We start from the raw sequence: 72089 nt of genomic DNA, 5'->3' as shown, positions 1-72089 counted from the left end.
GTATGTTTATGATTAATATTAATATATTATAAGTTCTAATATATTAATATGGAATCATATTATTTAATTAGTATTGATCAAGAATCAATTTAGAATTAATTAAGTGATCAAAATGAACTAATTAAATATGGACTCTTGTATATATGGAATGGGCCAAGTTCATTTAGGTTGGGCTAAGCTTTCATGGATAGACAATGGAGTGTTTAACCCATGGATCATATGAAATGAAAGGTCATGGGTTTAACCCTAGTTTCCATACTATATAAAGATGTCCTTGGTTGGTGAAATTGGCACTAGTGTGGGTACACTATGAAGCGCTAGCCAATTTCACTAGAGAGAACCAAGTATCCATATTCTCTAAAGTCTTCCAAGGTGTTTTGGTGATTTGTGATTCCACTTGAGGCTTCCACACTATTGGGGCTAAGCTCTTAAAGCTTGAAGACATCAAGCTACATCAAAAGGTATGTCATCTAACTAGTACTTTGTAGTACAAGTGCTTCATAATATGCTAGTTAGGATTAAAGCCTTGGAAAGTTCTTATTTGCATGTATTATAGAGAAAACATAGATCCAAGGTTTATAGGGTTGCATGTACACCATAGGAGTGTTAGAATGCTCAAATTAGGCAGAAGGATAAAAGTTTCTCAAATCTGAAAAGATGGGAGAGTAATTTAATATCAGTTTTTGTGATCATCTTAATGATTAAGAAACCGTAGCACAATTAGTTCTCTAAGGAAATCTTAGTGCATTCTTATGACTAAGAAGAGGAACTTGAATTGTTGAAATGGTTAAATCAAGAAGATGAGTCATACTTCGTTCCAAAAACCATTTTGAGAGTCATACTCCAAGATTGTAACTTGAGTGACATTGTCTTAAAGAAGGTTTAAAACACTTGTCAAATGTACGTAAGAGTAAAAGTTTTCTACTCTTGTACATTTGAAATTGGTAAGTTGTGATGTTTTGGATAAAACAAAGACCAACTTAGGCCAATTGTGTGAAGTGTTTGTCTTGATTAGAATCCACACTATCTCTTGGATGTTTGACAAGGAAGTCTTATAGTTTAAGAGGACAGTGGGAGTCTTAAAAGTCTTGAAAGTCTCGAGAACTAATCAAGAATAGAACCTGAAGTTCTTCACTAGCACACGACTTGTGGTTTATAACCTATTGTGTTGACATATTCTGTGCCCATTCCAGTTAAATTTGGCTTTGCATATGAGTTCTTAGAGTTCTCAATTTGTTTCACAACAACTTGGAAGCAATGGCAGGCCCTTGAACTGCCAGGTGGCAAGAAATTAAGATTGAATTCAGTCCATATGAGTTTGGATTTGTCATTATCCTTGTCTTGTGACTATGGTTTTGACAATTCACATGGATAAGAACACATACACCATTAAATCTAAGTGTCATAAGGTTTCTCTCCGATTCATGAAAATGATGGTGAGGAAACACTTTCACTAAGTAGATTTTAGCTAGATAGCAATTGTGATATTTGGATTCTCAAAGTCCTTAGTGGAGCATGTGTGGTTTACCGGCACACTAACCTGGACTTCTGAGAAGTGGCAAAAAGTATAACCATTATGCTTATGGCATCCCTCTTCATAATTGTTTAGACACATAAGTGTGCTATCTAAGGGAAGGTGTATGATTTTGATAAAGTTTTATCAAAACAATCTAGTATCAGAAATCTGAACTTTGGTAAGAAAGTCAGCTGATTTCTGAGTACATGTCAAAGCTAGTGGGAGCATAAGTGTTGTGCTAATAATCATCATGTTAGTGGGAGCATGATAATTATGATAAGTATTGCAAGTTAGCAATGTTAATTATCGAAAACAAAAGGTTTCAATTGGGAAAGAGTTGTTTGCTATAATTAAGGGAGAGGAAATTATACTTCATCTCAAATCTATAAGCTTAGATCGTGAGGTTTTAATCATTTAGTCAAGGATATATATATATATATATATATATATATATATATATATATATATATATGAATTTCATGTTGGAATAGCTCAACATAAGGAAATTCTGTATATGGGTCCATTATTTGCGTTCTAAAATTCGATTATGTTTACGACATCCCTTTTCATAATCTGAATTATGAGAACTTGGCAAATTGAAATGGAAATAGTATGGCAAAAGACTGATTTAGTCTTTATGTGAGACATCATGAATCGTGTCCCATATGCTTCGGATATAGGATCAATTATATGTGCTATATTCATCCTTTCTAAAATTTTCCAAATGCCTAGGGCATTAAGAAGGGAAAAGGTTTAGAACTGGATATGACTAAAAGGATTAAACAATTGTCGAGGACAATCTAAGGTTTACCAAAGATTTGTTGCTCAAGGACAGTTGGAAGTATAGTGATAATTCTGGAAGGACCATATTGACATAATCTGTAAGGAGGCAACTCTTGTTCAGAAGTGATAGTCAAAATGGAATCTGGAAATGTTTCAAAGTTAGAATTTTCAATCTGTGTAAGATTAAGGAAACTTAATGCAAGAAGGATGTTTCCAAGGAGTTGATCTCATTTGGAATGCTCTGTAATGTTTTTGTCAAGTCTTTATGACTTTGTGCATAATCATTACAAGAGGATTAATGCATATAACTTTAGAATCTAACAGATTTCAGTAAATGGCATGAATTTGGAATTCTTGCATTTGCAGTAAGGATTTGGGAGTGTGAAAAGAGAATCATTGAAGTTATGTTCAATTGATCTTGTTCACAAAGTAAAGATCATAGACAAACATAGTATGCATACTTGGTGTGTGGCATGACTAGTGTTTAGAAAAAAAAACATAATGTACATGCTTGGAGCATGGGACAACTATTGTTTTAAATTCAAGAATAAAGTTGATAGCTGAAACAGTATACAATGAATAATGTGTAATCATATGGTGATAAATAAAAGGTGTTTTATTTATGTTCATAGGTTTTGATACCATATTGGATTCAATTATTCTTGTGTTTCACTTTGCATGTTTTGACTTCCCGAATAAACTAGGTTATTCTTACGAAATGACTAAGTTATTCAAACCATCCACAGTCGGTCATATGTTGGAAGTAGATATGAATTAAGACTGTCATGGGTTGGCTTGTAGAGGTCTAAGGTGTTGGACAAAGGGCTACAACACTCATGAGTGCTCATAAGTTCTGAGTATTGGATTCAACCCACACTCATTGGAATCACTTCATGGATTTTAATCACGAGTGATCATGAGATGATAATATCTTATATTCTTGAAACCTAGAGATATGAGTTGTTACTATGAGTTGGTTGTACATTGATTGCACGAAAACGCATTTGGTAACTTGGTGCTATAAAACGTGCCTTTGCGTATGATTCAACAAGTAGTAGAACAAGCCATATGATTCGAAGTTTATCCATTCCTTTTACCTTCGGGATAAAAGCGATATCTGTAGGCCCCTCGATGATTTGATGATGACAAATGGAAGTGCTCGGCCGGGCCAGGACTGATTTGATTTGTTCAATTAGTCAGTCGTCATAAATGGGAAATCGGGAAACAACAAATGGACAGAAAGAATGATTATAATCCATGTCTCAGTCCATATGATATCTAGAATGGAGGAATATATGATCCCTTATCTAATGGACAAGTCATTGACAAAGGTTAGAGTTCATCGACAAGGTCAGAGTTCGACAGAAGATTTTGAGAGCTACGATTGCCAGTCGGTTCCTGAAGTCATACGCAATAATAGTTTTAGACTTATCCAAGTGGGAGACTATTGGATTAATGTCTAAGTCCATAACTATATTTGGTATGTACTTGACCCGACCCGGCATGGTCCATTTGGGTTGCACTTCACCGTCACAATTTATATGGATAATCTTTTGAGAATAGTATGTTTGTGATTAATATTAATATATTATAAGTTCTAATATATTAATATGGAATCGTATTATTTAATTAGTATTGATCAAGAATCAATTTAGAATTAATTAAGTGATCAAAATGAACTAGTTAAATATGGACTCTTGTATATATGGAATGGGCCAAGTTCATTTAGGTTGGGCTAAGCTTTCATGGATAGTCCATGGAGTGTTTAACCCATGGATCATATGAAATGAAAGGTCATGGGTTTAACCCTAGTTTCCATAATATATAAAGATATCCTTGGTTGGTGAAATTGGCACTAGTGTGGGTACACTACGAAGCGCTAGCCAATTTCACTAGAGAGAACCAAGTATCCATATTCTCTAAAGTCTTCCAAGGTGTTTTGGTGATTTGTGATTCCACTTGAGGCTTCCACACTATTGGGGCTAAGCTCTTAAAGCTTGAAGACATCAAGCTACATCAAAAGGTATGTCATCTAACTAGTACTTTGTAGTACAAGTGCTTCATAATATGCTAGTTAGGATTAAAGCCTTGGAAAGTTCTTATTTGCATGTATTATAGAGAAAACATAGATCCAAGGTTTATATGGTTGCAAGTACACCATAGGAGTGTTAGAATGCTCAAAACCCAACAGATAATCCCATGGTTTTTGAGCCTATATCTAGTACGGGACGGTAGTCCCATGGTTTCCAAATCTATATTTCCATGAATATTAAACTATACTGTATCTAATACGGGACGGTAGTCCCATGGATTTCAATCCACGTTTCCATGAATATTAAACTATATCATATCTAGTACGGGACAGTAGTCCCATGGTTTTCATATTATATTTTCATGTATATCAAACTGTTTTGTATTTAGTACGGGATGTGAGTCCCATGGTTTTCAAACTACTTTCCGTCTATAGATCGCACATTTCAAACTAATTCATATCTAGTTCGGGATAGTAATCCCATGATCCTTAATATATAGTTTTATGTATTAAACTATACTCTGTAATATACAACCGGCCTTACATTTAGGAAAATATGGGATTTTCTTGGGGTAAAATACAACACATAAACGAATTGGTAACAAGTGATAACTAAACCAACTTTACATAAGAAAATATGGGATTTTCTTGGATAACAATCTCTTTGGTAAACCAACTTTACATAAGAAAATATGGGATTTTCTTGGATAACAACCTCTTTGGTAAACTAAAGGAAACTGGTACATTTTCAGAAAACAAACATCTTATGAACTCACCGGCTTTATGCTTGTTTTCAAACCACTTGTATTCTCAGTTCAGCGATAGATAGGTACCCAACAATCCTTTTGGAGAAGACGGAGCGTACTGAAGATCTCGTCTTTACTTTTGTTAATATGATGCATATGTATATCACTTGTATAACTTTACTTTTGAAACAAATGTAAATTCTATATGTAATGTAATGGTTGTTTACTTTACTTACTATGTGCATTGGATTTTGATACTTAACGTGGAGTCTGCCCCGGAAATGTTTCCGCCTACGGTTTTCGGGGTGTAACAGATTGGTATCAGAGCCCTTGTTTATAGTGAATGAAGTATACCAAACCTTACATGGTATAAAACTATAAACACTAAAGGGCCTAAGTGCTCTGAATTAAAAGTATCTTCAAACTACAAGTATTTTCAAAAGTATACAAGTATACCTAACCACCGAGATCCGTAACTACAAGTAGAACAAAGCATAAGTAAATGGGTGCTGTGCGTTGTGGTTAAACCTGGGCAGTTATGTAGTCGTGTCTAGGATCAATATAGCTTGGCCAACTATATTCATTCGAGACACAGCCAAAATGTGTTTGGGAGTAACTGTGGTGTGCAACATGCCTAAAACTTACCCAATACCCAAACAATGAGTCGTCGTTGCAACAAGACAAGAAATACTATGGGAGTATTTCTCGAGTCAATCCTTTGTAGAAAATCCTCGTATACGCGTTGTTACTTGATCATTCCTCTGGCGATAAAATGTTCTGCCTTGATAACTCTTTCCTGCTTTATCGCTTGATATAATGCTATTTTTGTCTTGATGAGATACCCCCTGTTCCATATCTCTTGATTCAATTCAGAGGACTTATGATCCTCTCTTTCCTGATTTTTTTAGATCATGATGCCTCCAAGAAAGAGACCCAACTCGAAGAACAGCAACAATCCTCCTCTGCCACCACCTCCTCCTCAATTGATCTTGCATCGCTCCAGATAGTTCTAACTGCCGCAATGGTGGCAACCATGTGTCAAATGAACCCCGGTGGCTCAGGAGGTGGTCCCCAGCCCCAAAACCCGGAAGACAGCCAGGGACACCAAAGAGGGGGTTCCTATAAAGACTTCATGAATGCGAAACCCACATCGTTCGATGGCACTAGAGGTGTCATTTCCCTAACTCGATGGTTCGAGAAAATCAAATTAATCTTCAAAATATGTGCCTGTTCGGAGTCTGACAAAGTAAAGTTCGCCGCTTGCACCTTCCTTGACAAAGCCCTGACTTGGTGGAACAGCCGAGTCAAATCCTTAACTCTACCTGTAGCAAATGCCATGGGTTGGGAAGCCATGAAGGAGCTTCTGCTTGCAGAATATTGCCCTCGGGGAGAAATTCAGAAGCTAGAACATGAACTGTGGAATCTAAAGATGAGGGGTTCCGACATAGCAACTTATACCTCAAGATTCGATGATCTGGCGTTACTCTGTCTGGGAATGGTTACCCCGGAAAGTAAAAAGATCGAGAGATTCATATGGGGATTGACCCAGCCAACAAAAGGGAATGTCTTGGCTGCGAAGCCAAACACCTACGAAAGCGCTAAGTGTCTTGCACAAATCCTAATCGATCACGAAGACAACTCTGATGAGGAGGACACCACTCCTGAGCAAGTCACAAGTGGAGGTTGAAGTAAAAAGAAATTATGGAACAAACGGAAGGCCCAGAGTATGCAAGGTTCCTCTAAGAAACAGCAAACAATAGCAGTCCATGCTGCTACTGCCCCTGTTGTTGTTTCAGCTGTCGGATCTACAGCCCAAACGCCTACCAGTGGATACACCAGTACCCTTCCTTGGTGTGGTAAGTGCAGCTACCATCACCGTATTCCTGGTCCATGTCACGAAAGGATCTGTGACAACTGTGGCAAGAAGGGCCATCTTGCTCGAACCTGCAGAAAACCACCCAAACCAACAAACCAATCATCCGGAGCGAGAATCAGTCTAACCTGCTACAGTTGTGGCGAAGTAGGCCATTTCAAAAGAAATTGCCCTAAAGCAGCAACAACCGACAACACTGGAAGAGTCCTAGCAATACAACGAGAGGAGACAACTGTTGATCCTACTATCGACGCAGGTATACTCCCTTTTGACAACTCTTATACCTGCAACTCTTTTCGATTCTAGTACTAGAAGGGTAACCTGTTATCTATCTATTCGAACACCTGTCTAAACTTAATCTTTTGTTGGTAATCGAAAATGTGTACCGTCGAGACGGCTAACCAGCAAGATAGAGAACACTAACTTCGTACGTATAGATTGTATTCTCAGTCCGGAGGATCATTCTGTTCCATTCGATTAAATGGGAAATTTTTCACGAAATGCTTTGATGCTATGATTGACATGAAATGACCGAGCTTCATTCATGTTGTTATCCTTAATTTCGAAAGGGTCTCCTATCTAAATCTTTTCCCCGGCCCGACTCTCGTGATCTTCGGCATCAAACCTTCGTATCATTTCATACTTTAAAGCTCAAAAAGTTTTCCTGATAAGAATTGACACGCGTCCCTCGTTCCTGTGATCATCGGAAACGAGAAGTCTGCAGCTCTTTTCCCTAAATGTCTTTCCCGAAGAATTTCGAGAATTCCTTCCGAACATATAGCCAAGTCTCGCACCGGCCTAATCTCTGGAACTACCTTGTGACCAAACCTCAGTGAGGATGACGTTTCCATGACGGTGGCCAAGAATTAATATGATCACTACGGGTTAGTAGTGGTACCCTTTTGGTCAAATCATTCTCCTTGATCATATAGCTAAATAAAGCAGTCATACTCGTGAACCTTTCCAACAACTAAGGCGATAGGGAATTCGTCGGCATCAGAGATACCCATAGAAACCCGTCGATTCTTGGGTCCCATCGATTATTATCGCCTACATATCCATAAATTTCTTCTAGAACCATCAGACCCTTCGTGATCCTCGTAGAATCGATTCCGCAATCTTCAAACTTCGGCTATCCTCAGAACTTAGTAACATACATCCAGTACTTCACATCTTGAATCCTTAGAAGTACCTACTCGACGAAACCCTAGCAATTCCTTCGAGGAGATCGAAGTCATCAAGGGTTGGAACCTTCATGGGATAACCAATTGAGATTATCGATTGAGAGAGTTAAGGTACGAAATAAAGACACGTCCCGATAGTGAGGGTTTGCTGGAACGCCCAGCAGAGACCCAATTCCACTTGAGAGCGTGAAAATCCAAGGCAACAAATCTATCCATATCTCATTCCAATTCATGATCTATATCTAAATCTTTGAATTTCGGGACGAAATTCTCTCTAACGGGGGGATAATGTAACAACCCGAAGTTTTCCATCGTCGAAAACCCGTTCTACCCGTAAAAATTCACCGTTTATCAATCGTTCCGTTTCTTTTTGGGTTAAATTATTTAAATTTGTATGTTTATTATAATCTAATGAGTGTCCAAACCCCTTTGGAACTCGTGAAATTAGCCCAAAAATGTTTATTTCCAAAAAGTTTAGAAACGTCCCCGCCGGGTTACGGAAACTTAATCGGGTGCGACCTAAAGCCCCGTTTAATGCCGGTATCGGGTAGAATTCTACTGTGTCCAAGTTTTAGGACCTATTTAAATGTGTTTAAACATCCATTTGAAGCTTTTGCTTCCTATCTCTACTCTCTCTCTAACCTCTCTCCTAAATCCAAGTTTAAAGGTCCAAATCATCAATTTAAGGCTCCAAATCTTTGAGGTACCTTCCCTAACTTGTTATGCAACCTCTCTAGCCTTCAAACTCGAGTTTAAACCATGGATTAGGTCCATTATCATGAGTTTACGGCCCTAGAACAGTCCTAGGCCGTAAACTCAACTAAATGGGGGGTTTTTGGAGCAACAAAACCCTTCCAAACCACAATTGGACCTTAAATATGGCTAGATGACTTTATGGAATGGATCTAGAATGCCTTAAACCATGATTTGGAGCCTTGTATATGAGTTTATGGCCCTGGATGGTGCTTAGGCCGCAAACCCATATTTAAAGGGTTTTTAAGCCCTTAAACCCTTCCACGACTCAAATTAGACCTAGATATGACTTTTAGAATATTAGTAATGGACTAAGAACACTTTAAACATAAATTTGGAGGGATTTATATGATTTTACGGCCAAGGCATGTGCTTGGGCCGTAAACCCCTCAAAAATGTGAGTAAACTCATTTCCAATGTGTTAGAAAGCCATCCAACACCACCAAAAGCCTTAGAATAAATCATAGATCCAACCAAAAATAGTTTTAGGGCCTTAAACTCAACCAAACCCATCATTTGAGAGTTTACAGCCATAGCATGTGTCCCATGGCCGTAAACTCCTAAAAGTATGTCAATTGGTGCCCCAAATTCATTTCAAGGCTTGTAGGGATTTTTAGAATCACATGTGATTGATTAAGGACCAAAAACATTAAGGATTCTATGTATGGGGGAGTTTACGGCCGTAAACTCCATGTTTACAGCCGTAAACTCCAATAAATGGTCCCTATGTGAAGTTAATCCATTCCAAGGCCTTAGATTTAATCCTAGCAAATTTTCCCTAGTCATATGAAGCCATTTAACAACAAAAAACACCCCACCATGAGTTTATAGCCGTAAACTCATGGGGAATGGATGTTATGGGCCGAAAACTCTTGTATGAGTTTAATCTTGGGGAGTAAACTCAAATTCCATGTCCCTAGTGCCATTACACGTCCGTAGTTGTCACCCGGGTCCCTCCAAACGCTTGCAATGAGGTGTTTCCACAACTAGAAGTGTTTATCCCTAACAAATAAATAAACTAAGTCCTAATTAGATAGAAATGTGTATCTTTTCATTATACATAGGAATCTCGTACGTTTGCAAGCCCCGAACCAACGTTTTCGCATCCAAAATCGTCACATTTCTCGTCCGGTGAGTTCATACCCCTACCCTTTTTCAATGGTTTTTCAATGTTTTCAGGGGGGGGGGGGGGAATACAAGCAAATTACAAATGTTTTCAATACATAACATTGATGTATTTCAAATAATATCTGGAAAACGTATAAATACCTTTACCCCTTATGTATTATGCTGAGCATAAGGGATGACTTATCAACTACAAGTATATGAATTTCAGTTAAGGAAATAACCAAACTAATCAAATTATTATGGGAATAATTTGAGCTTCTTTAGTTCTTGTTTCATCACATACCGATATGTATACAAAGTTATTAGATAAACTATGTCCGGTTCAGTTTATCTCCGTTTCATTTTGAATGTATTGTCATATGATTGCATTGTATATAGTTGTATTCACTGTATTATGTTTCATAATCTTTTGTATGTTTGATATCATATGAGAACCCTATGAATGGTTTAGTACTACCTTGTGAGTTCGTCACTACCCTTTATGGATGAGCAGTAAATCCTCCCCGGAAGTGTAACCAGAGTCTCTTGGAGGGAGAGCGAGGAATTTGTGAATAGATCTATTTGGGACTGACAATCCCACACCTTAACTGATAGCTACAGTTAGGCGGGCACGCCTGGGGTGACAAATTTCTGGATATCATTCAACGTCTGACAAGCGTCAAGGAGGTCTCTTTGTTGTATCATCATGGTTACCCGACTCACAATACGTATTAATATAAGTTTATTCGTAGTATTGCTTTGGAGTTTGGTTTAGACTTTGTTTCAATTCCATATCTACTTTCTATATATAGTTTCCATATCTAGTACGGGATGGTAGTCCCATGGTTTTCAGTCTATTGATCTTATATCAAATGCGGGATGGTAGTCCCAGGGTCTTTAACTTATATCTAGTACGGGATAGTAGTCCCATGATTTCAACCTATATCTTGTACGGGATAGTAGTCCCATGGTTTTGAAACTATATCTAATACGGGATGATAATCCCATGGTTTTTGAGCCTATATCTAGTACAAGACGGTAGTCTCATGGTTTCCAAATCTATATTTCCATGAATATTAAACTATACTGTATCTAATACGGGACGGTAGTCCCATGGATTTCAATCCATGTTTCCATGAATACCAGACTATATCGTATCTAGTACGGGACAGTAGTCCCATGGTTTTCATATTATATTTTCATGTATATCAAACTGTTTTGTATTTAGTACGGGATGTGAGTCCCATGGTTTTCAAACTACTTTCCGTCTATAGATCGCACATTTCAAACTAATTCATATCTAGTTCGGGATAGTAATCCCATGATCCTCAATATATAGTTTTATGTATAAAACTATACTCTGTAATATAAAACCGATCTTACATTTAGGAAAATATGGGATTTTCCTGGGGTAAAATACAACACATAAACGAATTGGTAACAAGTGATAACTAAACCAACTTTACATAAGAAAATATGGGATTTTCTTGGATAACAATCTCTTTGGTAAACCAACTTTACATAAGAAAATATGAGATTTTCTTGGATAACAACCTCTTTGGTAAACTAAAGGAAACTGGTACATTTTCAGAAAACAAACATCTTATGAACTCACCAGCTTTATGCTGATTTTCAAACCGCTTGTATTCTCAGGTCAGCGATACACAGGTACCCAGCAATCCTTTTGGAGAAGACGGAGCGTACTGAAGATCTCGTCTTTACTTTTGTTAATATGATGCATATGTATATCACTTGTATAACTTTACTTTTGAAACAAATGTAAATTATATATGTAATGTAATGGTTGTTTACTTTACTTACTATGTGCATTGGATTTTGATACTTAACGTGGAGTCCGCCCCGGAAATGTTTCCGCCTTCGGTTTTCGAGGTGTGACAATTGGTACCCTTAAACAATCTCGTCCACTAATCATAATAGTATAGGGTCAAAGTGGTCTTCATTACAATTTATGTAACTAAACCTATCAATGGTCACATATGCATTTATAACTAACAACATATATTAAACATGATGTGTGGTTTTAAAATCTAAAAAGATTTCCGAAAAATTACTCTTTAGATTGAAGTGAGATCAAACTTTAAATTAGTGCAACTAATAATAGAGTTAATCGAATTCTTAATTCTATACAGAAAAACATAATTAAAAAAAAAACATAAAACATCATAAAACTCCCACTAAAACCAAATATCACACCAACGTGTGTAGTATGCTCATGAAAGACCTAGGGAGGTAATCCCATTATGAGTTGATCCACTTTCATGGAGTTTGTTCATATGTGCTATATGTATTTTCATTTTGAACTATTGTGTTAACAGAAGAAAACTTAATGTCAATATGAGTGACTTAATAGAACTTATGTTGTTGGAATATAACATTGTTGACTTATTGTCACAACTTTAGTGGCCCTTCAATACCAATAATGTGTAGCCTCATGACAAAATGCAACCATATTCCATGCTACAATTTGTTCTTCCATTATGGAAGAAGCTCCTGAAGTCTATTGAATGAAATGGCTCATCATGCTAAAATGTAAAAGTATCCTGATATAGATGAGTAACCATTTTGGCATCTAATAAAAGCATTTTCTTAATAAAAATGATCTCCAAAACATCTGAATTTCCTACAGTTTAGCATTTAGCCTTTTGTTATATATAGATATCTTAAAATCCATTTGGCTACTTTCTTATGATCCAAAATAAGGTTCATAGATATCTTCCCAAAACCAGAAAGATAAATTTACTCCCACTTAATTTGTGATATACAAAATCATTTATTTTATTTATCTCAAAACCAAAAGAGATAAAAAAAATTGATAAAAAATGTAGTACCACACATAGGATATCCAAAGTTGAGGTTGTTGAGTTTTTGTATTCCGAATAAGAGATTGAATAACATTATCGATCACTTATTCATAATCTGCATATTATCGAAAGCAATAATAGGAATCAAGATTGATTCTTCCTTAAGGATAATTTTTAACCTTGTTTCTCCCCCAAACTCAACATCCTAAAAGAATGTTGCTCTATTTAAAATGTAAGTTCAATATCCATGCAATTGAGAACTAACATAATGCCCTCATTCCATTCCTTAAAGTTAATATCATTGAGTACATGAATCATAAATGTGATCAATGTTAGCAGATATAATATCATAATTCAAACATATGCCAATCTATTTTTATGTTCATTAATCCATAAACCGTAATCAATAAATTCAATATATGACATCTTTACAAGGTATCAATACAACATTAATATCAAGTCTTTGGACAGTGATAAACATTAACAAATAAATCATGTTTTGATATCCTTGTTTTATTGATAAACATTAACAAATAAATCATGTTAATTAATAAACCCCTCTTTGGATTGACTTATTAATCATATGGAATCAAAAAATTACATGTTTAGCACCAGATATGTGTTTATCCAACCAAAATATGTGTTTATCCAACCAAATATCAGCCAAACTTTGGGTCGGCTAATATCTGATTTCATAAACACATAAACTATAAAATTTTATAATAAGAATTGACAATATATCATGTCAATTAATAACATGTAACCTAAAAATACCGCATATTTATCATCAAACATGTGTTTATCTAGTAAAATATTAACCTACCTTTGCATCGATTAATATCTGAATTAATAAACACAAAGCATAAACTTTAAGTTCGTTGTAAATTAACTTTCACAAAAGAGATCACTTTAACGATATATTGTGTCAATTAATTTACCCTAAAAAAATAAGCATTTCATAAATGTAGTTTACTACCTGATTTTTCACATAAATCAATATCGTATAAAAATTAATGTATTTACAACTAAATTTGGTCAAATAATAGATGTCACTTTGGCAACAATATCACTGACCAAAACATAATATCAATAAATTAACTGATAATTAAATAATAGCAAGATTTAAAGAATCAAAATTATCAAAATGAATTTATAGAGATTTGTTGTAGAGAATATATTATAAGAATTTATAAAATCTCAGAAGCACTAGGTAGTGCTCGAATTCAAGGAGAGATATAACACATTAAAATCAATGAAAATCAAATATTTGATTATTAATTTTCTCGATTTTTTTTAATATCACAACCATAATATTTGTCGTGGACATAAATTTATCCTAGCAAATAAATACTAACATGAGATTAATATAAATCACAATAACAATGGTCACATTTCAAATGTTTATGCATTCATGAGTATCTTATTGTTATTGATATCCCCCAAATTATTTTGTAACTTGTTTTTGAATATAAAATACAAAATAATAATTAAATATGATTAACAATAACGAATCAATAAATTCATTTTGACCACCACCTAAAAGTAAAATAACTTTCATGATTTATCTCAACAAAAAAATTGAAACAGTAAACTTCATGATGAGAAGCTACCATGTAGCCTAAAAGATAAACAATAAGATGTCCATCTTCATTAACTTATCGTGCAAAAAAACGAATAAATATATATATATATATATATATATATATATATATATATATATATATATATATATATATATATATATATATATATATATATATATATATATATATATATATATATATATATATATATATATATATATATATAAGCCTATTTAGGTTGAGCCACTAGAGCCCAAATAAATATAGTGCAAAAGAAAATCATGATCAATCTTGTCTATCATGTGGTCAAATATTATGACAAAATCAAATACCTTTTGGTACTTATGGCGGTAGAAAAGAAAGGATGCACATATGATTTCCTATTTTACCAAAGGATACGAAAACAACATAAACATATATTTGTGAAACAAAATAATATGTAAACCAATCTTGGTTTCTTCAACCATATCTCATATACTCTCTTCGAGTAAGCTCTGATACCTATGGTTGGTTATTTTGATAACCAAAACATAAAACACGGAGGCATAATCTAGAATATTTCATCTCAAATCTGGTTAAAAGAAAACTTAAACAAGAATGAAGGATTCATATATGATTTCATTATGATCTTCGAATCTAAAAAACTAGATTGAATTTTCCGGTTGATCTCAAGAGCTCTCTGTAAAACCCTTAGCAAACCCTAAACAAATTTACATATGTATTTCCATGTTCTTGATTGCTCCTCATCACATGTATATATAGATGGAGATATACCCTATAGTGAGAGATGGAAGAGATCTTGAGGATCTTGAGTCAAACCGGGAACGCAACCAACAAGGTAAGTTAATATTCTATAAATCGGTCTATCAACAATTTATATTCTTACCATAATAATTGTATTTAATAATATATCGTACATATTTATATAGTAGTCCCATAATTATCCAACATTCATAGCTAAGAATATATTAGAACCCCACATATCATTTGTAAAAAGTAAATAAAAATAATAAAACCCACACCAAGGGAGGGTCGCCGACTAAGTATTTGCATGTTAAGTATTTGCATGTGGAGTTTGTAGGCGTCCTGTTTCCCTCATTGTGCTGGAAAACAACATGAATTTTAAAATCAATTTCATAAAATTGATATAGACACATAGATACACATTTACATACAACCACGCACACAAATACACAAAGATATATATATATATATATATATATATATATATATATATATATATATATATGACACAAATACATTCAAATACTATGCTAAAAACATACTTGTAGAAATAAAGACGAAGAGATAAGGGAACATGTGAAAAGCAGAAGGCGATGACTTTTGATCGGAGGTGAGGAAAAAACAAAATAAATTCAACTGAACTGAATAAAAGCCCAATCGATTATAGTAGGTAAAATCAAAATGTGGATTTTTTTATTGGAACTCATAGCGGTGGAACAGAGGTCACAGCGTGATCGAATTTCAGTGTTGACAATAGTTGATTGAAGTTGCAGGTTGGCATAGTAAGGTGGGATGACTCTAATTGATAAAAGATTGTTTGAGTTCATAGAGATGTATCACGAATACAACAGATCGGTTATCTCTGTTAACATCACCAACGTCGATACAGACAAACCCTAAAAAATGATTAAGCTAAATGTAGTAAATCAAGAAAAGTAAAAAAAGACGGATATGCCAAATCAATTTCGACCATAATGTACCTGAAGCAGAAAACAAAAGCAAACCTAAAAGCTCATGGTGACGAAGATCACAGATTCTTGTCGCCATAGAGACTGAAGAAGGAAGGCGGTGTGTATTGTGGAGGGACGGATAAAAAGATGTGAATAAAATATAATGGTAGGATAGGGGATGGGTTTATGCTTTGCAAACCAACTGTCGATTGATCAAACGAGATAGATCAGAGGTCGGAGTAATGTGGGAGGCAAATAGGGTAGCGGTGGGAGCCATCCAGAAAGAATGAGAAAGAAAGAAAGAGATAGGAAATAAGGGAGATACGACTGAGAAGAACCAAGAAGGGTCTGAGATGAAAAGTCAAAGGCGGTGGATTGGAACTTAAAAATATATACATATTCTAACCAATGCTAGTGAAGAACTGTTCACAAAGGGGGTTGTCTTTTAATATATTATATAATGTATCAGAAGGAAATGTGTACGGAAGGAAATGTGATAGAATGAGAGAAATCATTCCCTTTACGTTGTATAACTGATTTGTTTTTCCATATATGGTTTTTCAAGATTTGAGCATGTAAGATGTGATTTTTGGAAAGATATGCTTATGATTGTACACTTATCATATACAATCCTCAAAATTCATTATATGACATCTTAAGCATATCTTTCCAAAAATCACATCTTATGTTTTTCCATATATGGTTTTGCTTTAGAAATAGTTATTTTGGAAATAATATATGACATATATAATTATTTATATATTAGTGTTGTTATATAATTTTAATGATATATATATATATATATATATATATATATATATATATATATATATATATATATATATATATATATATATGGCATTGCCATTATACAATTATAAACATTTTTCACAATAATAACTACTATATATTTTATATATATTTATTTATTGTAATGTATACCTGGATTCTCGTTTCCTCATATTGATTCATATAAATGTTCTAAAAGTGTCTGCGTATGTTCAAGTAGTAGTGATTCCAAAATTTCAGACGTAATTAAATTCCTGTATACGAAAGTCCGCGAAATGACGGGTAAAGTTTCACGTTCAAATAAACTAAAAACGTATGATTTTTCAACTTCTAAAAATATGTTTAGTAAACATATAGATAAACGTGCATAGTAATAGCTCAAATCCTTGAAATACTATAAACTTTCATAATATGCTTATTATAATATGCAATGTCACATAAAAATCATATAATTTTGTATCAGTTAGTGTTTGTTGTGTGAATTGGTTATTTCATGACAAAATAACCATAATACATATACGGAAAGTTTATACTTGTTTATCTGTAACAATATGGTAAATTGTTAAATAATAATATTTTTATAAACTAGATTTATTGTATTTTTGCCTAAACAAGAAATTGATTTATATAAGCAAAATATTAAGGCACATGTATTCTCCCTCAAAATAATTAAAATATTAAAAAGGGGTCGTAAGCACTCACACTTGAATTGTAAGTTCCTATCGTTCGAATTCGGTTTCTTTGAGAAGTTTGACGTGAGAAGCCGCAAATCCAAAATTCTTGAACTTTAAAATAATTTCGAGTCCATTTTGTAATGCACTTAAACTATTGGGGGCTGATTCGTAACTTCACTAAAGTATAGGGATTGTTTGGTAATTTAATTAACCAAGGCATGACTATGACTGATGTGGATAAAATAATTTCAAAGGAGGAGTTGTTTGGAATAAATGGATTCAATGAATGACGATTGGACTAATCTTGTAAGGTATTTGTCAAATTAGGGTCAATTTTGAGAAATTTAAATCTAAGTTTGAGATATATTTGACTTTTGACTGGGTCAAAATCAAAACCAGTTATCTGTTTGAGGATCCGGTGAAATCGATCAAATGAAAGGGGCGTCGTCTTCCTCTGATTAGGTCTCCGTCTTTATCTGATCGGGCAAGATCACGAAGGAAACACATAGCGGCCTGAGTTCCGACGACTTCGGATCGCTTATAGGCCAAGGGAAGTCTCGTCGGTGGTCGATGAGGCCGAAGAGGAGGGAGGGAAGGCTTGATCCTCGTCTGATTCGAGAAAGGGGAAAATCACGAAGGAAATCGAAGGAGGTGGCGCGAAGGTGGTTTTTCGTGACCGGTAGCCGAGAATCGAGGGAAAGCGGATCCTAGATCATTGACTATCTGAGATGAGAAAAGAAAGAAACGGGATGCGGTAGGGCAGCAGCGAGGGTGGACGGGGTCCGAAGAAATGCAGGGCGAGAAGAAGCAGCGAAGTCTTCCTCGTCTCTTCCAGCTGCGAGGTGTCAGGTCCGGACACTGCAAGCAGCGGTAGCAGTGAACACAGGACCATTTAAACCTAAAGCAATCCAATGAAATGCAATGCGTTGGTAAGCCATCCTGTAATTAGCTATATACATCAGTTATATATCCTTGAATAATTTTCATTTTAATCCCAAAGAGAGGGTAAATCAGATGCAAAAAAAAAAAAAAAAAAAAAAAAAAAAGCAAAGTATTTTACAGAAGAGAGAAACACATCGATCTAAACAGATGCATATAATTTGAGAAAAATATGTTTCCAATTAACAATATAGAATCTAATTGATTAGCAGAATCATCTCGATCTTACCTTGAAGAGGCATCGACGTTGATTTTAGTTTGTTTTGATAGAAATCATTGGAGTGTTTGGTTTTGGTTCTTGACAGGAATGATGGAGGTGGAATGGTGGTAGGGTGGTGACGGTGTAAGGTGGTGGAGCCAGGTGATAGGAGGAAGTAGGAAGAAGATGAGGGAGGCTTGAATTCCCATTGGTTTGATTGATTTCTCAACAACACCACCTCCATTGGAGGTTTTCTTGAACGAGATGAAGAAGAAGATAGTTTGTTCTGTATCTTAAATTAATGTTTCTAATTGTTTTATTGTCATTGAAAATTAATTGAGTGTAGCTTTAAATAAAAATATTTGTGTGTACTTTGATAGGATTTTAGAAGCAACTAGGGAAGATCCACATTTTGCGGAAACGCCAAAGAATTCAAAATAACGAAACATTTTATTTACTTACAAAATGTTAACCATTTTAACGCCCAACCACCAATAATCAGAACTTTTAGCAAAATACTTTTGCTTCCTTCAACTTAAGATCTATTGATAATTCGGGTCTGTTAACAATGAAAGGAAGAAATGGATATCATATGAATATAATATTCTATTGCAGAACATGTAATCAAGCTACAATCAAGTATCAATTAATTTCACAAAACCTACCTAATAAAAATAGTTTGTTGGGACAATATGGTTTTAAAACTGAAAAAATTTAATTTTATTAATATAACAAAATTGTGAAGGGTAATATGGTTCTAAAAATTGAATCTTATTAATATAATATTAGGGGCAATATGGTTCTAAAACTGAAAAAAAAAATCTTATTAATATAAAAAGTGTGCAAGTGCAATTTTGTCCTAAAAATGCAAATATTTATTTTTTTTAATATTAAAATAGTATGCAGGGGCAATATCATTCTAAAACTATATAAATTGATTTTTATTAATATAGAAACAGGGTTCATGGCAAATATCATCCTTATTCTGCAAAAATTGATTTTTTTTTAATATAAAAAGAGTGCAGGCGCAATATGGTTCAAAAACTGTAAAAATTTAATTTTATTAATATAAAAACAATTTGCTGGTGCAATTTTTAAGTTTACCATCATACCCTTAGGCCAAAAACAAGTAAAATTGGTACGATCATCAACTTGCAAACATCCATCAACAAAATATTAATACTGCAATGATTCCGCCAAAACAACAAATGTTTTTTTTTTTCAATTTAGGTCCAAAGGTAAATTGGTCATATTCAGAAAGCAACACCTAGTTACTTACATTCATTTAATAAAGCAACGACCAAAATCATTTTAATCTCACTAAGAACAGGTCTCCCTTATTTATTTATACTTTTAGCAACACACCTGTGAATCACCCAAAAAGGACTGAAGTACCCTTTACAATTTTAGATAATTCGAATTAGATGATTATTAAACCAAAGCATCATTTTCACACGCTGTTTGATCAATAAAAAGCTTAAACCTATTGACAATATTAAGAAAAAAAAACCTTTGCATCTATCTAATGAAAGGCTAATGATAATTAAATCTATAGTGAGCAGGAGACCTGATGGGAAGATAACAAAACTAAAAAAACTGTTGCGCATTGTAGGGGAAGCAATTTATATTCAACAAAAGCTTTAACATATTAAACTTACATGGCAGCAAAAGTAGTGACCATGACCTTTAAGCATGTATAGATCATGGGAACCCAAAGGACAATAGCCAATCTGATTCTATTGTTGTCCATTCTGTTGAACTGATTGTTTGTTTTTTTATATAAATAATATGCATTTTATAAGGTTATGTGTATAGTGTTTGTTTTGTTCAATTACAAAAATTTATGAAAGCCTTTATATGTAACGCCTAAAAGTTAAATCTTTATATAAGTTTATAATAATCATTTCGCTCGCCCAACTACACCCGGTCCAAATACAACCACTATAGTTCCAGTTTCTACATTTGCAGCTTTACAAGCAATAGCTACCCCTGAAAAAAAAATGAATTTTCATAAACTCAAGTTCCCAAATGCATAATATATTAATCTTCATTCATTGTATTACCAGTCTATATATTAAACATAGTAAAATGACCATAAAAATTAACAAAGTTTACCTATTTATACTCGACTACTTAAGAGGTCGGCTCTGTTTGTTGGGATTGTCAGTTAGCATGTAAAGGAATGTTCTTATACTCTACTACTTAAGACGCAGGCTCTGTTGTTGAGATTGTCAGATAGCATATAAAAGAATGTTCTTAGATGACTAAAATTAGATAGCATACAAACATTTCAAAAGATTCATAGCTAAGAATATATTAGAACCCCACATATGATTTGTAAATTTTAAATAACAATAATAAAACCCATTCCAAGGGAGGGTGGTCATACAAAGCAACGACTGAGCATTTGCATGTGGAGCTTGTAGGTGTCCTTTTTCTCTCATTGTGTTGGAAAACAACATGAATTTAAAATGAATTTCCTAAAATTGATACAGACACATAGACACACATTTAAATACAACTATGTACAAAGATACACAAAGATATATATATATATATATATACATATATATATATACATATATATATATATATACATATATATATATATATATATATATATATATATATATAACGCCCCAATTTTGGTATGTATTTAAATATCTATTTTTCAAGTTTTCAAGAGGAACTCGACGAGTTAGTAGCCCGACTCGTCGAGTAGGGACAGGATAAGCACGTGTTTGGAGCAGTCTACTCGGCGAGTCCATATGCTTGGACTCGGCGAGTCCGCCAGTCTAGATGAAACCCTAAATCTAAGGGTTTGCACCCTGTTTAAACAACTTTTTGTGCACTAATCAGCCTCCCTCACCCACAGAGAGTTCCATACTAAAACCCTAGCCGTTCCTTATCATTTTTGGTGTGATTTCTCATATTGTGCAAGTTGTTAGTGCATTTAAAGCTAGAAGAAGAGAAGAGACGAGGAGGAATCAAGGGGGATCAAAGTAGATCCGATTTCCTTGTGGTATTACAGTCTTCTTTGAGGTATCAAGCTCAAACCTTTGTCCTTCTTCAATTAGATCTCTTATTTGCCTTGTTTTTGCCATTTTTGGCTTGGTAGTAATATAGAGAACATGTGGTGATGAATAGCCATCAGATCTACCCATGTCTGAGCTCTAGAAGCTCAGATCTACGACATTTATGGGACCATGCTTGTATAAAAGCCCTAGATCTACACTTTTGGTCCCATTAGAGCCTTTAAACCTTCATTGATGCATATACACACATAAAGTTGGAAACTTTACGGGTGAAACAAGCCTTAGGAACCCAGATCTATAAGTCGAATGCAATGGAATTGATCATAATCGACTTAATAGTGTTTTCATGCAAGCGACTCGGCGAGTTGTTCTTCAAACTCGGCGAGTCGAGTCGCGAGTCCCCGATTTTTCCCTTTTGAGTTATGCCAAGTGGAACCAGTGAGTTAGAGATGGACTCAGTAAGTTGGAAGTCAAACTCAACAATGGAGGGACTCGGCGAGTCAAGGCCCTGACTCGGCGAGTCCAAGGCAATCTTCTTGCCTTAAGAACAGACTCGACGAGTTGTTCATACTACTCGGTGAGTCGCAGGCTAGAATGATTTTATGATGAAGGGGAACTCGACGATTTGTTCATACAACTCAGTGAGTCAGATGAAGATAGACTGTTTATTAGTATCGAGGAGGACCTCGTCGAGTCTACGCCAAACTCTACGAATAGTAATGGGCAGTAATGAGAAATAAGAGTAGAGACTCGATGAGTTGGCATCCCAACTCGACGAGTCGGGTCAACTGTATATTGACTATAACCAGGAGGTTGACTTTGACCAAGGGTAAAATAGTCATTTTACCCTCAGTATAGTTATCAGTAGTTGATTGAGTGTGTTTGTGGGAATTGTAGCCGGGAGAGACCGGAGCAGCAACAGACAGTTCCCAAGTAGAGTTTAAGCAGCCAACTTTCAAGGTGAGTTTCCTTTTAGTAGGAACAGGTTTAAGGCTACAATGTCGGCCCGTTTAGGTAGCAGTAGTTTCTGGACTTCGGTCCGTTGCAGTAGTTAGTATTTTTGATGCCTTAGTGGCTCAGATAGAATTTATGTGTTAAGTGTTCCAAGCTACGGTCCGATGCAGTATGCAGTATATGTTGTTATACTAGTTGATATGTTTATGCCATGCTATGTTCAGTAGTTCTGGACTTCGGTCTGATGCAGGGGACAAGGTCCCAGATAGTTTTGGACTTCGTTCCGATGCAGGGGACAACAATCAATTTCTGAACTTCGGTCCGATGCAGAGGTCAAGGCCCTGGTTAGTTTCGGACTTCGGTACGATGCAGTTTCCGGACTTCGGTCCGATGCAGAGGGCACGACCCTGGTTAGTTCCGGACTTCGGTCCGATGTATTGGGCAAGGCCCAGTAGTTGTTTATATGTTTGTTTAGTATGTGGTAGTTTTGGGGAGCTCACTAAGCTTCGTGCTTACAGTTTTAGTTTTGGTTTCAGGTATTCCCACAAGTAAACAGAAGAGCTTCGGATGATGGCATCGCACACACCACAACTTCAGTGTTTATCCTGGGAATTGGTTTAGTTTTTCTTAGATATGACTTGACACAGTTTTGATACAGTTTTTTATCACGACACTTTATTATGATTTTGAGATATTGACGTATGAGTTTTATTTTATGACATTCGATGTTATGGTTTTAGTATTATTTAAACAAAAAATTTTGGGTCATATTTTGGGACGTTTCATTATATATATGACACAAATACATTCCAATAGTCTGTTGATAACATACTTGTAGAAATAAAGAGGAAGAGATAAGGGAACACATGAAAAGTAGAAGGGGGCGACTTCTAATCGGAGGTTTGGAAAACGAAATAAATTCAACTGAACGGAGTAAAACCCTAATCGATTATTGTATGTAAACGCAAAACCTAGATATTTGTTATGGGATAATGATCTGAAAGGGTAACGGACTTTCGACTTTTGTCACATTTAGTCACTAAACTTTTTTTCGTTATCTATTTGTCATTGAACTATTGAAACTGTTCACATTTTACCCTTATGACCGGCTGTTACCGGTCATAAGGGTAAAATGTGAACATTTTCAATAGTTTAGTGGCAAATAGATAACGAAAAAAAGTTTAGTGACTAAATGTGAACAAAATCGAAAGTTCGTTTCCCTCTAAAAAGTTCAATAACTAAATGTGAACAAACTTCCTATTGTATTATGTTTTAGCAAAATTATTTATTTTTGTTTAATTGTAGCAACATTTGTTGATGAAGAAATCTATGAAATAGAAAAACAAAATGTAACATCCGGATTTCCAGGTATCATAATTTAAGTATTTTTCTTTTGAGTTAAGAAGAGAGACTCGACGAGTTGACGCCTCAACTCGTCGAGTAAGGCCGCGACTGATGACTCGGATCAATGAATGGACTCGACAAGTCGGTGAGGCGATTCGATGAGTCTGCGCTGTTGGCAGAAACCCTAAATCTTTGGGCCCGAGCCATATTTAAAAGAACTTATGACCTTCAATTGCGACTACTTTTCCCATAAGTGAGAACCCTAGCGAGCTTGAGTGTGTAGAGTGAGAGGAAGAGCTATCTTGAGCTTTTTGGTGTGATAGATCTGGACCCTTCTAGGTCCAGAGAGACGAGAATATGAAACTTTAGTAGAGCAAAGCTTGGGGTTCGAAGTTAGGAAGCATAACCTTAACCAGCAATGTGATGAAATAAAATGACGAGAGATAGGTGATGATAGAAAGGTGATGATAATTAGGTAAATAGATGATGATGAATATGTGATGTAGGATGGAAGGAGATACCATAACCTTAACCAACAATGTGGCGATGTAGTCATCTACCAGAGTATAGATGGCGACCACGGACTATTCTAGACAACCCAGTGGAAACACCAGCAGACACATAACTTGTAGGTGATGAATTACGATTTTAGGCGATATTGTAACTACGTATTCATGCAATGATACTCTAACCCCTTACTATGAATTACGAGTTCAGACGATGTTGTAACTATATATTCATGGGATGTCACAAATTTCGCATGCCAAACCAATGGTCATAATTCACATCAGTGAGAATGGTTCATTTTTTTGTAAAACCAAAATCAAATTGGAAATTTTGATTTTTTATTTTGGAAAATGTCAAACCATTGGTTTTTTATTTCGGTTTTGGTTTTTTCTTTTTCTTTTTTAAATATATTTTTAGGTTTTTTTTTTTTTTTTTTTTTTTTTTTTTTTTTTTTTTTTTTTTTTTTTTAATTTCATAGATTTCTTCATCAACAAATGTTGCTACAATTTAACAAAAATAAATAATTTGCTAAAACATAATACAAGAGGAAATTTGTTCACATTTAGTCATTGAACTTTTTAGACGGAAACGAACTTTTGATTTTGTTCATATTTAGTCACTAAACTTTTTTTAATTATCTATTTGCCATTGAACTATTGAAACTGTTCACATTTTACCCTTATGACCGGCAAACAGCCGGTCATAAGGGTAAAATGTGAACAGTTTCAATAGTTCAATGGCAAATAGATAACGAAAAAAAGTTTAGTGACTAAATGTGACAAAAATCGAAAGTTCGATACCCTTTCAAGTCATTATCCCATTTGTTATTGGAGCTCATAGCGGTGGAACAAAGGCCGCAGTGCGATCGAATTTCAATGATGACAATAGTTGATTGAAATTGTAGGTTGGTATAGTAAGGTGTGCTTACTCCAATTGATAAAAGATGTTTTTAGTTTGTAGAGGTGTATCAAGTATACAATTTATTTGTTATATACGTTAACATCAGAAACGTCGACATAGGTAAACCCTAGAAACTGATTAAGCTAAATGTAGTAAATCAAGAGAAAAAAAAAAAGAACGGCTATGTCAGATCAATTTCGACCATAACGTACTTGAAGAAGAATGTAGAAGTAATCCCAAAAGCTCATGGTGGTGACGTTCATAGATTATTGTCGCCATAGAGGCCGAAGCAGTAAGACAATGTATATTGGGAGAGACGTATCAAAAGATATGAAAAAAACAATTATGGTAGGTTAAGGGATATGGTTTTTGCTTTGCAAACCAACTATCAGAGATCGGAGTAGTGTGGGAGACAAAAAGGGTAGCAGTGGGAATCATCCAGAAAGAAAGAGAAAGAAAGAGATAAGAGATAAGGGAGATAAGGCAGTGGAGAAGAACCGAGAAGCGTCTGAGACAAAAAGTCAAAGGTGATGGATAAGAACTTTAAAACAAAAATTTACAGCCAACGCCAGTGAAAAACTGTTCACAAAGGGGGTTGTCTTTTAATATATTATATAATGTATCAGAAGGAAACGCGTAGGGAAGGAAGAGTGATAGAATGAGAGAAATCATTCCCTTTACGTTGTATAACCGATTTGTTTTTCCATATATGGTTTTTCTAGATTTGAGCATGTAAGATGTGATTTTTGGAAAGATATGCTTATGATTGTATTTGGATTTGGTTTACACGCAGGTTTGTGTTTCCAACATTTTTTATAATAATGAATACAACGTATTTTATATAATATTTATACATTTCAAACAAGTGTATATGTATTGTATACATATTTATACGTTTCAAACAAGTGTATATGTATTAATAACCTTACAAGTCATAATTAATATATTTGTTAAAGACTTTAAGAACGAATTCTTATATGTATAATGAATTTTGAGGTTTGTATATGATAAGTGTCCAAATTGCCATATTTTTTAGAAATAGTTATTCTGGAAAGGAAATGATATATGACATATATAATTATTTATATATTAGTATTGTTATATAATTTTAATGATATAACATTTATGCGTTGTGATTAGACGACTAATTCAGATCTTTTGAAGTCGCATACGACACTATATATATATATATATATATATATATATATATATATATATATATATATGGTTAGGTTCATGTGAGACGACCTAATTTTATGGGACCGTGAGAAACATTTTTTTATTTTTTTTATTTTTTTTAGTTAATTGAAGTTCGGAAAATAATATTTAAAAAAAGAATTTTTGGATTTTTCCATTTATTTTGCATTTTAAAATTATTTTTTAGAATATGTACAGTGTAATATTGTATTAGAAAATTTCACGTATTTTTCAAAAAAATATAATTTTTTTTTTATTTTTTTTATTTTTTTAGTTAATTCAAGTTTCGAAAATAATATTTAAAAAAAGAATTTTTAGATTTTTTCATTTATTTTGCATTTAAAAATTATTTTTTAGAATATGTTAGTGTAATATATTCTATTAGCATATTTCACGTATTTTAAAAAAAAAGATATATATATATATATATATATATATATATATATATATATATATATATATATATATTAATTTTTTTAGTTAATTCAAGTTTCGAAAATAATATTTAAAAAAAGAATTTTTGGATTTTCCATTTATTTTGCATTTTAAAATTATTTTTAGATTTGGTTTCACGGTTTCACAAAATTAGAATCGTCTCAAATAAACCTGAACCTATATATATATATATATATATATATATATATATATATATATATATATATATATATATATATATATATATATATATATATAGGGTAGAGTTATATGCAAAATGAATGATTAGGGCAACACATATTTGAACCAATAAAAACATGATAACACATCACTTCCACAATAAATTCCACAATACATTACTTGTGAAGAAAGAAATGGACACGTGTCATTTGATTATCGGTTCCGGTAGATGTTGCCCTAATTATTTGTTTTGCATAGAACTCATTCCTATATATATATATATATATATATATATATATATATATATATATATATATATATATATATATATATATATATATATGGCCTTGTCATTATACAACTTATAAACATTTTTCACAATATATATTTATTTATTGTGATGTATACCTCGATTCTCGTTTCCTCATACCGATTCATATAAATATTCTAAAAGTGTCTACTTATGTTCAAGTAGTAGTGATTCCAAAAATTCAGACGTAATTAAACTCCTTTATACAAAAGTCCACGAAATGACGGGTAGAGTTTGACGTTCAAATAAACTAAAAACGTCTGATCAATGTAGTAAATCAAGAGAAAAAAAAAATGACTAAGCTAAATGTAGTAAATCAAGAGAAAAAAAAAAGACGACTATGCCAGATCAATTTCGACCATAACATACCTGAAGAAGAATGCAAAAGCAACCCCAAAAGCTCATGGTGGCGACGTTCATAGATTCTTGTTGACATAGAGGCCGAAGCAGGAAGGCAATGTGTATTGGGAGTGACGTATCAAAAGATATGAAAAAAACAATTATGGCAGGTTAAGGGATATGGTTTTTGCTTTGCAAACCAACTATCGATTGATCAAGCTAGATAGATCAGAGGTCGGAGTAGTGTGGGAGACAAAAAGGGTAGTGCTGGGAAGCATCTAGAAAGAAAAAGATTGGAGATAAGGGAGATAAGGCGATGGAGAATAATCGAGAAGCGCCTGAGACAAAAAGTCAAAGGCGAGAGATTAGAACTTTAAAAAAAAATCCAGCCAGTTCCAGAGAAGAACTGTTCACAAAAGGGGTTCTCTTATAATATATTATATAATGTATTAGAAGGGAACGTGTAGGGAAGGAAGAGTGATAAAATGAGAGAAATCATTCCCTTTACGTTGTATAATCGATTTGTTTTTCCATATATGGTTTTTCTAGATTTGAGCATGTAAGATGTGGTTTTTGGAAAGATATGCTTATGATTATATTTGGTTTTGGTTTACACACAGGTTTGTATTTCCAACATTTTTTATAATAGTGAATACAATGTATTTTATATAAAATTCATACGTTTCAAACAAGTGTATATGTATTAATAACCTTACAAGTCATAATTTATATATTTGTTAAAGACTTTAGGAAAAAAATCTTATATATATAATGAATTTTGAGGTTTGTATATGATAAGTGTCCAAATAGCCATATATTTTAGAAATAGTTATTTTGGAAATGGTATATGACATATATAATAATTTATATATTAGTGTTGTTATATAATTTTAATGATATAACATTTATGCGTTGTGATTAGATGACTATTTCGTATCTTTTGAAGTCGCATAGGACACTTATATATATATATATATATATATATATATATATATATATATATATATATATATGTATATATGTGTGTGTGGCCTTGTCATTATACACCTTATAAACATTTTTCACAATAATAACTACATAGTAATAGCTCAAATCCTTGAAATACTATAAACTTTCATAATATGTTTGTTATAATATGCAATGTCCAATAAAAATCATATAATTTTGTATCATTTAGTGTTTGTTGTGTGAATCGGTTATTTCATGACCAAATAACCATACCACATACACGAAAAGTTTATAGTAGTGTATCTGTAACAATATGATAAATTGTTAAATAATAATATTTTTATAAACTAGATTTATTTTATTTTTGCCAAAATAAGAAATTGATTTGTATAAGGAAAATATTAAGGCACATGTATTCTCCCCCAAAATAATTAAAATATTATAAAGGGGCCGTAAGCACTCACACTTGAAGTGTGAGTTCCTATCGTTCGAATTCGGTTTCTTTGAGAAGTTTGACGTGAGAAGCCGCAAATCCACAATTCTTGAGCTTTAAAATAGTTTCGAGTCCATTTTGTAACGCACTTAAACTATTGGGGGCTAAATCGTAACTTCACTAAAGTATAGCGATTGTTTGGTAATTTAATTAACCAAAGCAGGACTAATGTGGATAAAATAATTTCAAAGGAGGGGTTGTTTGGAATAAATGGATTCAATGATTGACGATTGGACTAATCTTGTAAGGTATTTGTCAAATGAGGGTCAATTTTGAGAAATTTAAATGTAAGTTTGAGTTAAATTTGACTTTTGACTGGGTCAAAATCAAAACCCGTTATCTGTTTGAGGATCCGGTGAAATCGATCAAATGACTCAACACAGAAAAGGGGCGTCGTCTTCCTCTGATTAGGTCTCCGTCTTTATCTGATTCGGCAAGATCACGAAGGAAACACATAGCGGCCAGAGGTCCGACGACTTCGGATCGCTTATAGGCTAAGGGAAGTCTCGTCGGTGGTCGATGAGGCCGAAGAGGAGGGAGGGAAGGCTTGATCCTCGTCTGATTCGAGAATGCGGAAAATCACGAAGGAAATTGATGGAGGTGGCGCGACGGTGGTTGTTCATGACCGGTAGCCGAGAATCGAAGGAAATCGGATCCTCGATCATTGCCTGACCGAGTTGAGAAAAGAAAGAAACGGGATGCAGTAGGGCAGCAGCGAGGGTGGACGGGGTCCGAAGAAATGGAGGGCGTGAAGAAGCAGCGAAGTCTTCCTCGTCTCTTCCAGCTGCGAGGTGTGAGGTCCGGACACCGCAAGCAGCGGTAGCAGTGAAGACAGGACCATTTGACCCTAAAGCAATCCAATGAGATGCAATGCGTTGGTAAGCCATCCTGTAATTAGCTATATACATCAGTTATATATCGTTGAATAATTTTCATTTTAATCCCACAGAGAGGGTAAAAGATGCAAAAAAAAAAAAAAAAAAAAAAAAAAAAAACAAAGTAATTTCCAGAAGAGAGAAACGCATCGATCTAAACAGATGCATATAATTTGAGAAAAATATGTTTCCAATTAACCACATAGAATCTAATTGATTAGCAGAATCATCTCGATCTTACCTTGAAGAGGCATCGACATTGATTTTAGTTTGTTTTGATAGAAATCATTGGAGTGTTTGGTTTTGGTTCTTGACAGGAAAGATGGAGGTGGAATGGTGGTATGGTGGTGACGGTGTAAGGTGGTGGAGCCAGGTGATAGGAGGAAGTAGGAAGAAGATGAAGAACGGTGGTGTTTGGCTTGCTTATTTGACAAAAGAATGGGGAAGGAGGGAGGTTTGAATTCCCATTGTTTTGATTGATTTCTCAAGAACAACACCTCCATTGGAGGTGTTCTTGAACGAGATGAAGAAGAAGATAGTTTGTTCTGTATCTTAAATTAATGTTTCTAATTGTTTTATTGTCATTGAAAATTAATTGTGTGTAGCTTTAAATAAATATAGTTGTGTGTACTTTGATAGGATTTTAGAAGCAACTAGGGAAGATCCCCATTTTATGGGGTTGGAAATGCCAAAGAATTGGAAAAAACAGAAACATTAATGACTTACAAATGTTAACCATTTTAATGACCAACCGCCAATAATCAAAACTTTTAGCAAAATACTTTTGCTTCCTTCACCTTAAGATCTATTTAGCATTCGGGTCTGTTAACATACGAAGAATTAGATATTATATGAATATAATTTTCTATTGCAAAATATGTAATCAAGCTACAATCATGTATCATAAAGTTCAGGCTACAATTAGTTTCACAAAAGCTACCTAATAAAAACAGTTTGTCGGGACAATATGGTTCTAAAACTTTAAAAATTGAATTTTATTAATATAACAAAAGTATGCAGGTGTAAGATGGTTCTAAAATTATAAAAAATGAATCTTAATAATAGAATATTAGGGCCAATATGGTTATAAAACTAGAAAAAATTAATCTTATTAATATGAAAAGTGTGTAGGGGCAATATTATCCTAAAAATGCAAATATATGTATTTTTTTAATATTAAAATAGTATGCAGGGGCAATTTTTCATCCTAAAACTATATAAACTAATTTTTATTAATATAAAAACAGTGTTCATAGGCAATATCATCTTAAGTCTGCAAAAATTGATTTTTTTTAATATTAAAAGAGTGCAGGCGCAATATGATTCTAAAACTTTAAAAATTGAATTTTATTAATATAAAAACAGTTTAGAGGTGCAATTTTTAAGTTCACCATCATACCCTTAGGGCAAAAGCAAGAAAAATCGGTACAATCATCAACTTGCAAACATCCATCAACAAAATATTAATATCGCAATGATTCGGCCAAACAACAAATCTTTTTTTTTTTTCAATTTATGTCCAAGGGTAAATTGGTCATATTCAGAAAGCAAGGCCTGGGTACTTACATTCATTTAATAAAGCAATGACCAAAATCATTTTGATCTCACTAAGACCAGGCCTCCCTTATTTATTTTTACTTTTAGCAACACACCTGTAAATCACCAAAAAAGGACTGAAGTACCCTTTTCAATTTTAGATAATTCAACTGAGATGATTATTAAACCAAAGCATCATTTTCACATGCTGGATGATCAATAAAAAGCTTAAACCTATTCACAATATTAAAAAACAAAAACCTTTGCAGCTATCTAATAAAAGGCTAATGAAAATTTCATCTATGGGGAGCAGAAGACCTTATGGGAAGATAACAAAACTAAAAAAAACTGATGCGCATTGTAGGGAGAAGCAATTTATGTTAAACAAAAGCTTTAACAGATTAAACTTATATGACAACAAAAGTAGTGACCATGACCTTTAAGCATGTATAGATCGTGGGAACCCAAAGGACAATAGTCAATCTGATTCTATTGGTTTCCATTCCGTTGAACTGATTGTTATATATATATATATATATATATATATATATATATATATATATATATATATATATGCACTTTATGAGGTTATGTGTATAGTGTTTGTTTTGTTCAATTACAAAACTTTATGAAAGCCTTTATATGTAACGCCTAAAAGGTAAATCTTTATATAAGTTTATAATAATCATTTAGCTCACCCAACTGCACCCGGTCCAAATACAACCACTGTAGTTCCAGTTTCTACATTTACAGCTTTACAAGCAATAGCTTCCCCTGAAAAAAAATGTGTTTTCATAAACTCATGTTCCCAAATGCATAATATATTAATCTTCATTCATTTTATTACCAATCTATATATTAAATATAGTAAAAAGACCATAAAAATTAACAAAATTTACCTGTTTATACTCGACTACTTAAGAGGCAGGGTCTGTTTGTTGGGATTGTCAGTTAGCATGTAAAAGGATGTTCTTATACTCTACTACTTAAGAGGCAGGCTCTACTGTTGAGATTGTCAAATAGCATATAAAAGAATGTTCTTAGATAACTAAAATTAGATGGCATACAAACATTTCAAAAGATTCATAGCTAATAATATATTAGAACCCCACATATCATTTGTAAATTGTAAATAACAATAATAAAACCCATACCAAGGGAGGGTGGTCATACAAAGCAACGACTGAGCATTTGCATTTGGAGTTGGTAGGTGTCCTGTTTTTCTCGTAGTGTTAGAAAACAACATGAATTTGAAATCAATTTCATAAAATTGAAATAGACACACAGACACACATTTAAATACAACTATGCACAAAAATACACAAAGATATATATATATATATATATATATATATATATATATATATATATATATATATATAAACCATATATAATGGTGGACCCTTAAGAGTTTAAGACGATGTCTTAAAAAACAAGGGGATGAGTTCTAGACCTTTGGATCTAAAAGGAACGGTGAGGATTTTGCTATCTGTAATCCATGTGAAAAGGTTTTGACCAATGAGAATCAAGAAACACATATGCACACTTTACAACTTGCCCTAATCTTTCCTTCTTCTCTTTCGGCCGTTTAAACACATTCCTTCTTTCGGAAGCCATAGAATAGAATGCTCCTACTCCTCTTGAAAGCCATTAACGACACCACAATAGTCTTGACGAAAACCCTCACCCTTTGTCACGAACATCGTTACACCCATCGACTTACGTACGTTAAACCCCACCAACAAATATGCAGCCAAAATCTCCTTCCTTTTGTCATGTTTTAACTGATTTTTGTATGGGTTTCGATTTCATGTGCTAGGGCTCAAATAATCATGAAGTCTTCCAAGATTGTAACGAACAAAGAAGATAAAGGTTTGTTTTTTTTTTTTTTTTTTACTTTGTTTGATTTTTGAGTTTTCTTCTGAATAATGTTGAATGTACCATCTTTTTTCATGTCAAAAGAACTCAAACTTGAGTCCAAATCTCCTTCTTTTTGTCCTGTGTGTTAATGGATTTTTGTGTGGGTTTCAATTTCATGTTCTAGGGCTCAAGTAATGTTGAAGTCTTCCAAGAGTGTGCCGAACAAACTAGACAAAGGTTCGTTTTTTAATTGGTTTGATTTAAGGGTTTTCTTCTCAAGAATGTTGAAGAACCACATTTTTTTTCAGGTTCAAAAATATGGACCGTACGATCCCATGGATGATGAACAAACCTCCGATTTTACTTCATGTTTTAGAATATTTACAGGTTATACTTCTGTTTATTGAATTTTTTTTGTTGAACGAACCACTATAGCCTATGTTGTTATTTTTATTGTATATTTTTTTTTTCTATCACACCCTTATTAGTTCTAGTTTACACATAAAAATTCTGATTTTGTGATTTATTTTTCTATTGTGTATTTGAATTGAAAGCAAATCAAGAAGGTATGATATCAGATTTGCACCAACAAAGTTTTATGTTATTTAGGTATTAATTATTGGTGTTTATTTTACTTCAATTAAATTAGATATATGTTTTTCTTCATTATTAACTTCAAAGTTTATGTTTATTTTTTTAGATTTGATGAGTGTGATTAAATGCTATACAAAGACTTATTGAAGGTATTTGTCCTTTTTTTAACTCTTCGCATATTTGCTAAGGTTTTGTTTACATGATATCATTAAAAAATTCAAACTTATAAGTGAATCATATTTTTATGAAACTTTTTACCCATAGAAATGGCATTGTACTTTCATTTTAGTCTATATGATCCTATTTCTTCCCTTGTAAATACAAATTAAGAAATATCATCATACATCGAATGGAACTTGTATTTGATTTAAAGAACACAAATAATTGGTTTGTATGTCACGCTTAAAAAACCAAATTTGAAAATTGCTCTATAATAACATCCTACTCTACAGTATAAGATTAGCTCTATGTAAGATTTTATGCAATCTCTTGTGTATGATGTTGCAACTTATGATATCGACTCTCACCTACTCTCATATTCTATTTTGATTTTTAAAAATCGAATTTATGTTGAATATGATAGATATTTGTTTTCAATCCGAGGATTCATGAGTCTTGAGTACAGAACAGGTATATCCAACCTACCTTCAAGTAGAAACCACCACGAAAGGTTGTGTCTTTAACTTGAAAGATGTAATGATTGTAATTATAGTTTGTGTTCAGGTAAAACCAATCTTGTTTTTTTTATTCTTTTTGTAAACCAATCTTGATGTTTTTGTTTGTGTTTGAAATTAATGATGATGGAATTCAAGATAAGTTACTGATGACCCAATTATGCTAAAACAGATGAGTTACTGGTAAGCCTTTGTCAAGAAATATTGATGTTTTTATTTGGTTTCGTGGTCGTGCAGTATCCAATTATGGAAATCAGATGCATCCATTAAAGGTTGGAGTTCAAAACAAAAAGGTGTCGTTTCATAACACTATATTTTTGTTACATATATAGAAATTCATTAACATGGTCACTAAAGGGGTGTAAGTTGCTATTTTTGATATTTACCCCTTAACCCTTCAATCCTTCAGATAAAAACAGGGGAAAACATGAAAAGCTTGGATATATATAAAGAATGATGAGGTTTAGTTGATTGGAGATAGAAAGTTGTGGACACCCTTATCCAAGATCAAGGGTAATGCGGTAGGTCTTTAAACATTACACTTTAATAAATAGTAAAAATAACCTAGGTCTAAAGTGGTCTTCTGATTCTATTACAGGAAGCTATTGGGCTTTTTTTTTTTTTTTTACTATGGTGGTAGTTGAAGGAATAACCAAATCAAAACCAAGGAATAACGAAATCATATAAACAAGCCACTTACATGAAAAATCATGTAATAATCTGTATCTTGACTTGTGTAAATCTCTTTTTTCTCTGTTGTGACATGTGTAGTTTTTGTAAATGGTTTTAGACCAAAAGAAAAAAATAATATCTATCCTGACCTGTAGGTGATATTTGCCTTTTTGCTGGTAAAAGCCCTTGAAGATGCTTATCTTGTTGTAAATGCTCTTCAGGAGGATAAAGTGATGAACACACAACTATTAACATGCTTGAGGACCTCCATTATGTTGGATATCTAGCACTTAATGTGTACATCATTGAGGTATTTTGATTTCCTTTTTTATCACATCCTATCTGGAATATGGAACACAGATCAACTTTAATTTACTTTTTATTAATAATAAAAAAATAAAAGAAAAAAAAATTGTTTTTATTAATTCTTTCGCATGTTCTTTTATTTCTTTCTCTGTATGGTGCTATTTTGGGGAGGGGGGGGGGGTACTTCTTGAGGTGTGTTTTTTCCCTCATTGTACAGGATCTACAAAGCTGACAATAAATCTGATTATAAGTTTCATAGATATTTACAAGGAATCTGTTGTGAATCTATTCTGTAATAATATGTTTGTAGTGAAATGCCATGGTATGATGTTGCTGACGTGTAAAAGTTCATGGTTTGAAGGCATAGTTTGCTGATACTGATCACATTTAATGTCTACAAGCTCTGGTGTTGTCAACTCTTGACAATTTGGCCCTTAACCTAGGCTTGAACTCATCACGGGTTAGTTGCTTGGAAACAAATTAGTCACGTGGTATACAAGCAGAAGAAATTCAAATGGCAGGAATACTAAAGAAAATATGCGAGTGGTATTTTGGTCCAAACCGTGTAACCCTTGGTTGCTGTCTAAAAGTACATGTCGTTGCTGCTGAGTTTGGTGAGGCAGATCACTCAAGTTTTTTTTTTTTTTATTTTTTTTATTTTTTATCAGATGGCTTGGTTGTTCATCCTCAGAATAAGAGCTTGTTGTTGCTGCTACCTCCTAGGAATCCCCTCAATTGGCCACAACTTTTCATCTTTAAGTCATATTTATATAAACACCTTGTGTTTTGGTGATATTATGAACTAGGCTGTTTCTTATCTTTTGTATGTCTATTTTCTATAACTGGTCCAGCTTGCTGGAAGTTGGTTGTTTTCTATAGTTATAATAATATCCAGTCGTTCAAAAAAAAGCCATCTAGACAATGGAGTTTGTTAAATCATCATTAGTGACCGTTATTTCATAATTTTTATAATTCAGTTTCTAATGACAAATAAACAATGTTGACTGAACTCTAAGAAATGTTTACTAGAATAAGCAATACACATCTATTTTGGTTATAAGAAATGTACTACTTTCCTAATCAAAATAGTAATCTACTGACTTTTATAAAGTAATTTTCTATTTCTTTAACACATTTTTTTTATTATCTTAAACAAATAACAATGTACTTTATAAAAATAACTTATGTTTTGCTCGATTGAACCTCTATATGGATTTTGGTCTCTCAAATCTGAGTGGAAACTCCTATGTGCAGCTTGAATGTATTAAAATTTACTTGAATGAACGCACGGAGCATCTATAATAAGACAAGACATTAAATGTATGTTCATTATGTTATGTAAAATTTATATTATAAAAAGGGAGCTTGCGCTCTTTGACAAAACAAAAAACAATATTCGTATAATTCATTTTTTTCAAAACAATTATTAGTTTTTGTGTTATAATTATTAACTAAACAAAATTAATACTTGTATAATATTTTTTTTTTCAAAAAAAATATTTCTAAAAGTTATTAAAATAGAAAACCATGTAAATAAAAGAAATCCTATTAAAATTACAAAGAAACTTGATGACTAGAGTATATAAATTTATAGAAAAATTAAGAGGCCGCTAAACCAAAATGAATCTTACAAATTTATAGTTACTTTAAAATTAAGATGCTAATAAATTTAAATCATTCTTACAACCTTAAAAATTAAGAGGCTAAAAGAGTCCAAAAAGATCAACATACTTTAATTTTTATTACGAAACCGCTTAGCGATAGAAAACTAACCGCTGAAAGAACCTATTTGTTGTTGTCGCATCTACTACGTACATAGCCAGAAATTATCTACCGAAAGAAATATTCAGCACAAAACAATCCGTCAAAAGACTAAACGAACCATCAGACACGAAAAAAGAACTATTCACCGAAAAGAATCTATTCATAATTAAAAAGAAACTATTCACCGATCATAATCTATGTGACGACCGTCGAAAGGAAACCAATCGTCGCAAATGACTATCTGATAGACAACAACCCGCTAAAAGGCTAAAACGAAAAACAAACTAATCATCGCATTGAAACTATCAGCCGTAAGGAATAATCTGCGCCGTCGCATCGCGTGGGTACGCTACTAGTATATATATATATATACACATACATACATATATATATATATATATATATATATATATATATATATATATATATATATATATATATATATATATATATATATATATGTTCAGGTTTATTTGAGATCATTCTAATTTTGTGAGACCGTGAAACCAAATCTAAAAATAATTTTAAAATGCAAAATAAATGGAAAAATCCAAAAATTCTTTTTTTAAATATTATTTTCGGAACTTGAATTAACTAAAAAAAAAAAAAATAAATAAAAAAAATCCCGTTCTTTTTTTTTTTTGAAAAATACGTTAAATATTCTAAATAGAATATTACACTGACATATTCTAAAAAATAATTTTAAAATGTAAAATAAATGGAAAAATATAAAAATTCTTTTTTAAATATTATTTTCAGAACTTGAATTAACTAAAAAAAATAAAAAACAATAAAAAATATCCTATTTTTTTTAAAAAATACGTGAAATATTCTAAATAGAATATTACACTGTACATATTCTAAAAATAATTTTAAAATGCAAAATAAATGGAAAAATCAAAAAATTCATTTTTTAATTATTATTTTCGGAACTTGAATTAATTAAAAAAAATAAAAAAAAAATAAAAAAAATGCGTATCACGGTCTCACAAAATTAGGTCGTCTCATATGAACCTAACCCTATATATATATATATATATATATATATATATATATATATATATATATATATATATATATATATATATATATATATGACACAAATACATTCCAATAGTCTGCTGATAACATACTTGTAGAAATAATGAGGAAGAGATAAGGGAACACATGAAAATTAGATGGCGACGACTTCTAATCAGAGGTGTGGAAAACGAAATAAATTCAAATAAACTTAAAACGTCTGATTTTTCAACTTCTAAAAATATTTTTAGTAAACCTATAAATAAACGTGCATAGTAATAGCTCAAATCCTTGAAATACTATAAAGTTTCATAATATACTTGTTATAATATGCAATGTCACATAAAAATCATATAATTTTGTATGAATTAGTATTTGTTGTGTGAATCGGTTATTTCATGACAAAATAACCATACTACATACACGGTAAGTTTATACTATGGTAAATTGTTAAAGAATAATATTTTTATAAACTAGATTTATTGTATTTTTGCCTGAACAAGAAATTGATTTGTATAAGCAAAATATTAAGACACGTGTATTCTCCCCCAAAATAATTAAAATATTAAAAACGGGCCGTAAGCACTCACACTTGAAGTGTGAGTTTCTATCGTTCGAATTCGGTTTGTTTGAGAAGTTTGACGTGAGAAGCCGCAAATCCACAATTCTTGAGCTTTAAAATAATTTCGAGTCCATTTTGTAACGCACTTAAACTATTAGGGGATAATTCGTAACTTCACTAAAGTATAGGGATTGTTTGGTAATTTAATTAACCAAAGGAGGACTAATGTGGATAAAATAATTTCAAAGGAGGGGTTGTTTGGAATAAATGGATTCAATGACTGACGATTGGACTAATCTTGTAAGGTATTTGTCAAATGAGGGTCAATTTTGAGAAATTTAAATGTAAGTTTGAGTTAAATTTGACTTTTGACTGAGTCAAAATCAAAACCCGTTATCTGTTTGAGGATCCGGTGAAATCGATCAAATGACTCAACACAGAAAAGGGGCGTCGTCTTCCTCTGATTAGGTCTCCGTCTTTATCTGATCGGGCAAGATCACGAAGGAAACACATAGCGGCCAGAGGTCCGACGACTTCGGATCGCTTATAGGCTAAGGGAAGTGTCGTCGGTGGTCGATGAGGCCGAAGAGGACGGAGGGAAGGCTTGATCCTCGTCTGATTCGAGAAAGTGGAAAATCACGAAGGAAATCGAAGGAGGTGGCGCGACGGTGGTTTTTCGTGACCGGTAGCCGAGAATCGAGGGAAATCGGATCCTCGATCATTGACTGACCGAGATGAGAAAAGAAAGAAACGGGATGCGGTAGGGCAGCAGCGAGGGTGGACGGGGTCCGAAGAAATGGAGGGCGTGAAGAAGCAGCGAAGTCTTCCTCGTCTCTTCCAGCTGCGAGGTGTGAGGTCCGGACACCGCAAGCAGCGGTAGCAGTGAAGACAGGACCATTTGACCCTAAAGCAATCCAATGAAATGCAATGCGTTGGTAAGCCATCCTGTAATTAGCTATATACATCAGTTATATATCGTTGAATAATTTTCAGTTTAATCCCAAAGAGAGGGTAAATCAGATGCAAAAAAAAAAAAAAAAAAAAAAAAAAAAAAAAAAAAAAAAAAAAAAAAAAAAAAACAAAGTAATACCCAGAAGAGAGAAACTCATCGATCTAAACAGATGCATATAATTTGAGAAAAATATGTTTCCAATTAACCATATAGAATCTAATTGATTAGCAGAATCATCTCGATCTTACCTTGAAGAGGCATCAACATTGATTTTAGTTTGTTTTGATAGAAATCATTGGAGTGTTTGGTTTTGGTTCTTGACAGGAAAGATGGAGGTGGAATGGTGGTAGGGTGGTGACGGTGTAAGGTGGTGGAGCCAGGTGATAGGAGGAAGTAGGAAGAAGATGAAGAACGATGGTGTTTGGCTTGCTTATTTGACAAAAGAATGGGGAAGGAGGGAGGTTTGAATTCCCATTGTTTTGATTGATTTCTCAAGAACAACACCTCCATTGGAGGTGTTCTTGAACGAGATGAAGAAGAAGATAGTTTGTTCTGTATCTTAAATTAATGTTTCTAATTGTTTTATTGTCATTGAAAATTAATTGTGTGTAGCTTTAAATAAATATATTTGTGTGTACTTTGATAGGATTTTAGAAGCAACTAGAGAAGATCCCCATTTTACGGGGTTGGAAATGCCAAAGAATTGGAAAAAACAGAAACATTAATGACTTACAAATGTTAACCATTTTAATGACCAACCGCCAATAATCAAAACTTTTAGCAAAATACTTTTGCTTCCTTCACCTTAAGATCTATTTACCATTCGGGTCTGTTAACATAGGAAGAATTAGATATCATATGAATATAATATTCTATTGTAGAACATGTAATCAAGCTACAATCAAGTATCATACAGTTCAGGCTACAAGTAGTTTCACAAAACGTACCTGATAAAAACAGTTTGCCGGGACAATATGGTTCTAAAACTTTAAAAATTTAATTTTATTAATATAACAAAAGTGTGCAGGTGTAAGATGGTTCTAAAATTATAAAAAATGAATCTTAATAATATAATATTAGGGGCAATATGGTTATAAAACTAAAAAAAATTAATCTTATTAATATGAAAAGTGTGTAGGGGCAATATAGTCCTAAAAATGCAAATATTTATTTTTTTTAATATTAAAATAGTGTGCAGGGGCAATTTTTCATCCTAAAACTATATAAACTAATTTTTATTAATATAAAAACAGGGTTCATGGGCAATATCATCCTAAGTCTGCAAAAATTGATTTTTTTTTTCATATTAAAAGAGTGCAGGTGCAATATGGTTCTAAAACTTTAAAAATTGAATTTTATTAATATAAAAACAGTTTACAGGTGCAATTTTTAAGTTCACCATCAAACCCTTAGGCTAAAAGCCAGAAAAATCAGTACAATCATCAACTTGCAAACATCCATCAACAAAATATTAATACCGCAATGATTCGGCCAAAACAACAAATCTTTTTTTTTTTCAATTTATGTCCAAGGGTAAAGTGGTCATATTCAGAAATCAACGCCTGGGTACTTACATTCATTTAATAATGCAATGACCAAAATCATTTTGATCTCACTAAGACCAGGCCTCCCTTATTTATTTTTACTTTTAGCAACACACCTGTAAATCACCAAAAAAGGACTAAGTACCCTTTTCAATGTTAGATAATTCAAATGAGATGATTATCAAACCAAAGCATCATTTTCACATGCTAGTTGATCAATAAAAAGCTTAAACCTATTCACAATATTAAAAAACAAAAACCTTTGCAGCTATCTAATAAAAGGCTAATGAAAATTTCATCTATGGGGAGCAGAAGACCTTATGGGAAGATAACAAAACTAAAAAAAACTGATGCGCATTGTAGGGAGAAGCAATTTATGTTAAACTAAAGCTTTAATAGATTAAACTTATATGACAACAAAAGTAGTGACCACGACCTTTAAGCATGTATAGATCATGGGAAACCAAAGGACAATAGTTAATCTGATTCTATTGGTTTCCATTCCGTTGAACTGATTGTTAGTTATATATATATATGTATGTATATATATATATATATATATATATATATATATATATATATATATATAGATATATGCACTTTATGAGGTTATGTGTATAGTGTTTGTTTTGTTCAATTACAAAACATTATGAAAGTCTTTATATGTAACGCCTAAAAGGTAAATCTTTATATAAGTTTATAATAATCATTTAGCATGCCCAACTGCACCCGGTCCATATACAACCACTGTAGTTCCAGTTTCTACATTTGCAGCTCTATAAGCAATAGCTTCGCCTGAAAAAAAAAATGTGTTTTCATAAACTCAAGTTCCCAAGTGCATAATATATTAATCTTCATTCATTTTATTACCAATCTATATATTAAATATAGTAAAAAGACCATAAAAATTAACAAAATTTACCTGTTTATACTCGACTACTTAAGAGGCAGGGTCTGTTTGTTGGGATTGTCAGTTAGCATGTAAAAGTATGTTCTTATACTCTACTACTTAAGAGGCAGGCTCTGTTGTTGAGATTGTCAGATAGCATATAAAAGAATGTTCTTAGATATCTAAAATCAGATGGCATACAAACATTTCAAAAGATTCATAGCTAATAATATATTAGAACCCCACATATCATTTGTAAATTGTAAATAACAATAATAAAACCCATACCAAGGGAGGGTGGTCATACAAAGCAACGACTGAGCATTTGCATGTGGAGTTTGTAGGTGTCCTTTTTTTCTCATAGTGTTAGAAAACAACATGAATTTGAAATCAATTTCATAAAATTGATACAGACACACAGACACACATTTAAATACAACTATGCACAAAAATACACAAAGATACATACATATATATATATACATATATATATATATATATATATATATATATATATATATATATATATATATATATATATATATATATATGACACAAATACATTCCAATAGTCTGCTGATAACATACTTGTAGAAATAAAGAGGAAGAGATAAGGGAACACATGAAAATTAGATGGCGACGACTTCTAATCAGAGGTGAGGAGAACGAAATAAATTCAACTGAACGGAGTAAAGCCCTAATCGATTATCGTAGGTAAAAGCAAAACCTAGATTTTTGTTTTTGGAGCTCATAGCGGTGGAAACAAGGCCGCAACGCAATCGAATTTCGATGATGAGAATAGTCGATTGAAATTGTAGGTTGGCATAGTAAGGTGAGCTTACTCCAATTAATAAAGGATGTTTTGAGTTCGTAGAGATATATCAAGTATACAATTTATTTTGTATATATGTTAACATCAGAAACATCGACACAGGTAAACCCAAAAAAATGATTAAGCTAAATGAAGTAAATCAAGAGAAAAAAAAAAGACGACTATGACAGATCAATTTTGACCATAACATACCTGAAGAAGAATATAGAAGCAATCCCAAAAGCTCATGGTGGCGACGTTCATAGGTTCTTGTCGACATAGAGGCCGAAGCAGGAAGGTAGTGTGTATTCGAAGAGACGTATCAAAAGATATGAAAAAAACAATTATGGTAGGTTAAGGGATAGGGTTTATGCTTTGCAAACCAACTGTCAATTGATCACGCTAGATAGATCAGAGGTCGGAGTAGTGTGGGAGACAAAAAGGGTAGTGGTGGGAACCATCTAGAAAGAAAAAGACAGGAGATAAGGGAGATAAGGCGGTGGAGAATAATCGAGAAGCATCTGAGACAAAAAGTCAAAGGCGGTGGATTAGAACTTTAAAAAAAAATTCCAGCCAATTCCAGTGAAGAACTGTTCACAAAAGGGGTTCTCTTATAATATATTATATAATGTATCAAAAGGAAACCTGTAGGGAAGGAAGAGTGATAGAATGAGAGAAATCATTCCCTTTACATTGTATAACCGATTTGTATTTCCATATATGGATTTTCTAGATTTTAGCATGTAAGATGTTGTATAACCGATTTGTATTTCCATATAGGGTTTTGATTCTTCATGGATTATGATGTTTTGCATGCTTATTCTTGCCTAATACCTTATATACATGTGCCTAGACAAAACCCTTGAAGTGATTTACAGATTTCATGGTCCAATTTCAGCCAACCCGCCGAGTGACTCGTGTAATTCTCGCGACTTGCCGTGTCGGACATGGACTCGACGAGTAGAGTCGGGGAAACATGTGCATGATTGATTTTAATTATAATTTATGTTTCTGGATTTTGTATCTTTTTTTTTTTTTTTTTGCAGAAGTTATGTTTAACAGGAGGCAGAGTTCTTGTGCAAACCAAAAGGACTTTCCTTGGTTGAATTTCCCACGAATCGAGTCCGCTTCAACGATGCGGAAGTGGAAGAAGAAGTTGGCCGACATAAGGAAAAAAGAAGTTTATGTGACTAATAGGATAGATTGGGATTGGTTACAGAGTGTACGCTATGAAGAGGAGTTAGCTCCTTATCTTTTGAAGGAGTTTACCCATGAAGGAGAAACGATGATTTGTGATGGGTGGAGCCGGGTCTTTCGAATTCAAGAGCTGGTGTATTTGGAGCTATGCTTAGAGTTCTTCTCCACGGTGTCTTTTACGCGCGGGGGGGGGGGGGGGGTGGATTGTTATCACCCAGCAAGTTTTAGTGTCTGCCTGATGGGTTTTAGCCATAAGAACTTTCCTATGTGTGCATGCAAAACCCTAATGCTTGGATCTAGGATTTCTAATCAAACATGCTTTGAATCCAAGACTTCTAATGACTATTTAGGTGTAATAACAATATTGAAACAGATCTAGAATCATACCTTTGAATTCCTTGTTGATCTTGTTGTCTTGGAGCTTTTAGAGTCACAATTGTCACTCCTCTAATGGCTTACAAACACCAACTAGCAAAGAGGATGATTTGGGAGAGAGGAGGGGGGAGGAATTCGGCTAGAGTCTCTCTACTTTAGATGGGATGTCAAATTCTCTCAGCCATAGGGTCTATTTATACTTGTAGACTCCTTAAGGGTTACAACTTAAACCCTAATTGGATAACTTATACTTTAATTTAATCCATATCCTTTCCTTGATAACCCCATGGACGATTTTGGCTTATCCTAGCCTTAGAAATCGTCCAATCCTTTATCAATAAGGATTTACAGTCTAAAGTGTAACTATCAAACAATTGACAGTTTATACCCTCTTATTTAATTAATCTCTTTAAGTCACCAAATTAACTCCAATTAATTATATGACTTATATTAATCAAATAACAATATATTATTCTTTATATTATTCTCATAATATACTAATAATATATACTCTCTCTTAATAAATCATCCTATCAAGTTGCTATGGTGAAGGCAACCCAAAAGGACCATGCACAATCGGGTCAAATACTTGCCTAATATAGTTGCAGCCTTAGACACTATTGCAACAGTCTCCCACTTGGATAAGTCTAGTAACTATATGCGCAGGTACATTCCGATTTGCAATCGTAGCTCTCAAAGACGCGGTCAAACTCTGATCTAATCAATCTTGTCCTTTAGATAAGGGATCATACAATCCTTTGTTAGATATCATGCTGACAATACTATGGAATAGTTAGTCTTGCATTTGGTTTCTCGATCTCCGATTTATTTGTCATAGAACTTAATCGAACACATCAATTCAGTTCTGACCGGGCCGAGCACATAAGTCAAATCAAATCATCGAGCGGCCAGCATATCACTTTTTCCTTCTTAGGATAAAAGTTACAGATAAACTTCGACTGATATGCATTTACTTACTCATTAACCAACTACACATAACAATGCGTTTTATAACATCGAGTTACCAATGCGTTTTCGCATTATCAATGTACAATCAGTTGACCAATAACAAACCATATATCTAGGTTTTAAGACTATATGATATTATCGTCTCGCGATCACCCTTTTATATCATATTCCATAAGGTGATTCCAGCAAGCGCGGGTTTGTTCCAATGCTCAAACCTAGTTCATAAGCACTCATGAACGTTGCATCAATCTTTTGCTATGTCTAACACCATTTAGACACTCTACACACCTATTCATGACAATCTTCATTCATATCTACTTCCGACATATGAACAATTGTGGACTATTTGAACAATTCGATTATTCTTAATAAACTCAATTATTCTGGAAGTCAGAACATGCAAAGTGAAACAATAGTTAAACAATTAACATAAGCAGTAACATTACTTATAAATAAAACTCCTTTATTTAAGCATCAAATGTCAATTACATTTATCTATTACACATTTCTAATACTATCTAATCTATGCTAATATCATCCTTCAGCCCAATACTCCTAGCATGCTGCAAGTGCTTAACCCTACTCAGTCCCTTCGTAAGCGGATCTGCTGGGTTATCTTCTGATGATACTCTCTTTACTACGAGTTTTCCTTCTTCTACATGATGTCTTATGAAGTGATATTTTCTGTCAATATGTCGTGATATACCATGATCTCTCGGTTCCTTGGTCAAGGTAACCGCTCCTTCATTATAACAGAAAATCTCCATGGGCTCCTTTATGGCAGGTACAACTCCAAGATCACCAATGAAGTTCTTTAGCCATATTGCCTCCTTCGACGCTTCGCTTGCTGCGATGTACTCTGATTCACACGTTGAATCAGCTACAGTTTCCTGCTTGGAACTCTTCCAAGTCACTGCTCCTCCATTCAGGGTAAAGACCCAGCCCGACTGCGAATGATAGTTGTCCTTGTCGGTCTGAAAACTGGTGTCACTATACCCTCGCACCTTCAAGTCATCACTCCCTCCAAGGACTAAGAACCATTCCTTCATCCTCCGAAGGTACTTAAGGATATTCTTCACTACAACCCAATGGGCTCTGCCAGGATTCACTTGATATCTACTAACCATGCTCAAAGCAAAGGCTACATCAGGGCGAGTACAAGTCATAGCGTACATGATTGAGCCTACTGCGGAAGCGTATGGTACTCGGCTCATTTCAGCTATCTCAGCTTCGGTACTCGGACTTTGAGTCTTACTCAACTTGGCATTGCTTTGTATCGGTAATTCTCCCTTCTTCGAGTTTTCCATACTAAAACGTTTTAGTACCTTCTCTAAGTAAGTGTTCTGACTAAGTCCTATTAGTCTCTTACTTCTTTCTCTTACTATCCTTATTCCCAAAATATAGGAAGCCTCTCCGAGCTCCTTCATAGCGAAGCACTTCCCGAGCCAGGACTTAACCTCTTGCAGAGTCGGGACGTCGTTTCCTATGAGTAATATGTCATCGACATATAGATCGAGGAAGCTTACTACACTCCCACTTGCTTTGACATATACACACGATTCATCTTCACTTCGTACAAATCCAAACTCTTTGACTTTCTCATCGAAGCAAAGATTCCACCTGCGAGACGCTTGCTTTAGTCCATAAATGGACTTCTCAAGCTTACACACTCTATTCGGATGCTTCGGATCCACAAACCCCTTTGGCTGAGCCATGTAAACATCCTCAGCCAACTTCCCGTTAAGGAAAGCGGTCTTGACATCCATTTGCCAAATCTCATAATCATGAAATGTGGCAATAGCTAGCATCACTCTAATAGATTTTATCTTTGCAACCGGTGAGAAGGTATCTTCATAGTCAACTCCGGGAGTTTGAGTAAAGCCCTTCGCAACTAATCGCGCTTTAAACGTGTGTACCTTTCCATACACGTCGGTCTTCTTCTTGAAGATCCATTTGCACCCAATGGTCTTACGTCCAGGCACATTATCAACCAAATTCCAAACTTGGTTATTATACATGGATTGGATCTCGCTATCCATTGCCTCTTTCCATTTCGCAGACTCCGGGCCTGCCATGGCTTCCTTATAACTATTAGGTTCATCAAGATTTATTAGTGTACTATCACTAATATATGTGTCCCCTTCGGTAGTAATGTGAAAACCATACAACTAGGGTTGAAACCTAACTCTCTCGAAACGTCTAAGAGGTAATGATATGTCAATCAGTTCAACCGGAGTTTCCTCCTCGGGTTGAGCGCCAGCGGTAGAGGTTCCTTCATCCATCGACTCTTGAATCTCTTCAAGATCAATTTGCTTCCCACTGTCTCCTTCGCCTATGAGTTCGCGCTCTCGGAAAACTCCTCTCCTCGCAATAAAGACAACACTGTCCTTCGGTCTATAGAAGAGATATCCAAAGGATTTCTGCGGGTAGCCGATGAAAATACATCGCTCACTACGAGGTTCAAGCTTGTCGTGAGTATCTCGTCTTACGAAAGCCTCGCAACCCCAAACCTTGATATGTGCTAACGAAGGAGCTTTCCTCGTCCACATCTCATGAGGTGTTTTGGCAACCTTCTTAGTAGGGACTCGGTTAAGGATATGGGCGGCAGTCTCTAAGGCATACCCCCAAAAAGAGATAGATAGCGAAGCATGACTCATCATAGAGCAAACCATGTCCAACAAGGTTCGATTACGCCTTTCTGCCACACCATTCAATTGTGTTGTCCTAGGTGGCGTCAATTGTGAAAGTATTCCACACTCCTTGAGATAATCGTGGAATTCAAGACTTAGGTACTCTCCTCCTTGATTGGATCGAAGCATCTTGATCTTCCTGTGTCACACCCCAAAACCGGAACGACAGAAACGTTCTGGGTGGATGACGTCATGTCAAGTATCACAACACATGCATTATAGTAATCAAAGTACAACAAAACATTGCATTAATAGTAATAGTTTTACAAGGTTTCGTTACAACGATTTAAAGTAATACAAGTAATAGAATAAATACAGCGTGGTACTAGCTATCTTCATCAACAGCTCCGGGGATGTACCTGTCTAATGCTAACCTGAGAAAACAAGTTATTTGAAAAGCGAGTATCAGAATTTTTACAAATGCTGGTGAGTTCATAAGCATTTAGTGACATTTCATTCAAATAACTTAAGAAAGTAATAGTTTAAGAGATTTCAGTGTATTAGAGTCCCTTCCAGAAAATCCTATATTTTCTTTAATAAAAGCAACCTTCTACCAAGACTGGTCAGTGATGTGGGGTAAAAAGTAGTTTTCCCTAAATTGCTATCATTATCAAAATACTGAATTTGATTATTGAGGAAAGCAACGACATCAGGGAATATCATATGCCTCAGCAGTGAGGACTGCTGACTAAGGCAAAGAACCATAGACTCCAGGAAAGTATCAAACAAACGACACACCTGGTTCAGTCTAACAAGTGGAGACACAGACCCCAGAAGGTACCAAATGAAAGGTACAACTAGTAAGGTCTAAACAGTGAATACAGACCGCAGACAATGTCTAATGAAAGATACGTCTAGCAAGGTCTAGAACGGTGAACACAGTGAATACCGTGATTACAGTGGATTCTGTGAATACAATGGGTACAGACCCCAGACAATATCAAATGAAAAATACATCTTGTAAGGTCAAATGTACATCTTGTAAGGTCAAACAGAGATAACAGACCCCAGACGGTATCAAATAAAAGATACATCTTGTAAGGTCAAAACAGAGATAACAGACCCCAGACGGTATCAAATGAAAGATACATCTTGTAAGGTCAAAGCAGTGTGACTCTGAAAATGAATTACCAGCATACAGTGTAGATTGCCGGTGAAATACCGTTACCTTAAGGCCATGAATTATAAGGTAACCAAGGATACTTGTAACCATACTGACTAGAGTTCCAGACGCCCTACGAGCATCTATATAATGTGACATTTGTCACCCCTTGGCTTGTTAGGCCGTGGACTGTAGCTAGCAGTCAGGGTGTGGGGTTGTCAATCCCGTATAGCCCTATACACACAATGTCCGCTCTCCCTACAGGAGACTCTGGTTACCAAGTAGACGATGGAGAAGGCCGCATCCCGAAGATGCATCCCAAATAGAGGTAGTGTGTTACTAGGAGGGAGTGGGTTTCTAATATAAGTGTAGACTAGAGGTATAGACTCTTAACTAAATTGACTGAAGAAAACTCGTATGTCTATGCTCGTGTGCATAATATATAACTAATGAATCGAACGACCTTCAGATGGACATCCAATCCCACCAGACCACATCTCAACGAAGAAAAGGAAATAGGGCGGACAAGCCTTCCTAAGTCCTTCAATCATTATTTATATGCATCTATACAAGCATAAACATACATCTACTACGCTTGAGTGTGTATCAAGTGGTATCATACGGTGAAGTATAAGTGTACAGTGGAACATCCGAGTCGTGAAGTATAAGTGTACAGTGTGGGATAATCGAATCGTGAAGTATAAGTGTATCAAGTATAAGTGATTCTTGGGAAGTAGGAGTGTCTAACGAGTGAAGTAGGAGCGGTCGTAAGTGAAGTAGAAGTGTCGAACAAGTATAAGCATATCAAGAAGTAGACGCGACAATAAGTGAAGCAAAAGCGTATCAAGTATAAGTGAAGTAGAGTCGTTATCAAATATAAGTGAAGAAGAAATCATATCACTAAGTAAGAGCGTGAATAAGTATAAGCGTCATCAGGTATACACTACTGAAAATATAAGTGAAAGCGTTACCGAGTAGGAGTATAAAATAAGTATAAGCGAAGTAGCATTATTTAACAAGTAAAAGTATACGTCTAAAAAGGAAATCTTTAATGAAAAGCCTTTAAGTACAGAGAAAATCCCAAATTGTATTCTTTTGTAAAATATGTTTAAAAACCTTAGAGGATCTTTCATAAACCAGTTTAAAATGAATTTGGATAAATCAGTATAAGTAAAAGTTATGAAATAAGTAAAAGTCATTATAGTGTCCCACTCGGTAAAACAGTGTAAAGTGGTAAAATTTTGTGCATGCGGATTATCAATCACATGTGATTGACATGATAACTGGCATGTTTAACTTGTATTCCCCCCTATAAAACATTTAAAAACATTAAAAGGTTCATTCAGGGGTATGAACTCACCTGGTGTAAGTAGGTCCAACGAGAGTGCTGTTTGGGCGTTCGGTGCCACGTAAGGACTCGAACACACTCAATGACCTATTTAACATATGATAACATATGTTCAGATACAATTAGTATATTTAATGCTAATTACACAAATATACGCGCTGAAAGGAGCGGAAAACACTTTTGGTTAAGTGTTTGGGGTCCCGGGTAGCGTTTAAAGGGTGCTAAGGGTCTCCTATCAGTTGTAGAACTTTGCTAAACTCAAATATCAAGTGTGTGAATGGGTTTAAAGCATTAACATGGATCATTTTGGAGTTTACGGCCTAACTCAAGGGAGTTTACGGCCGTAAACTCCCAAGGTCATATTCTTGGGTGTTTTATGCTTCTAGCTTGCTCATTGATTTATTCTAAGCACTTTTCTCAAAAGGCATGAGTGGGTTTGAGGCCTCTAAGGGCATGATCTACGAGTTTACAGCCAAGGGACCACTCCTACAGGAGTTTACGGCCGTAAACTCTTATCCTTAGAGTTTTGGGAAGTTTAAAGCCCCTAATGCCTTTCTAGTGATTTCTAATGAAGTGTGATGCCATTTTGGGGGATTAAAACCACCATTTGAGTGTGTTTTTGGGAGTTTACGGCCTAGACAATTTCTTGGGCTGTAAACTCCTTTTTACCTCTCTATTTCATGTGTTTAAGTCCTTAAATCCTTCCTAGCATTTTATAGAAATAGTCTAAGGCCATTTGGGGGGGGGGGGGGGCAAAAACAAGCATTTGGGCATGTATTGGGGAGTTTACGGACTTGACATGTATCTGGGCTGTAAAATCCATGTTACCCCATATTTCCTTGTGTTTAAATGATTTAAACCACAATACCAAGTCCCCAATTTATGTGTCAAGCCTAAGAGTGGTTTGGGAGTGTTTTTGGGGCCTTTTTAACATGATTTTGGGGTGTTTACAGCCTAAGCTTGTGCTTGAGCCGTAAACTCCCTTTTACCCCTTAAATTGATTGTTTTAAATGTGCAAACACTCCTAGGCTAATTCCTCTATTTATTTCCAAGCCTATAGGGACAAGTTTGGGTCATTTTGGCCTCATTTTGGGTATTTACGGCCTAAGGAGGAGCTTAGGCTGTAAACTCCTTTTTCATTACTTCAAAGTCTGATTTTTGGGCTATAAACACAGTTCATAATGTTTAGAATAAGCGAGGGTAAGCGGACTTACAATTTGGAAGCGTTTGGTTAGGGATTCGGGGCTAAAACAAGTCTAGAGAGAGAGTATAGAGAGAGAGGGTGGAAAAAGCTCCAAATGGAGTTTACTCCCCTTTATATATGGGTGGGAGTTGGAGCTTAGTGATTTTCTACCCGATACTACAGTTAAATGGGGCTTTTGGTCGCACCCGATTTAGTGGTCGTAAAAATAAAACTTAACATTTTCCAAATAAATGGAAATGTCTGTTATGTGTTTTTATTTCCATTCATCACGACTTAACGGTATATTAAACATAAACAAATGAAACATTTATTTATTTGACGGTCTCCTATTAACAGAACTTTTATACAGTGGAATATTCCGTTAAAGGTAACGGGGAAATGTAACGGAACAACTTGGGTTGTCACATCATCCCCCCATTAGAGGGAATTTCGTCCCGAAATTCAGGTCTAGGCAAGGAAGTAGTTATGAATGGCCAAGTAGAGGTAAGAGAGTACTTCCTATACGGTTGTCCTCGCATTCCCAAGTGAACTCTAGTCTGTATTTGTCATTCCTACAGACCTTCACGTACGGGATGCGGATTTTGTCTCGTGTAGCTAGTGGGTTCCAACTGGTGTATCTACGAGGTTAGAGTTCTCAATGGATTCTATCAAGATGAGTGAGGCATGAAGAGTGGTTTCGGGAAATCACATATCAAGTCTAAGAGTGGATAGACCGGTGTGAATCTTGTGGTATATCCAAAGGTAGTAGCGGCCTGAAATGGGTTGGACCAAGTCTCTGAGGATTCTCTGATGGTCCTAGGCTCTTAGAAGGGTAGAGCCTTTCAGTACTTAGAACATAGTGTACTTCTATGGAAAGACCAACATTGGCGTGATCGCCATTCCGAAGTTCCTAACGTTCTCACTTGTACTGGATGTGTAGTCCTTCAGGTTAGTCCTTAGGAAGCTCGGGTGGTCTTCGGTTTCGTGTTTTCTGTCAACTGGCTGATAGAGACTTTCTAGATTGTCGTGTGGATCGCGCGACTATGGTCATTGGTTTGCTATAGAGCGTCTATCCCAAACTCGTGAAAAATGGTCCTGCACTAACGACGCTTGAGATGCGGAAACCCTGAGGGTCGGTGAGATAGGGTTTCACTAGATGAACGTTGGACTATCTCGGGAGGTGGTTCTACTATCTCTGCGTGAAATAGTATTCGTGGAGCACCTAATAATCCAAGGAATCTCTAAGATTGTGGTTTATCCTAGCGTGGAAGGTGTATGTTCCTGCATAACCCTACGACTAACACCAGGGCTGGTGTCAAGCCTCTGATCTCTTCGGGATCAGGGTCAAGAGGCTTAACGCAACTATGTTCGCACTTTACCAAGTATTCTTGGCTGCGAAGGTTATCCTATGGTTCTCGGTATCCTAGTGTTCACTTCGGAAAGTGTAATTCTTCGTTTACCGGGCGACAACGATTTCCTCCTTGCGAGAGGGTGGAGGATGATAAGCACTCCTCATCTATAGCGAGGTGGACGAAGTTCCTGAGCAGTGTGAGCATATATTGCAAATACTCTTCCGAAGGTTCTGGATTTTCTCGGTCTAGGTCAAATTTAGTGAGTATAGAGTCTTCTCACTCGGAACTTTAACATCTCAACCCGTAGTGATTCTCTTGCCTCGGTTTCCTATTTTATGGAATAGGGTGAAAGTACTTTGCTAAGAGGTTTGTGGTAGAGCTCATACCAAGCCTAACCGCAAATACCGCGTGTATGCGAGCAGTATACAGTTGAGGTCGGCGGGACGTTCAGCTGTGCGACTCCACCCCAAACCCACAACCCAACGAGGAACAGGGAATAGGGAGGAAACACACACCTTAAATCTTTTTGATCTCAATTATATGCCGCCCTTATGCATATACCTGATTATAGCGGTCAGTCTCATGAGTTCTATCTTCTGGGTTCACGAACCTGATGTGCGAGGTGCGAAGGGTTTTCCGAGGGAATCTACGGAGTATGCTTCAGCTGGTTGTTGTCTTCTGGAGTATCTTGTAGTGTGTTTCGCTTCGGTGTTCATCTGACTACGAGGGGTCGGTCAACAGTGTATGGTACCCTCCCTTGGGTACTGCGAAAGGTTTGAGATAAGAGGGACTATTGATGGATCGTATTAGGTTGGTTTATTTGTGGTAGGTTCAGGTTCGGAAGAACCTTTATTTGCCGATATGGCTTGGTAGAAAGCTCTTTTTACATAGCACTAAGAATGTACACATGGTTGCACGAAGTCAAACCATGATCAATAGAGTCATCGAAGTTGGCACACTCCAACATGATATAAAGTGATGATCGATAGAGTCATGTGCCGAACAGGCACACAAGTTCGAGGCGTCTCGGGTTTTGTCCTACGTACCACTTGTTGGAATAGTGTCTAAGGCTATAACTATATTCGGTGGTGCATGGTCCTTTTGGGTTGCCTTCACCATAGCAACTTGAAGGATGATTTATTAAGAGAGAGTGAATATTATAAGGAATAATATTTAGATATTTGATTAATATAAGTCATAAATTAATTGGTATTAATTTGGTGACTTAAAGAGATTAATTAAATAAGAGGGTATAAACTGTCAATTGTTTGATAGTTAGACTTTAGACTGTAAATCCATTAGGATGGACTTTGGACGGATTCTAAGAGCTTAGGATAGCTCAAAATCGTCCATAGGGTTATCTATGGAATGGATTTGGATAGCCTTAAGAGAAGATTATCCAATTAGGGTTTAGGGTGAAACCCTTAAGGAGTCTACAAGTATAAATAGACCCTATGGGTGAGGGAATTCGACACACAACCTTAAGCAAGGATACTCTGGCCGAATTCATCCCCTCTCCTCTCTCCTAAATCATCTTGCTTGCTATTGGTGTTTGTAAGCCATTAGAGGAGTGACAATTGTGACTCTAGAAGCTCCAAGACAAACAAGATCAACAAGGGATTCAAAGGTATGATTCTAGATCTGTTTTAATATTGTTGTTTAACTTAATTAGCCATTAGAAGTCTTGGATTCAAAAGCATGTTTATTAGAAAGCCTAGATCCAAGCAATAGGGTTTTGCATGCGCACATAGGAAAGTTCTTATGGCTAAAACCCAACAGTGGTATCAGAGCCTAGATTGGTTTTCTTTAAATTGTTGCTTGAATAACTGAAACAAACCTGCAAAATTCGATTTTTTGGGTTTTGAGTCACTGACTCGTCGAGTTCCAAGGTGGACTCGTCGAGTAGGCCTGACTCGGCGAGTCCCCTTGTGCACTCGGCGAGTCCAGGCGTCAGGAATGGCCAGATTCGGGATTTTTTCATAATTATCTTATGGAAACTTACCTTAATTATATTAGATCAATGTAAATCCGATTTTTTGATAAATATGACTATTATCTTGATCAAATTAAAGATATTTATCATCTAATAAAATATTTAATTTCCTTATATGATAATAATTAATTATTTTGGTAATTATCTTCAAAGAAATCAAGATAAATCAAATAAAGATAATTAGAATATTAATTGTTAATTGGAATTATTTGTTATTTGATCCTTCATGTTTTAAATGTTTAAAACCTACCCTAAAGTTTTGAAATTTATATTTGTGATTAAAGTTTTAATTTAGACAACTTAAATTTCAAACCCTAGATTTTGAAAAGTTTAAAATGCAACCCTATACTTATATAATATTACTAGAATAATATATATATGTACAACTAAATGCTAGTCTTACCGCTAGTAGGCCTCATTCACGAAGCCGATCTATAAGGTGGGTATAAGGTTGCGGCCTATAAAATGGCGCTTAATGGGTGTACACTCACACCCACCTCTTGCTTGATTGGTGGAGGGTCGTTAGCCGAACGGGTAGGATAGGGCAACCTCATCCTCTCATTAAAAGTATAATAAGAAATACGAAGTAACTAAACTTTCTTTTTAAAATTTCCCAATCTTAGTTACTTTAGGAAAAGTGAATTGATGCAATCCCATGAAATTACACTTTACACCTTGCTAAGATGTTAGTGGAGCGTGTGTGGTTTACCGGCACACTAATTGGTTCTAAGCGAAGGTGGCAAAGGGTGATTCATTGTTTATCATAGTTCGATGGAGCGTGTGTGGTTTACCGACACATCGAATAGGTGATCGTTACAATGAAGGCACCATGTGAATTTGCATGGTAATTCACACCCGCTTTGTGATCCTCGGCATCCCAGTCACAAACAAGAGGGGCATATCGAGATTTAAACATGCCATTGAATAGTTCAATGAATCTCATCCGAACCTAGGAATTCTCAAAAAAAACACTTAGGACTAAAAGTTTAAGTTTTGTGATGGAGAATTAGTGAATCGTCATTCACTTACCTTCAATTTATTTGCATGTTAGATTACGGCATCCCTTTTCTAGTATGTAAATGTTATTGTTGGATCCTAGCCCTAATTTTTCTTATTGGGTGATAATTAGGGATTCTTGTTCTAATCTATCTTTGTCCTTTCTATAGATGTCAAACGCAAACAACGTTGCTGCTAGTTCTTTCACGTTGATGAGCCTTTGCCAAAAGGTCACCTTAGATGGAATGAACTTTGGCGAATGGATAAGATACATTCGCACCATTGCTCGCTATGAGGATAAAGAGTATGTCCTCGACGAGAAGCTCGAGAAAATCAACCCCGAAGTTGCTACTCCCGCCAAAATCACCGCCTTTGAAACTCATGAGCGAGATGCAACGAAGGTACATTGCATCATGATCGCCACCATGAAATCCGAATTCCAAAAGTCCTACGAGGACATGTATCCATACGAGATGCATCAAGACTTGTTGGAGAGGTACCACCAAAACGCGAGACAAGAGCGTTACGAGATCTTCACTAACATGATTTCCGCCAAGATGGGTCATGGAGAATCTCTTACCGTGCACTTGCAAAAGATGCAAAGGTATGTCGACCGCCTTCGCAAGTTAAATGTTGACTTCGGCGAAGACTTGGCGATTGACATGGTGCTTCACTCTTTGCCTCCGATGTACAATCAATTTAGGATGACCTACCACATGAACAAAGAGGAGGTCACTCTAAGTAAGCTCAAAGGTCTCTTGAGGGTTGCTGAGAGCAATTTCAAGGACAAGTCTGTTGCACCAACTCCCAATCCATCTGCTGCTCCTGTCTTGGCTATTGGTCAAGGGAAGGGAAAGAAGATGAAAGCTTCTTCAAATAACTATCGAAAGGTGAAAGCCCGAGATGGTTCCTCTTCTAGTGGGACCAAAGTTGGTCCCTCTAAGCCCTGCTCTAACCCGAAGGAGGCAGAGTGCCACCACTGCCACAATATAGGACATTGGAAGAGAAGCTGCCCGGATTACCTGCAAGCCATCAAGGAAGGAAATATCAAGCCATCTTTCGCAGGTATATATGCAATCAAATCTAACGATTCTAATCATGCTATTTCTTGGGTTCTTGACACCGGTTGTGGTTATCACATTTGTTCTAATGTGCAGGGACTAAGAAGATGTAGGGATGTGGAGCAAGGAAGAATCAATCTAATCATGGGGAACAGAAGATCGTCGCCTGTGACCAAGATTGGAGTGTATTCTTTAGTGCTTAAGAATAGTTTAGTTTTGGATTTGAACAATTGTTGCTATTCGCCAGAAATGGCTAGAAACATCATTTCATTTCATGGTTTATATAGACAAGGATCTAGATTTTCTTTTAATAATGAGAATGGTTCTATTTTGGCTTATCTAAATGGTGTCTTTTACTTTGAAGCTATACCATGTAATGGAATATATGAAACCGTTATGATTGTTGATAACTTAGGAAATGATGTTTTGAATATTGATTCTTCCACTAGTATGGATAAAGCATCCTTGTGGCATTGTCGTCTTGGACATGTCAACAAGAAACGCATAGCCCAACTCCAAAAGGATGGAGTGTTGGAGTCATTCGACCTTAGGGAAGATGACACATGCGAGTCTTGTTTACTTGGAAAGATGACTAAGTCACCCTTCACGAGTACTTGTGAAAGGGGTGAGGGACTATTAGACCTAATACATACCGATGTATGTGGACCTTTTAGATCAACCACGAAGGATGGGAACCGCTTCTATGTGACTTTTACCGACGATTATAGTAGATATGGGTATATCTATTTAATCAAGCAAAAGTCAGAAACCTTTGAAAAGTTCAAAGAGTTCAAGAATGAAGTGGAGAATCAATTGGGCAGGAAAATCAAGATGCTTCGATCCGATCGAGGAGGAGAGTACCTAAGTCTTGAATTCCACGATTATCTCAAGGAGTGTGGAATAGTTTCGCAATTGATGCCTCCTAGGACACCGCAGTTGAATGGTGTGGCAGAAAGGCGTAATCGAACCTTATTGGATATGGTTCGCTCTATGATGAGTCGTGCTTCACTACCTATCTTCTTTTGGGGGTATGCCTTAGAGACTGCCGCCCATATCCTTAACCGAGTCCCTACCAAGAAGGTTGCCAAAACACCTCACGAGATGTGGACGGGGAAAGCTCCCTCGTTGGCACATATCAAGGTTTGGGGTTGCGAGGCTTTCGTAAGACGAGATACTCACGACAAGCTTGAACCTCGAAGTGAGCGATGTATTTTCATCGGCTACCCGCAAACTTCCTTTGGATATCTCTTCTATAGACCGAAAGATAATGTTATCTTTGTTGCGAGGAGAGGAGTTTTCCGAGAGTGAGAACTCATAAGCCAAGGAGACAGTGGGAGGAAAATCGAACTTGAAGAGATTCAAGAGTCGATAGATGAAGGAACCTCTACCGCTGGCATTCAATCCGAGGAGGAAACTCCGGTTGAACCGATTGACGAATCCTTACCTCTTAGACGTTCCGATAGAGTTAGAGTTCATCCCCAGTTTTATGGTTTTCATATTACTACCGAAGGGGACACGTATATTAGTGATGGTACACTAGTAAATCTTGATGAACCTAATAGCTATAAGGAAGCCATGGCAGGCCCGGAGTCTACGAAATGGAAAGAGGGGATGGATAGCGAGATCCAATCCATGTACAATAACCAAGTTTGGAATTTGGTTGATTACGTGCCCGAACGTAAGACCGTACGGCGCAAGTGGATCTTCAAGAAGAAGACCGACGTGGATGGGAACGTACACACATACAAAGCGCGATTGGTTGCGAAGGGCTTTACTCAAACTCCCGGAGTTGACTATGATGAGACCTTCTCACCAGTTGCGAAGATTAAATCTATTAGAGTGATGCTAGCAATTGCCGCATTTCATGATTATGAGATTTGGCAAATGGATGTCAAGACCGCTTTCCTTAACGGAAAGTTGGCTGAGGATGTTTACATGGATCAGCCAGAGGGGTTTGTGGATCCGAAGCATCCGAATAGAGTGTGTAAGCTTGAGAAGTCCATTTATGGACTTAAGCAAGCGTCTCGCAGATGGAATCTTTTCTTCGATGAGAAAGTCAAAGAGTTTGGATTTGTACGAAGCGAAGACGAATCTTGTGTATATGTCAAAGCCAGTGGGAGTATAGTAAGCTTCCTCGTTCTATATGTCGATGACATATTACTCATAGGAAACGACATCCCGACTCTACAGGAGGTTAAGTCCTGGCTCGGGAAGTGCTTTGCTATGAAGGACCTCGGAGAGGCTTCTTACATTTTGGGAATAAGGATAGTAAGAGAAAGAAGTAAGAGACTAATTGGACTTAGTCAGAATACTTACTTGGAGAAGGTACTAAAACGTTTTAGTATGGAAAACTCAAAGAAGGGAGAACTACCGATACAAGGAAATGCCAACTTGAGTAAGACTCAAAGTCCGAGTACCGAAGCTGAGATAGCAGAAATGAGCCGAGTATCATACGCTTCCGCAGTTGGCTCAATCATGTATGCTATGACTTGTACTCGCCCTGATGTAGCCTTCGCTTTGAGCATGGTTAGCAGATATCAAGGGAACCCTGGCAAAGCACATTGGATTGCGGTGAAGAACATCCTTAAGTACCTTCGGAGGACGAAAGAATGGTTCTTAGTCCTTGGAGGGAGTGATGACTTGAAGGTGCGAGGGTATAGTGACGCCAGCTTTCAGACCGACAGGGACAACTACCGTTCGCAGTCGGGCTGGGTCTTTACCCTAAATGGAGGAGCAGTGACATGGAAAAGTTCCAAGCAAGAAACCGTAGCTGATTCAACGTGCGAATCAGAGTACATCGCAGTGAGCGAAGCGTCGAAGGAGGCAATATGGCTGAAGAACTTCATCGGTGATCTTGGAGTTGTGCCGGCCATAAAGGAGCCCATGGAGATTTTCTGTGATAACGAAGGTGCGGTTGCCTTGACCAAGGAACCGAGGGATCATGGTAGATCTCGACATATCGACAGAAAATATCACTTCATTAGACATCGTGTAGAAGAAGGACAACTCGTAGTGAAGAGGATATCATCAGAAGATAACCCAACAGATCCGCTTACGAAGGGACTGAGTAGGGTTAAGCACTTCCAGCATGCTAGGAGTATTGGGCTGAAGGATGATATTAGCATAGATTAGATAGTGTTAGAAACGTATAATAGATAAATGTAATTGACATTTGATTATTAAATAAAGAAGTTTTATTTATGAGTAAAGTTATTGTCACATGTTAATTGTTTAACTATTGTTTCACTTTGCATGTTTTGACTTCCAGAATAATTGAGTTTATTAGGAATAATCAAATTATTCAAATGGTCCACAATCGTTCATATGTTGGGAGTAGATATGAATGAAGATTGTCATGAATTGGTGTGTAGAATGTCTAAATGGTGTTAGACATGGCAAGGGTTGCTACAACGTTCATGAGTGCTTATGAACTGGTTTTGAGCATTGGAATAAACCCGCGCTTGCTGGAATCACCTTATGGAATACGATATAAAAGGTGATCGCCAGACGATAATATCATATGGTCTTAAAACCTAGATATATGGTTTATTATTTGTTAATTGATTGTGCATTGATAATGCGAAAACGCATCAGTAACTTGATGTTATAAAACGCATTGTTGTGTATAGTTGGTTAATGAATAAGTAAATGCATATAAGTCGAAGTTTATCTGTAAATTTTATCCTAAGAGGATAGAAGAGATATCTTGGCCACTCGATGATTTGATTTGACTTATGTGCCGGGCCCGGTCAGAACTGAATTGAGGTGTTCGATTAAGTTCTATGTCAAATAAATCGAAGATCGAGAAATCTAAATGCTAGACTAACCATTCCATAGGATTGTCAGCATGATATCTAACAGAGGACTGTACGATCCCTTATCTAAAGGACAAGATTGATTAGATCAGAGTTGACAGCGTCTTTGAGAGCTACGATTGCAAACCGTATTGTACTTGTATAGTTACTAGACTTATCCAAGTGGGAGACTGTTGGAATAGTGTCTAAGGCTATAACTATATTCGGTGGTGCATGGTCCTTTTGGGTTGCCTTCACCATAGCAACTTGAAGGATGATTTATTAAGAGAGAGTGAATATTATAAGGAATAATATTTAGATATTTGATTAATATAAGTCATAAATTAATTGGTATTAATTTGGTGACATAAAGAGATTAATTAAATAAGAGGGTATAAACTGTCAATTGTTTGATAGTTAGACTTTAGACTGTAAATCCATTAGGATGGACTTTGGACGGATTCTAAGAGCTTAGGATAGCTCAAAATCGTCCATAGGGTTATCTATGGAATGGATTTGGATAGCCTTAAGAGAAGATTATCCAATTAGGGTTTAGGGTGAAACCCTTAAGGAGTCTACAAGTATAAATAGACCCTATGGGTGAGGGAATTCGACAAACAACCTTAAGCAAGGATACTCTGGCCGAATTCATCCCCTCTCCTCTCTCCTAAATCATCTTGCTTGCTATTGGTGTTTGTAAGCCATTAGAGGAGTGACAATTGTGACTCTAGAAGCTCCAAGACAAACAAGATCAACAAGGGATTCAAAGGTATGATTCTAGATCTGTTTTAATATTGTTGTTTAACTTAATTAGCCATTAGAAGTCTTGGATTCAAAAGCATGTTTATTAGAAAGCCTAGATCCAAGCAATAGGGTTTTGCATGCGCACATAGGAAAGTTCTTTTGGCTAAAACCCAACACCACTACCGCAGATACTTGGACCGGTAGAGTTGACGCGGAACTATAGAGAGTTCTAAGTGTTTCCGAATAGAGTATCTTTTCATGATGGATTCTCACGAGGCATTTCTATAATCACCTCACATATACTAGTCATGTATATTTAAGGTGGGGAGGACTGTTGACTGAGCGACCCCGCCCTAAATCCACAACCAAACGAGGAACAGGAGATGAGGCGGCATTCGCTCATTCTAGGTCTGTCCATCTTAAATATACATGGTCGTAACGTATATGTCTAGCCACTATAGTTTTACCTAATGATTTTTTTTTTAAATTTTATAACAGTGCTACGACTTTCGCCTTACTGGAAAGAATTTACATTTGAATTTGTCTTTTATTGTTCTTAGTTTAGTTATCCGAGGTCGAGAGACGTACCAAAATCTAATGAGTTCCTTGCCGCTTCTCCCTAAGTAGTAGTGTCAAGTTTCTTCTGTGTCTTTGTCTTTCCCTTCGGTTGGGCAGTCCTTCTTGAAGTGTCCAAACTCGCCACATAGGCGGCAAAACTGAGTGGCCGCTGCATTGGCGATTGATGCAATACGTTCCACCGGGGTTCTGCATACACGAGCAGTATGCCCCTTCATGTTGCACCTAGCACAATAGAGTTACCGGCAGGCGCCATGATGATGGTAGCTGCACTTGCTGCAGTGGGGGAGGTCTCCTAGGTATGGTCTCCTTAAGATCGGGAGGGAAGGGTTGACAGGAGTATAGGCTGCCCCAGCTCGTTGTCCTTCTGGAGGTCCTTGAGCCGAGGTACTTCCTTCCTCAAACTTGAGTTTTCTCTTTAGTGGGTTCGGTTGAGGTTCTTGGGTGGCTGAGTATGGAAGGGTGGGTTGATGCTCTCCATTGTCAGGATTGGAATTTTCGACGGGCACCTTGCTAACATTGGCATTGTTAGCATTTAGGTGAGCCATAACAGCTGCTACGGCTGCAGAGACTGCAGCTTGGAACGTAGCTTCATCGAATAAGAGAGTGGGTTTCTTGCTTGTGGATTGGTTACGTTTCTTCGGTGGCATGGTTTTCCTACACGGAAAGGAATACAAGGTAATGAAAGATGATAGTTAACCCTGGACGTTTCTGTCCTGAACGTATTAGGCATAATATTTTTCCCGTGCCTCGGGTATTGGTTGTCTGAGTGTCGACCTACATCCCTATGATGTAGTCCTGGTAATCGAAGTGAGTGTATGAATATTAGAAAAAGGCCATAAGATGCGAGTCGTTCCTACTAAGTTACCTTTATACTAAGAAAGGTTTCACTCTCCGGCCTGGAGAGATTTGAGAACAGTTCGGAACGAAGCTGCAGAAAGAGAGGCTCATGAGGGCTTATGGCTAAACAACCTCTCAGAGGTGTGGGGATCCGCTCTAAGCGTATTACTGGCAACGGGAAGAAGGTGATTCACCTAACACATAGCGTGAGCAGTGTAACCACTAACTCACTAAATTGTATTATTTTATGGGTGTATTAGCGTGACGAACACGAGGAAAAGACACTTCTCAGGTTCCACGTACTGGCTCCCTCGGTCTGCCTCGTATCTTTGACTGGAATCGGCGTTGGTTTCCTTCGGGCAGTTTCCTAGGGTTCTCTTCTCGTATGGACATATTGAATTTTTACTCCGCCTCCCCTCTGATTCCAACTATGGGTGTCATCACTTCATGATGGATGATTGGGAATCTCCGAAGTTTAGGCAAGTTTCTCACCGATGTCCCTAAAAGAACATGGGCACTTGGTGTATTCAATAGTCTCGACCCAGTTCATTTATTTTCGAACAGGAAATCTTCTCAATGAACCTCTTCGGGGTCGAATTCAACTCTTCTGTCACGCGCTGAAGTGGGTAGGGTTTTCTACAGGGTTCGCGCGGGAATAGAAATGTCTAAAGAGTCTTAAAAGATTATTAACATTTCACTTTATGATCCATATCGAGTCCTGCTACGGTTACACAGGGTATACAAATCATATATAACTCAGATCTGATAGGCCTTCGAATATGTGATACTACTCTATATCCACATCCCAACAAGGAAAAGGAAGTAGAGAGAAACCACACATTCTTAGCCTATGGGATCCCTATTAGATACAACCTTGGGAGTACACCCGCTGTAGTTGTAGGTATATCAACAAGGATCCTTTTTAGTTATTCACGCAAGGTTGTTTATGCTTCCTAAAATACCCCTATGGTATTTTAATTCTTGTTTGTTTTCTTATCTTTTGAATATCATTCTGGGATTAGTGTGAATCTTTTAGTGCTCTAAAATACTCCTATAGTATTTTAACTTTATGTTTGGCTCTAGCAAATCCTAGTTGGTAAGTTTCAGACCTGTTGCACACCACAATCACTCCCGAACACACGTTCATCGCATCTCGAATAAAGGTAGTTGATCACGTTACATTTATTCCAGCGTACGATTACATAACTGCCCAGATTTGTCTGTAGTGATCAACATCCGAAGACTTTTATTCTTGTTCTTCTTGTGATACTTGTGTTCGAGTGCTTAGATTCCGGATGTTATTATACTTTGGTAAAATATGGTTATATTTTAAAGTATAATTTTTGGTCAGAGTGTTTTATCCCTTTTGTATTTATAGGCTGTATATCTTTTATGAATTGATATACTTAGCTCACTATAAACAATGCTCTGACACCAATCTGTCACACCCCAAAACCGGAACGGTGGAAACTTTCTGGGGTGGATGACGTCATGTCAAGTATCACAACACATGCATTATAGTAATCAAAGTACAACAAAACATTGCATTAATAGTAATAGTTTTACAAGGTTTCATTACAACTATTTAAAGTAATACAAGTAATAGAATAAATACAGCGTGGTACTAGCTATCTTCATCAACAGCTCCGGGGATGTACCTGTCGAATGCTAACCTGAGAAAACAAGTTATTTGAAAAGCGAGTATCAGCATTTTTACAAATGCTGGTGAGTTCATAAGCATTTAGTGACATTTCATTCAAATAACTTAAGAAAGTAATAGTTTAAGAGATTTCAGTGTATTAGAGTCCCTTCCAGAAAATCCTATATTTTCTTTAATAAAAGCAACCTTCTACCAAGACTGGTCAGTGATGTGGGGTAAAAAGTAGTTTTCCCTAAATTGCTATCATTATCAAAATACTGAATTTGATTATTGAGGAAAGCAATGACATCAGGGAATATCATATGCCTCAGCAGTGAGGACTGCTGACTAAGGCAAAGAACCATAGACTCCAGGAAAGTATCAAACAAACGACACACCTGGTTCAGTCTAACAAGTGGAGACACAGACCCCAGAAGGTACCAAATGAAAGGTACAACTAGTAAGGTCTAAACAGTGAATACAGACCGCAGACAATGTCTAATGAAAGATACGTCTAGCAAGGTCTAGAACGGTGAACACAGTGAATACCGTGATTACAGTGGATTCTGTGAATACAATGGGTACAGACCCCAGACAATATCAAATGAAAAATACATCTTGTAAGGTCAAATGTACATCTTGTAAGGTCAAACAGAGATAACAGACCCCAGACGGTATCAAATAAAAGATACATCTTGTAAGGTCAAAACAGAGATAACAGACCCCAGACGGTATCAAATGAAAGATACATCTTGTAAGGTCAAAGCAGTGTGACTCTGAAAATGAATTACCAGCATACAGTGTAGATTGCCGGTGAAATACCGTTACCTTAAGGCCATGAATTATAAGGTAACCCAGGATACTTATAACCATACTGACTAGAGTTCCAGATGCCCTACGAGCATCTATATAATGTGACATTTGTCACCCCTTGGCTTGTTAGGCCGTGGACTGTAGCTAGCAGTCAGGGTGCGGGGTTGTCAATCCCGTATAGCCCTATACACACAATGTCCGCTCTCCCTACAGGAGACTCTGGTTACCAAGTAGACGATGGAGAAGGCCGCATCCCGAAGATGCATCCCAAATAGAGGTAGTGTTTTACTAGGAGGGAGTGGGTTTCTAATATAAGTGTAGACTAGAGGTATAGACTCTTAACTAAATTGACAGAAGAAAACTCGTATGTCTATGCTCGTGTGCATAATATATAACTAATGAATCGAACGACCTTCAGATGGACATCCGATCCCACCAGACCACATCTCAACGAAGAAAAGGAAATAGGGCGGACAAGCCTTCCTAAGTCCTTCAATCATTATTTATATGCATCTATACAAGCATAAACATACATCTACTACGCTTGAGTGTGTATCAAGTGGTATCATACGGTGAAGTATAAGTGTACAGTGGAACATCCGAGTCGTGAAGTATAAGTGTACAGTGTGGGATAATCGAATCGTGAAGTATAAGTGTATCAAGTATAAGTGATTCTTGGGAAGTAGGAGTGTCTAACGAGTGAATTAGGAGCGGTCGTAAGTGAAGTAGAAGTGTCGAACAAGTATAAGCATATCAAGAAGTAGACGCGACAATAAGTGAAGCAAAAGCGTATCAAGTATAAGTGAAGTAGAGTCGTTATCAAGTATAAGTGAAGAAGAAATCATATCACCAAGTAAGAGCGTGAATAAGTATAAGCGTCATCAGGTATACACTACTAAAAATATAAGTGAAAGCGTTACCGAGTAGGAGTATAAAATAAGTATAAGCGAAGCAACAGTATTTAACAAGTAAAAGTATACATCTAAAAAGGAAATCTTTAATGAAAAGCCTTTAAGTACAGAGAAAATCCCAAATTGTATTCTTTTGTAAAATATGTTTAAAAACCTTAGAGGATCTTTCATAAACCAATTTGAAATGAATTTGGATAAATCAGTATAAGTAAAAGTTATGAAATAAGTAAAAGTCATTATAGTGTCCCACTCGGTAAAACAGTGTAAAGTGGTAAAATTTTGTGCATACGGATTATCAATCACATGTGATTGACATGATAACTGGCATGTTTAACTTGTATTCCCCCCTATAAAACATTTAAAAACATTAAAAGGTTCATTCAGGGGTATGAACTCACCTGGTGTAAGTAGGTCCAACGAGAGTGCTGTTTGGGCGTTCGGTGCCACGTAAGGACTCGAACACACTCAATGACCTATTTAACATATGATAACATATGTTCAAATACAATTAGTATATTTAATGCTAATTACACAAATATACGCACTCAAAGGAGCGGAAAACACTTTTGGTTAAGTGTTTGGGGTCCCGGGTAGCGTTTAAAGGGTGCTAAGGGTCTCCTATCAGTTGTGGAACTTTGCTAAACTCAAATATCAAGTGTGTGAATGGGTTTAAAGCATTAACATGGACCATTTTGGAGTTTACGACCTTACTCAAGGGAGTTTACGGCCGTAAACTCCCAAGGTCATATTCTTGGGTGTTTTATGCTTCTAGCTTGCTCATTGATTTATTCTAAGCACTTTTCTCAAAAGGCATGAGTGGGTTTGAGGCCTCTAAGGGCATGATCTGTGAGTTTACGGCCAAGGGACCACTCCTACAGGAGTTTACGACCGTAAACTCTAATCCTTAGAGTTTTGGGATATTTAAAGCCCCTAATGCCTTTCTAGTGATTTCTAATGAAGTGTGATGCCATTTTGGGGGATTAAAACCACCATTTGAGTGTGTTTTGGGGAGTTTACGGCCTAGACAATTTCTTGGGCCGTAAACTCCTTTTTACCTCTCTATTTCATGTGTTTAAGTCCTTAAATCCTTCCTAGCATTTTATAGAAATAGTCTAAGGCCATTTGGGGGGGGGGGGGGGAAACAAACATTTGGGCATGTTTTGGGGAGTTTACGGACTTGACATGTATCTGGGCCGTAAACTCCATGTTACCCCATATTTCCTTGTGTTTAAATGATTTAAACCACAATACCAAGTCCCCAATTTATGTGTCAAGCCTAATGGTGGTTTGGGAGTGTTTTTGGGGCCTTTTTAACATGATTTTGGGGTGTTTACAGCCTAAGCTTGTGCTTGGGCCGTAAAATCCCTTTTACCCCTTAAATTGATTGTTTTAAATGTGCAAACACTCCTAGGCTAATTCCTCTATTTATTTCCAAGCCTATAGGGACAAGTTTGGGTCATTTTGGCCTCATTTTGGGTATTTACGGCCTAAGGAGGAGCTTAGGCTGTAAACTCCTTTTTCATTACTTCAAAGTCTGATTTTTGGGCTATAAACACAATTCATAATGTTTAGAATAATCTAGGGTAAGCGGACTTACAATTTGGAAGCGTTTGGTTAGGGATTCGGGGCTAAAACGAGTCTAGAGAGAGAGTATAGAGAGAGAGGGTGGAAAAAGCTCCAAATGGAGTTTACTCCTGTTTATATATGGGTGGGAGTTGGAGCTTAGTGATTTTCTACCCGATACTGCCGTTAAACAGGGCTTTTGGTCGCACCCAATTTAGTGGTCGTAAAAATAAAACTTAACATTTTCCAAATAAATGGAAATGTCTGTTATGTGTTTTTATTTCCATTCATCACGACTTAACGGTCTATTAAACATAAACAAATGAAAATTTTATTTAATTGACGGTCTCCTATTAATGGAACTTTTATACAGTGCAATATTCCGTTAACGGTAACGGGGAAATGTAACAGAACAACTTGGGTTGTCACATCCTGCCCAATTGATTCTCCACTTCATTCTTGAATTCTTTGAACTTTTCAAAAGTTTCTGACTTTTGCTTGATTAAGTAGATATACCCATATCTACTATAGTCATCGGTAAAAGTCACGTAGAAGTGGTTACCATCCTTCGTGGTAGATCTAAACGGTCCACACACATCACTATGTATGAGGTCCAAAAGACTCTCACCGCTTTCGCACGTACCAGCGAAGGGTGACTTAGTCATCTTCCCAAGTAAACAAGACTCGCATGTGTCATCTTCCCTAAGGTGGAATGACTCCAACACTCCATCCTTTTGGAGTTGGGCTATGCGTTTCTTGTTGACATGTCCAAGACGATAATGCCATAAGGACGCTTTATCCATACTATTGGAAGAATCCAAGTACAAAACATCATTTCCTAAGTTATCAACAATCATAACAGTTTCATAAATTCCATTACATGGTATAGCTTCAAAGTAAAAGACACCATTTAGATAAGCTAAAATAGAACCATTCTCATTATCAAAAGAAAATCTGAAACCTTGTCTAAATAAACTATGAAAAGAAATGATGTTTCTAGCCATTTCTAGCGAGTAGCAACAATTGTTCAAATCTAAAGATAAACTATTCCTAAGCACTAAAGAATACACTCCAATCTTGGTCACAGGCGACGATCTTCTGTTCCCCATGATTAGATTTATTCTTCCATGCTCCACGTCTCTACTTCTTCTTAGTCCCTGCACATTAGAACAAATGTGATAACCACAACCGGTATCAAGAACCCAAGAAGTATTGTGGGAATCATTAGATTTAATTGTATATATACTTGCGAAAGATGGCTTGATCTTTGGTCCCACTAGAAGAGGCACCATCTCGGGCTTTCACCTTGCGATGGTTCTTTGACGAAGCCTTCCTCTTCTTTCCTTTTCCTTGTCCTAATTGCCAAGACAGGAGCAGCGGGCGGATTGGGAGTTGGTGCAACAGACTTGTCCTTGAAGTTGCTCTCAGCTACCCTCAAGAGACCTTGGAGTTTGCTTAGGGTGACCTCTTCTTTGTTCATGTGATAGGTCATCCTAAATTGATTGTAGCTCGGAGGCAAAGAGTGAAGCACCATGTCGATCGCCAAGTCTTCCCCAAAGTCAACATTTAACTTGCGAAGGTGGTCGACATACCTTTGCATCTTTTGCAAGTGCACGGTAAGAGATTCTCCATGACCCATCATAGCGGAAATCATGTTCATGAAAATCTCATAACGCTCTTGTCTCGCGTTTTGATGGTATCGCTCCAATAAGTCTTGATGCATTTCGTACGGATACATGTCCTCGTAGGACTTTTGGAATTCGGAGTTCATAGTCGCGATCATGATGCAATGCACTTTCATTGCATCACGCTCATGAGTTTCGAAAGCGGTGATTTCGGCGGGAGTAGCGATTTCGGGATTGATTTTCTTGAGCTTCTCATCGAGGACATACTCCTTATCCTCATAGCGAGCAATCGTGCGAATGTATCTTATCCATTCGCTAAAGTTCGTTCCATCAAAGGTAACCTTTTGACAAAGGCTCATCAAAGTGAAAGAACTCGCAACAGCATTGTTAGCGTTCGACATCTACAAATAGAAAGGACAAAGATAGATTAGAATATGAATCCCTAATTATCACCCAATAAGAAGATTTAGGGCTAGGATCCAACAACAATATTTACACATTAGAAAAGGGATGCCGTAATCTAATATGCAAACAATTTGAAGGTAAGTGAATGACGATTCACTAATTCTCCACCATGAAAAACATAACTTTAAGTCCTAAATGTATTGAGAATTCCTAGGTTCGGATGAGATTCATTAAAACATTTCAATGGCATGTTTAAATCTTGATATGCCCCTCTTGTTTGTGATTGGGATACCGAGGATCACAAAGCGGGTGTGAATTACCATGCAAATTAACGTGGTGCCTTAATTGTAACGATCACCTATTCGATTTGCTGGTAAACCACTCACGCTCCATCGAACTATGATAAACAATGAATCACCCTTTGCCACCTTCGCTTAGAACTAATTAGTGTGCCGGTAAACCACACACGCTCCACTAACTTCTTAGCAAGGTGCAAAGTGTAATTTCATGGGATTGCATCAATTCACTTTTCCTAAAGTAACTAAGATTGGGAATTTTAATAAAACATGTAGTTACTTTGTATTTATTATTATACTTTTAATGAGAGGATGAGGTTGCCCTATCCTACCCGTTCGGCTAACGACCCTCCACCAATCAAGCGAGCGGTGGGTGTGAGTGTACACCCATTAAGCGCCATTTTATAGGCCGCAACCTTATACCCACCTTATACACCGGCTTCGTGAATGAGGCCTACTAACGGTAAGACTAGCATTTAAGTTATACATACATACATACATACACACATATATATATATATATATATATATATATATATATATATATATATATATATATGATGGATTTTGAGCATTCTAACACTTCCTAAGTGTACATGCAACCCTAATAACCTTGGATCTATGTTTGTCTAATTATCATGCAAAGTTGAATTCCAAGGTTATATTCCTATCTAGTATACATGGGGAACAATTTTAACTTAAAGTATAGATAGAATAACTTACCTTGTTGTTGTTTGTGTTCCTTGAAACCTTGTGAGCCTAGCACCCCAAGTGTGATGCCTCAAATGCTTCACACAACACCAAATGCTCTTGGAAGAACTTATGAGAGAACACACACTTCTCAAAAATCAGCCAAGCCCTCTTGTTTCTTAGTGTAGCCGATTTTAGGTGGAGAACATGTTTCTTATATAGTGTTGACACATCTAGGGTTAAACCCTAATGTTTCATGACTCTTCATTTCCATGACCCATGGGTTTGTAACTCCCATGGAGCATCCTATGGGTGGAACCCAACTTGATAATCCATGGAGCCTCTTAGCCCACTATACAAGATATGGATGATTTACATAATCAACCCATATATTTAGTTAGTTATCTTTTGATCACATAATTAATTCTAAATTAATTCTTGATCAAACTAATCAAATAATATTATTAATATATTAGAACTTATAATATATTAATAATCTCCAAGTGTTATATCTCTCATTTAGTCTATCCAA

At 35.8% G+C, this 72089-nt stretch overlaps 1 long non-coding RNA gene across 1 annotated transcript; it reads left to right on the top strand.

The window, feature by feature from the left end:
• The first annotated feature begins 33546 nt into the window (after positions 1–33546).
• LOC145006246 (uncharacterized) lies at positions 33547–35851 on the top strand. The gene is made up of 6 exons (XR_013662844.1): positions 33547–33619; positions 33792–33844; positions 33916–35168; positions 35285–35396; positions 35474–35587; positions 35703–35851. It is a non-coding gene; the product is annotated as an uncharacterized LOC145006246 (long non-coding RNA).
• The last annotated feature ends 36238 nt before the right edge of the window (positions 35852–72089 follow it).

The sequence above is a fragment of the Lactuca saligna genome, chromosome 7 (genome assembly GCF_052625555.1).
Source record: "Lactuca saligna cultivar CGN05327 chromosome 7, ASM5262555v1, whole genome shotgun sequence".
Taxonomy (NCBI): domain Eukaryota; kingdom Viridiplantae; phylum Streptophyta; class Magnoliopsida; order Asterales; family Asteraceae; genus Lactuca; species Lactuca saligna.
Note: the sequence above shows the minus strand (reverse complement) of the source record. Positions and strands in the feature narration are given on the sequence as shown.